Source organism: Oncorhynchus gorbuscha, linkage group LG01, assembly GCF_021184085.1.
Source record: "Oncorhynchus gorbuscha isolate QuinsamMale2020 ecotype Even-year linkage group LG01, OgorEven_v1.0, whole genome shotgun sequence".
NCBI lineage: Eukaryota > Metazoa > Chordata > Actinopteri > Salmoniformes > Salmonidae > Oncorhynchus > Oncorhynchus gorbuscha.
The window spans coordinates 57,449,674-57,521,762 of record NC_060173.1 but is presented as its reverse complement, the minus strand read 5'-3'; the positions used below and the strand labels follow the sequence as shown (position 1 = coordinate 57,521,762).

General features: G+C 42.8%; 1 protein-coding gene and 1 pseudogene across 1 annotated transcript in view; one reads left to right on the top strand and one right to left on the bottom strand.

The window, feature by feature from the left end:
- Positions 1–12,706: 12,706 nt before the first annotated feature.
- Positions 12,707–65,151, bottom strand: LOC124011803 (annotated as a pseudogene).
- A 4,684-nt stretch (positions 65,152–69,835) lies between these two features.
- Positions 69,836–72,089, top strand: part of LOC124011690 (beta-crystallin A1-like) — a 2,791-nt gene continuing 537 nt past the window's right edge. Inside the window, exons 1-5 of the mRNA XM_046325215.1 lie at positions 69,836–69,968; positions 70,676–70,867; positions 71,111–71,252; positions 71,595–71,737; positions 71,990–72,089. The exon at positions 71,990–72,089 is cut by the window's right edge and continues 537 nt beyond it. Of these exons, the coding sequence (XP_046181171.1) occupies positions 70,701–70,867; positions 71,111–71,252; positions 71,595–71,737; positions 71,990–72,089 (552 nt within the window). The 5' untranslated portion in view covers positions 69,836–69,968; positions 70,676–70,700. The remainder of the gene's footprint in view (positions 69,969–70,675; positions 70,868–71,110; positions 71,253–71,594; positions 71,738–71,989) is intronic.

Genomic DNA, 72,089 nt, shown 5'->3' with positions numbered 1-72,089 from the left:
CACAAGGACAGGTGAAACAGATCAGGGCGTGACAACAAACATTATTTTGATGAATTTATTTGTACTGTTTCTGTCACGCCTTGGTCATTGTATTTTGTGTTTTTGTTATATGTTTGGGTAGGCCAGGGTGTGACATGGGTTTATATGTTGTGATTCGTATTGGGTTTTGTATTATTTGGGATCGCGGCTGATTAGGGGTGTTGTTAGGCTTGGCTGCCTAAAGCGATTCTCAATCAGAGTCAGGTGCTTGTCGTTGTCTCTGATTGGGAACCGTATTTAGGTAGTCTGAGTTCGCTTTGTATTTTGTGGGTGTTTGTTCCTATCTCTGTGTTGTAGTCACCAGATAGGCTGTAATTAGTTTCACGTTCCGTTCTGTTGTTTTTGTATTTAGATTCAGTTATTTCGTGTACCGCGCGTTCTTTCATTAAAGTCATGAGTAACCAACACGCTGCATTTCGGTCCGACTCTCTTTCTTCAACAGACGAACCCCGTTACAGTTTCTTCCTTCCACAAGATATAGTCCTGGCACAAATCTGACACAAATCTAGGGATGATCTGGAGACACAACCAAGTCGTTCGTTATTTTGTTCTGTACCTATGGACTTGACCCAGTCATTCGTTATTTTTGTTCTGTATCTATATCAAATCTAATGTATTTATATAGCCCTTCTTACTGCCAAAGTGCTGTACAGACAAAGCGGGCGACACAACCCAGTCGTTTGATCTAAATGTTTCTTTGCTAGCTACCTAGCCAACTATGGCTAATTAACAGTCACTTCAAAAGTGCTGCCAGAATAATAGCAAAATAGCTGCATTTGCATCTGTTTTCCAGCTAAGATTTATTTGAATACATCCATAACAATGAGCTTATGATGTGTGACTTTGCCCTGCAGAAAAATAATTGCTCTCTTGTCAGGACACTGTTCAGACAAAAGAAAGACAATCCATGACATTCATTTGAGCTGATTTAAAAAAATGAAACCATACGTTCCCTTTGTTATCCACCACAGCTGACGTAGCTATAGCTACTTACTGCACGTCACATTTATCTGTACATTCCCCTGGATTGTGCATTGGTTGAAATATCTGTCAGAGTCTGTGCTACTACTTCTGCTGCCTTGCTTCAGCCTTTTGGGTGTTGATGGTGCTGCAGTGTTCACTTGCTCCAGCGTTTTCTGTGTGTCTGTGATGGACGCCAGTAGCTATGGAGCGAACCTTCACACCGATGCCCACTCACTGACATAATCTTCATCACTTCTAAACCAGCATTAGACAGTTTCCGGACTGTCGTGGTCCTGATGCTGTGATTTGTGTATGTAGATGTTTCCGCTGCCCTTCAGATCTTGGGTAGAAGTGCTGCCAGATAGTTCACGCCCCATTGGCTCTGACGTGTACCAGATCGAGTCCCCGATACACTCTCCTCTCCTTGGGTGGAGATCAACTGCAAGGGCGTTCTCCGGGAATATCTCCAGTGATGTCACCGGGCATAGTGGGTTCCCCGGCTGCTCGAACACGAACATGAAAAACTCTTCCTTAGTGACCATTTTTAAGTCAACAACTTTTTTCTTCTTTTTTCTTCTGTTCTCTCAGCCCTGCAATGCACAGCCCAGTTTGTACTCTTAACTGTGTTTTTTTCATTGGGGCTTTTCTCTGTTGGAGTGACAGACAGCAAGGTTTATAGAAATCTCTGCTGTTGAAAACCAAATGTTAGTCTAAAAGAAATGGGAGATAATGTCTAGATGCTTTTTATGGTGGAGGTCAAGTTTATACATTTCCTGTCAGATGGAACAGAGTAAATAGGCATTTCAACTTCATAGATTTAGCCGGGGGTAACTTGTGAAATAGACACCGGCTGGAATGCGGTTTTATCCAATCAGCATTCAGGATTAGACCCACCCATTGTATAAAAGGCTAGTGTCTACAGTGTCTACATTGTCTCCTCCCTTATATATGACCAATCAATTTAGGTCATTGACAAGTTCAGAAAAAAGCACTGTCGTTGCACCAATGTGTACCTAACCATAAACATCAATGCCTTTCTTTAAAATCAATACACAAGTATATATTTTTAAACCTGCCTATTTAGTTAATATTGCCTGCTAACATGACTTTCTTTTAACTAGGGAAATGGTATCACTTCTCTTGCATTCCGTGCAAGCAGTCAGGGAATATGCAGCAGTTTGGGCTACCTGGCTCGTTGCGAACTGTGTGAAGACCATTTATTCCTAACAAAGATCGTAATTAAGCGAAAGGCCAACTCTTTGTGAGAATACCAAGACGCTGTTTCATCAGCACAAGAATAAGTTGTTCAGAAGGAGTGAGAACTGAGCATGAGGCAGCCCATGCTATGGAAAGGTATGTCAAAATGGTAAAAAAACACGCAGAGGGAAGACCATTGTAGAATCTGGTGATGTCTTTGTTCAAAAATTCTGGTGTTTTGGTTGACATGTTTTCCTGTAGTTGACGTTCAAGGATTTTTAAATTAATTTATTTAGAACATCTTAGAATATGCTTAACTCCAAAAAAGTGTATTCATTTCAAATTGTAGGTTAATTTAAACCTATACTGTCTTTATTTTCTGTGGATCTGCCTGACTCCTTATTATCTAGCATCTAAAAACGAATAGTGTAAGTTCCTAAATGCATTTCATACAAAAAACTACATTGAATCTACAGATAGCAACTTTGTTTGTTGCCAAAGATATTAAAAATACAAACAACCAATGAACACAAAAACATTCCACATAGTAATGGCACAGGGTTTTCATACTAAACCATATTTTGTAATAGGGTAAAATAGGTTAAGGTAAGATTTTGGGATTGATTACTCAGTCACACTGTCTCCAGTAGAAGGCCTTGCTTTTATTTCATCACACTCACAATCTGTCTGTAATTAGCTAGCCATTAACCTGTAAATAATGATCTTGTTGTGAGTTTATTTTTCTGTAATAATGATTACAAATGAGCTAAATTTAAGATGTCGTCAGCTATGATATGGTCATTATTTGAGCTGTCTAGCCAGCTAGCTTAACGTTAGATAGCTAGCTAACAAGCTAGAAATGAACCAAAACATTGTTTAGAAAGTTGCTTTTAGTTGCCTGATTTGCTATATTGACATATACTAAATTCATTTTTAAATGGATGGGTTTATTGGTGTTTAAATACATCATTTATGCTATGTTGGACCACCAGACTACTGACGTCATGCAGCCTGTCGTTTTTGTGTTTATACTTTTTCATAACAACAATGACAAGTTTCATGTCAGATGACAATAGAATGTTCATGATGTCACAGAGACAACTGTCTATAGACCTAAAACCAGACTCCAGTAGAAACCAGCCTTTAGTCTTGAAATCTTTGGTTGTTAAGTACACTACCGTACTCTATGTTTAGCACGTGGCCTCACATGTGGATACTTAAACAGATGGGTGGGGCTAAGGCTTAAGAGGGTGTGAACGGATCTGAATGGGTGTAGACAAGGAATCCAGTAGGTGTACCAAAACATTCAGGGGCCATTTTTATCAAAAGTGGGGTTACAAATGTATACATTTTCAAAGCAGAATTAGTTTCCTATTGTTCCTCAACTGTAGTGTATGATATACAAATCTCTACTCTTATCCAATGTGAAAAACACAATTTCAAATTTTGCTACATAAGGTCAGTCACATAAGTAAATCCTATAAAGTAAGTGTGGGGAGCAGGCTGACATAAAAGCTTGAATGTTGAGAGCTTTCAGAACTTCTACTTCCAACAGAGGCTACAGTGCAACAATTTAACAAATCAGCAATTTAACAATTCAACAATTTCAAAATGTGTATAAAACTTTTCTTTCTTACTGAAGACTGTCAATGACAGCTGCACCTGAACCTGACCTCTCTACATGGCAACGCTGATCCGAATCAACAGAAGCCCACAAAATCATGTGAACACATGAACGGCAAATTATATGCAAATGATCTGTGCTGTCGTTTTTTATTTAATCTGACCTTAAATTGTCTGTGGTAGGATAATCTGGGCGAATATTCAATCTCCTCACAACACCGCCACAGCAGCCTGTATGATTCTCATGGCTCATATCTCAAACTTACGGGGCTTAAAAAGTTCCCCAATTCATTGAGGTAGCCATGCCATGTGTAAAAAAGCCTTGATGGACTTGGGCTACCTCATGGGAAGGAAATGGAGGAGATCCTTGCAGAGTTTGATCAAGCAACCAATCTTCAGGAGGCCTTGTGTCAACACCTCCACCCCCTGGCTACCCCTGACATTGAATTGTGTAAGAAAGCAGAGATTGAATTTCAAGTTAGCTTGATGTTGAAACCAGGTGGGAAAGCAGTTTGGGAAATGTACCTGTTATGCTATCCAGAGTGTTGGTGACTGCAACTGTAATGTCAGATTGTCCATTTGTAAATTCAGAGCGCACAATGGAAGCTCTGGCCGATGAGTAGGGTTGATTCTTACGTTCTGACCTCACAACGGCAGTCAAGCACCCAAGCTAACTGGCTAACATTGGCTAGCTACTTCCAGACACATAATAAGAGAAAACCTTACTCTGACCATTTTACTCACCCTAGCAGAGATGGTTAGATTATTTTCATGTTGTCCAGAGCGTTGGTGACTGTGCTGTAACTGTGCTGCTGGCAACAATTTAATTACGCATTTTTGCTGACGTTTACTGACACCGCCCATATTCAACGGATGTTGAGCGTTTGTAAATTCATCAGTTATCCTGCGCTCTGGCACACTCAGACGAGAGTATTTTGTTAAGACATGTACAGTGGGGCAAAAAAGTATTGAGTCAGCCACCAATTGTGCACGTTCTCCCACTTAAAAAGATGAGAGAGGCCTGTAATTTTCATCATAGGTACACTTCAGCTATGAGACAAAATTAGATAAAAAAATCCAGAAAATCACATTGTAGGATTTTTAATGAATTTATTTGCAAATTATGTTGGAAAATAAGGATTTGGTAAATAACAAAAGTTTATCTCAATACTTTGTTATATACCCTTTGTTGGCAATGACAGAGGTCAAACTGGAGACTTTTTGTTTGATGCAGAACTTACTCGGAAACCTGCGTGCTATGTTCCTGATTGTCAACTTCTGTCTGAAATTGCATGAATAAAGGTTTTCGAATGATTTAATTAAATATATTGTCATAATGCTAATTTCACCAATGATGGCAGGGTAGCCTAGTGGTTAGAGTGTTGGACTAGTAACCGAAAGGTTGCAAGTTTGAATCCCCGAGCTGACAAGGTACAAATCTGTTGTTCTGCCCCTGAACAGGCAGTTAACCCACTAGGTGTTCCTAGGCTCTCATTGAAAATAAGATTTTGTTCTTAACCAAATTGCTTAGTAAAATAAAGGTAAAATATAAAAAATGAACCAATGATTGACAAGGATGTAAGGAAGGAACCCTAACAGCTTATAAAGTTTTACTACGCGATACATAAAATAAAATAAAACGTGTTAGACAGGATTACCTAGACATACTGACCAGCTCAAATAGACAGAAGCATGCTATATGGCAGACCAATCCAAATACATCTCTCAGCATGTCCAGCCATTATCTCAGCCGATCATGGCAAGCGGGAAGGTTGCTGACTTTTTCTGTGGCTAAAGCAACTAGACTGGTAATTTAACAAATGTATTTGTATTTACAGATGAAATACAAGTTTGATATTAAGGTACACCTGTTGCAACTCTAGGGGCAGTATATTCATTTTTGGAAAAAAATGTTCCCGTTTTAAACGGGATATTTTATCAGGACAAGATGCTAGAATATGCATATAATTGACAGCCTTCGATAGAAAACACTCTAACGTTTCCAAAACTGTAAAGATATTGTCTGTGAGTATAACAGAACTGATGTTGCAGGAGGAAGCCTGAGAAAAATCCAATCCGGAAGTGCCCCATATTTTGAAAGCGTTGCATTCCAATGAGTCCCTATTGAGCTGTGAATGTGCTATCAACCAGCTTACGCTTTCTACGTATTCCCCAAGGTGTCTACAGCATTGTGACGTAGTTTTACGCATTTATGTTGAAGAATAGCCGTAGGCGGCTACATTGCGTAAGTGGTCACCTGATGGCTCCCAGGGTGACTCTCGCATAAAATATAGAGGTAGCCATTACTCCAATCGGTCCTACTGAAAAACTAATTGTCCCGACTAATTGTCCCGAATAGATATTTGAAAAACACCTTGAGGATTGATTATAAACAACATTTGTCATGTTTCTGTCGATATTATGGAGCTAATTTGGAATCTTTCTTGCTGTTTTTGTGACTGCAATTTCCGGGCGATTTCTCAGCCAAACGTGTAGAACAAACGGAGCTATTTCGCCTACAAAAATAATCTTTTGGGAAAAAATGAACTTTGGCTATCTACCTGGGAGTCCCGTGAGTGAAAACATCTGAAGTTCATCAAAGGTAAACAATTTAATTTGATTGCTTTTCTGATTTGTTTGCCTGCTGCTAGCAAGGCATAATGCTATGCTAGTCTATGATAAACTTACAAAAATGCTTGTCTAGCTTTGGCTGTAAAGCATATTTTGAAAATCTGAGATGACAGGGTGATTAACAAAAGGCTAAGCTGTGTTCCAATATATTTCACTTGTGATTTTCATGAATAGGAAGATTTTCTACAAAGATTTATGTCCGTTGCGTTATGCTAATTAGTGTCAGGCGATGATTACGCTCCCGGACCCGGGATGGGGAGTCACAAGAAGTTTTAAGGTGCTTTATCTTGGCCAGGTCGCAATTGTAAAAGAGAACTTGTTCTCAACTTGCCTACCTGGTTAAATAAAGGTGAAATAAATAAATAAAACAAACAAGAAAGTTGACATGTTCGAGAAGGCATTTCTACCCCCCGAAACAAATTTACATTTAAAAACAACGCTTACGTTCTAACAGCTCTCCTGTGAAGTAGTGACCCGTGACATACGCCTGGTTTCCTGAAATGGGCCACATATATCCATCTGCCCAGGAACTACAGTTTAAAACTAGCCAGAAGTCTAAATCTGGCACATTTACAGAAATATTGATTGATTTGCATTCCCAGAAAACTGGGAACAGTCCCAGAACATTAGTTGTGACATGAATGTTTTTGATATCAAAACGATGTTGTTTTTCAGAAAATGTTTAAATTAAATATATTTGGGAATATTCTCCTGAAATTCACCACCACAGATGTTGTCATTGGGTTTCCAGGTAAAGTAATAACAAGTAATGTTTTTAGAACATACTGCCACTACAAAACCTGACAGCAACGTTCTGGGAATGTTCTTGCAGGCAAACAGATTTTGTGTTATGAGAACTATTTTTTGCGAACTTTCACAGAACCAATTTTGGTTTGCTGGGTTGTCCCTGTCAAAAAAAAAATCTAAAAAGTATGTTTTATATAATATACCATTCATGCTTTTGTTTATTTTTAAACTGCAAATTCTGCTCTTTGCTCAGAGATGTTTACATAACATTTATTTACTGTATCTAGAGGTAATGTACTGTATCTAGAGAATCTGTGCAGACAGGGCACATGACTTTCACTTTCAACTTCAGCATCAGCTACAAATATAGATACACTATACACACATGTCCGCATGCACACACAAGCACATGCACACACGCACGCACACACAAAACCTGTAATAATTCTTTCAAATAAAAAAGTGATTTCTTATTTAAAAAATTCACATAAAACTTTATTTATTTTTGGTTCACCCAGACTGGCAATAGAATGGTCAAAAACATGACATATTTATCAGTTCATTTTCTAAATCATGAATGAATCACAAAATCTGTTGAACTTGTTTGACTAACATGGTCATTCCAGTTCATCCATTTGATGTTACTGGGGAACATGACACCTGTATGCTGCTTAACTCACTGGAATGTGTCTCTGATAGAAAGAGAGGAGGGAAACGAGAGAGACCGAGATGGATGTGTCGGGACAGTGGGAGAGAGTGAGAGGGAGGGATGGAGAGATGTGGGAAAGACAAAAAAGAGAGTAAGAGGAACTCAGATGATATGTGCAAAGAATGAAAGAGAAAGAAAGAGGGAGAAAAGTATCCAGTATATTTGCTACATATGAATCGTTTTGCAATACGTTTCATAACAAAGAAACGTCTGAACATTCTCAAAATTATTTTCTAAATTACCCTGAAAGAAAAACCCTGAACTAGCCCCAATTTCATAGTGCTGACAATAACACAGTTGTAACATTTACAGAACCTAACACAAATGTGTGAAAACAAAGACTGACTGGACAGGTCTGCTGGTATAGTAACATTATAAAATGTTCGTTTTTCTCCCATGATGACAATGGATAAACTAAGGTGTTGTGCTTTAAATGATTGCTAAGGAACAGTGCAAAATACTTGATATACAGTATCAGTCAAAAGTTTGGACACACCTACTCATTCAAGTGTTTTTCTTTATTTTTACTGTTTTCTACATTGTAGACTAATACTGAACACATAAACTATGAAAAATAACTTATGGAATCATGTAGCAACCAAAAAAAGTGTTAAACAAATCAAAATTGATTGTAGATTCTTCAAAGTAGCCACCCTTTGCCTCAATGACAGCTTTGCACACTCTTGGCATTATCTCAACCAGCTTCACCTGAAGTGCTTTTCCAACAGTCTTGAAGAAGGTCCAACATATGCTGAGCACTTGTTGGGGTCTATTCCTTCACTCTGCGGTCCAACTCATCCCAAACCATCTCATTTGTTTTGAGGTCGGGTGATTGTGGAGGCCAGGTCATCTGATGCAGCACTCCATCTCTCTCATTCTTGGTCAAATAGCCCTTACACAGCCTGTAGATGTGTTGGGTCATTGTTGTGTTGAAAAACAAATGATAGTCCCACTAAGTACAAACCAGATGGGAGGGCGTATCGCTGCAGAATCCTGTGGTAGCCATTCAAGTGTGCCTTGAATTGTAAATAAATCACAGACATTGTCACCAGCATAGCACCTCCACACCGTCACACCTCCTCCTCCATGCTTCACGGTGGGAACCACACATGCGGAGATAATCTGTTCACCTACTCTGCGTCCCACGAAAACATGGCGGTTGGAACCAAAAATCTCAAATTTGGATTCATCAGACCAAAGGTCAGATTTCCATCGGTCTAATGTCCATTGCTCGTGTTTCTTGGCGCAAGCAAGTCTCTTCTTCTTATTGGTGTCCTTGGCAGCAATTCTTGGCAGCAATTTGACTATAAAGGCCTGATTCCCGCAGTCTCCTCTGAACAGTTGATGTTGAGATGTGTCTGTTACTTGAACTCTGTGAAGCTTTTATTTGGGCTGCAATTTCTGAGGCTGATATCTCTAATGAACTTGTCCTCTGCAGCAGAAGTAACTCTGGGTCTTCCTTTCCTGTGTCGGTCCTCTTGAGAGTCAATTTCATCATACTACTTGATGGTTTTTGCGACTGCAGTTGAATAATCTTTCAAAGATATTTTCCGCATTGACTGACCTTCATGTCTTAAAGTAATGATGGACTGTCAGTTCTCTTTGCTTATTTGAGCTGTTCTTTCCATAATATGGACTTGGTCTTTTACCAAATAGGGCTATCTTCTGTATACAACCCATACTTTGTCACAACACAACACAAAATTCCACCAATTAACCTTTAACTTTTAACAATGCACAGGTCACTACCTACTCATTCCAGGGTTGAGAGAATGCCAAAAGTATGCAAAGCTGTCATCAAGACAAAGGGTGGCTACTTTGAACAATCTCAAATATAAAATGCATTTTGATTTGTTTAACACTTAGTTACTACATATGTTATTTAATAGTTTTGATGTCTTCGCTAATATTCACCAATGTAGAAAATAGGAAAAATATAGGAAAACCCTGGAATGAGTAGGTGTGATCAAAGTTTTAGCTGGTACTGTATTTATGGTAAATATAATCATTTTGTTTTGAATGGATACACTACTAATCTATTGGCTATCTTATATAGTGACTTCAGAAAGTTTTAATACCCCTTATTCCACATTTTGTTGAGTTTCAGCCTGAATTCAAAATGGATTCAATATTTTTCTCTCTCACCCATCTACACACAATACCCTATAATGACAAAGGGAAAACATGTTTTTAGAAATGTTAGCAAATTTATTGGAAAGAAAAACAGAACTATCTAATTTACATAAGTATTCACACCACTTAGTCAATACATGTTAGAATCACCTGGCAGTGATTACAGATGTATCTTTTTAGTTAAGTCTCCAAGAGCTCTGCAAACCTTGTGCTTCTACACCTGCATTGCTTGCTGTTTGGGGGTTTTAGGCTGGGTTTCTGTACAGCACTTTGAGATATCAGCTGATGTACGAAGGGCTATATAAATACATTTGATTTTGATTTGATTGTAGAATATTTGCACAAATTCTTCAAGCTCTGTCAAGTTGGTTGATGATCATTACTACATAACCAAGTTCAAGTCTTGCCATAGATTTTCAAGTCGATTTAAGTCAAAAATATAACTAGGCCACTCTGGAACATTCAATGTCGTCTTGGTAAGCAACTGTAGTGTATATTTGGCCTTGTGTTTTAGGTTGTTGTCCTCCTGAAAGGTGAATTCATCTCCCAGTGTCTGGAGGAAAGCAGACTGAACCAGGTTTTCCTCTAGTACTTTGACTGTTCTTTTTAACCCTGAAAAACTCTCCAGTCCTTAATGATTACAAGTATACCCATAACATGATACAGCCACCACTATGCTTGAAAATATGGAGAGTGGTACTCAGTAATGTGTTGTATTGAATTTGCCCCAAACATAATGCTTTGTATTCATGACAAAAAGTTAATTGAGTTGCCACATTTTTTGCAGAATTACTTTAGTGCCTTGTTGCAAACAAGATGCATATTTTGGAATATTTAAATTCTGTACAGGCGTCCTTCTTTTCACTCTGTCAATTAGGTTAGTATTGTGGAGTAACTACAATGTTGTTGATCCATCCTTTTCTCCTATCACAGCCATTAACTGTAACTTTTTTAAAGTCACCATTGGCCTCATGGGGCAATCCCGGGTCAGCAGTTTCTATCCTCTCCGGCAACTGAGTTGGGAAGGAAGCCTGTATCTTTGTAGTGGCTGGGTGTATTGATACATGGGGCAGGATGGCAGGTAGCCTAGTGGTTAGAGTGTTGGACTAACAACTGAAAGGTTGCAAGCTCAAATCACCAAGCTGACAAGGTAAAAGAAAAATCTGTCATTCAGCACCTGAACAAGTCAGTTTACCCATTGTTCCTAGGCTATCATTGAAAATAAGAATTTGTTCTTAACTGACTTGCCTAGTAAAAAAATACACCATCTGATGTGTAATTAATAACTTCACCATGCTGAAATGAATATTCAATATCTGCTTTTGGTATTTTTTACCCATCTACCAATAGGTGCCCTTATTTGCGAGGCATTGGAAAACCTCCCTGGTCTTTGTGGTTGAAATTCACTGCTCGACTGAGGGACCTTACAGATAATTGCATGTGTGGGGTACAGAGATGAGGTAGTCATTACAATATCATGTTAAATAATTATTGCACAAAGAGTCCATGCAACTTATGTGACTTGTTAAGACATTTTTTACTCCTGAACATATTTGAGCTTGCCATAACAAAAGGGTTATTCATTTGTAAAAAATGTCTAACAACATAATTCCTCTTTGACATTATGGGGTATTGTGTGTGACACAAAATCTCAATTTAATCCATTTAAAATGTAGGCTGTAACACAATAAAATGTGGAAAAGGTCAAGGGTTGTGAATATTTTCTGAAGGCACTATACCAAATGAACTAGTTTGAACTGTATTTGGAAAGTCCTCTGTCCATAAAGTTCCATAAAAATTCCCTATTGTTGATGAACATAAAATATAAGTGAAATGTACATGTATATTTACCATGATATGTGATGTCAAATCTATGTATATTTACCAGTCATATGATATTATGCAGTAAAACTGAGTTATAGTGATGGATGAAGAGTATAGATGAAACACTTTTCAAAATCAGTTAACTCATTTAAGTTTTAGACTCACATGTTGTACACACTGACAGACACACATGCATGCGCACACACACACAGTCATAACAAAAATACAGACTTGTACACACAATCATACACACACCCACAGAATAAATATACAGAGATGTTTTATATACACACACACACGTTTCTTCTTTAGCCTCTACTGGTCCTATACAGAAACTTGCTGGTGTTATTACCTCTGGCACTTTGTGTGTTGGTGCATGTGTTCCCAGACAAGCCACCCACCCACACACACACACACACACACACACACACACACACACACACACACACACACACACACACACACACACACACACACACACACACACACACACACACACACACACACACACACACACACACACACACACACACACACACACACACACACACACACACACACACCCCAACTGGGTTCGAGTTGGGCCTGTTCAGTGGTGTTTCTGTAGCTTTTCCATAGGGCTGAGAGGGAGGATGAGAGCATGGGATCAGTAGGTTGTTAATACTGAGTAACATGGTCCCTCTGTCTGTCTGTCTGTCTGTCTGTCTGTCTGTCTGTCTGTCTGTCTGTCTGTCTGTCTGTCTGTCTGTCTGTCTGTCTGTCTGTCTGTCTGTCTGTCTGTCTGTCTGTCTGTCTGTCTGTCTGTCTGTCTGTCTGTCTGTCTGTCTGTCTGTCTGTCTGTCTGTCTGTCTGTCTGTCTGTCTGTCTGTCTGTCTGTCTGTCTGTCTGTCTGTCTGTCTGTCTGTCTGTCTGTCTGTCTGTCTGTCTGTCTGTCTGTCTGTCTGTCTGTCTGTCTGCAAGAGCCTGGTTGGTCCTCCATCCTCTATGGGCTGCCACTGTAGGAGTAGTCTGCCTTGTTGTGCATCACCAGCTTGTTGTCCACAAAGTAGAAACTGTCGGACTGTGTCTTGTACGGGTGCAGGATCATCTCTCGCACTGCAGGGAGCAACAGAGACACAACACATGATATATATTGTTTTTTTTCAATTGCTAACAACCATTGGTCAATACTGAAGCCACTTTTTCAAAACTGTTCACACAGTCTACATAACCAACATGTATCTTGGCCGAACAATTAATCTCACCTCCAAAACTCACTCAAACCACCAAAACACTTCATACTGTCCATTTCTCAAAATAAGCTCGTTCGACCCTAACACCGGCAACAATTCTCACTCAGAAAGCATACATTGTCACTCATAACACACTGACCTAAAAAACACTAACAACAGGGAGCATTACATAAATTATGTTTTCTCTTTGAAGTGTGAATTATTTTTCACATAAATTAGTATTTCATTATAGAATAAGAATAACACCTTTTCACTTACTTATAAATATCCTTGATTTTTAAATAAAATACATTTTTTTGTCCATTCAAATAACTTGTTGAGTATCTGAGGCTTCAATTACAGGCTCAAAATGGCTAGAAACAAAGAACTCTCTTCTGAAACTCGTCAGTCTATTCTTGTCCTGAGAAATGAAGGCTATTCCATGTGAGAAATTGCCAAGAAACTGAAGATCTGGTACAATGCCATGTACTACTCCCTTCACAGAACAGCACAGCTCTAACCAGAATAGAAAGAGGAATGGGAGGCCCTGGTGCACAACTGAACGAGGGGACAAATACGTTAGAGTGTCTAGTTTGAGAAACAGACGCCTCGCAAGTCCTCAACTTGCAGCTTCATTAAATAGAACCCGCAAAACACCAGTCTCAATGTTAACATTGAAGAGGCAGAGTTCCTCTGTCCAGTGTCTGTGTTCTTTTCCCCATTTAATCCTTTATTTTTATTAGCCAGTCTGATATATGGCTTTTTCTTTGCAACTCTGCCTAGAAGGCCAGCATCCCGGAGTCACCTCTTCACTGTTGATGTTGAGACTGATGTTTAGCGGGGGTGAACATACTGAACAAAAATGTGAACATACTGTATTGTACTGTAGTATGTAGTTCAATTGTCATTGAAGGATGCACATCTCACCAGTTGTTTGCCGGAAAATTTGTACTATAGATGCAACTGTTGAACACTGCAGATTTGGCTGGACCCTTAAACCGGCCTCTCTCAAAGAGAGACCATGGTTTACAACATGGTCAATAATTGTGGCCCTTATCTCATCAGAGACCACCGCTCTTGGTCTTCCTCTCGTTTGTAATCCACGCATTCTCCCTCTCCCTGCCACTCTTCTTTCCCCACCACCTGCCTGTCTTCCTTGATCCATGTTTCCAAACAAAATCATTCCGAAGCCGTCCTCTTTTGTCTGTTTGGTAACAAGACTAAGACTTGGGTAGGCTATCAGATGAAATTGCAATCAGCTGTGTTTGGAACGATTAAATATTATTCTGAGATTTTCTACGTTTCAATCTGGTTGCTTCAGAAATGCACAACATTTGCCATAATTTTGTTTTCAATGTGTTTTTAACAGTTTTGGAAACAGTGTGTTGGCATTTGAAAACATGTGCTGCATATATAGTTTAGTAGGTGGTGGAGTATGAATGAGAAAAGAGGTCATGGATTTCGGAGAATGTGGTCATTGAATGTATTTTCTGTGAAAGCAATGAAAAATGATTCACCGTTTTTCCACACACAGTTCTGTTTCGCTGACTGTGTGAAGAGTTTTGACAATGTGACTTCAGTTTTGACCAATGCATGTTAGCAATTGAAAATATATGTAACCCTTGTGTGGTGTTCATGTTTTTGTTCACCCAATGTTCGCGGGTCTGTTGGACCAACAACATTATTGGGTTTTTAATGACCAAACAGATCAAAATCACCACATAACAACACTGTGGCTGTGTCCGAATACCCATACTAGCGTACTACATACTTAAACTGCATAATTTGGCCTCATCTCTGCATACTATATAGCACATACTGTTCAATAAGAAGCATGCAGTATGCCATGCCCACAATGGACTGGCTGAGAAGGTGGGGCGGGGCCGGGCCGAGTGAGGGTGTTTTTTTTTCTTCTTCAAATTCAACAAACTTCTCATTAACCAGCCTGGATAATAGCTAATATCCAATTAGATTTTCTCTCTAAACTCTGAATAGAATAGAATAGAGTCACACAGTGCCGTCAGAAAGTATTCACACCCCTTTACCTTTTCCACGTTTTGTTGTGTTACAGTCTGCATTTAAAATGGATTCAAGTTAGATTTAGTTCCAATGGCCGACACACAGTGACCCTCAATGTCCAAAGTGGAATTATGTTATTAGACATGCTTACAAAATAATAAAAAAGGAAAAGCTGAAATGTCTTGTGTCAATAAGTATTCAACGCTTTTGTTATGGCAAGCTTAAATAAGTTCAGGAGGAAAAATGTGCTTAAGAAGTAACGTAATAAGTTTATGTACTCACTCTGTGTGCAATAATAGAGTTGAACGTGATTTTTTGAATGACTACCTCATCTCTGTACCCCACACATACAATTATCTATAAGGTCCCTCAGTCGAGCAGTGAATTTAAAACACAGGTTCAACCACAAAGACCAAGGAGGTTTTCCAATGTCTCACAAAGATGGACACCTATTGGTAGATGGGTAAAAATACAGTGGGGCAAAAAAAAGTATTTAGTCAGCCACCAATTGTGCAAGTTCTCCCACTTAAAAAGATTAGAGGCCTGTAATTTTCATCATAGGTACATTTCAACTATGACAGACAAAATGACAAAAAGAATCCAGAAAATCACATTGTAGGACTTTTAATGAATTTATTTGCAAATTATGGTGGAAAATAAGTATTAGTATCATAAATGTGGCATAACTGTGTGACATAATCACCCATGTCAAATGTGACATAACCCACTATGTCGAATATGATATAAACATGTCCTCAATAATGTCCTTAATAATGGGTGACATGTTGTGCTGAAGGATAGCACATGCTCTAAAGTGAAGTCATGTTAGTCACACTACACCTAATCTCATTCCCAGACACTAGCACTCTAATGTGCGGAACACAAGGGGGGACTCTCACAAACACAATGGTGTTCACGGTTTTGCTCTACGGCCCCCACAAGTGTCAGGAGACTCGGCTGAAATCAGTACCGTCAATGTGCCAACTTCTGTTTGGTAGCGTCCGAACCGTTTGGGTTACAAACTAATGGGACCCCACTGTGAAAAGGGGAGGCTCTAATGAACATGATGGTGTTACCGGTACTGGTTAAAAACAATTATTTTTATTTTATTTATTTTTTACATCTCCTACATTTAGAAAAGACATTTCCAGAATAGTTTATTATGATGTATTTTTTGACTGTCCTTTTTTGCCGTTTATGAATGTGTTATTCAATACATTTCTAAGGGTGTTAGTAGTAAAGGCCAAAATCAATATTTTATTAAATCATTTTTCTACATATCCTAAGATCTTAAAACTCCAAATAAAATAGCTAAATAATCCATAGTATGACCATCTTAAAACAACTCCATATGTCAGTATAGCTTGGATAATAGCTAATATCCAATTAGATTTTCTCTCTAAACTGAATAGAATAGGAATAGTGTTATACAGTGCCTTCAGAAAGTATTCCCCCAACATATTCAACTCTAAAAACTACAAAAAAATGATATTACAATAAATAAAAGTGGCCACTTGATTTGCAAACTCATTGGATGTGCGCTTTACTCCGCTACAGAAGCACAGCTAACCAAACAACAGTGCATATACTCCAGAACGTTATGAAGAGTGATCAGTTGAATTGCAATTAATTGCAAAGTCCCTCTTTGCCAATGCAAATGAACTAAATTCCCCAAAAACATTTCCACTGCATTTCAGCCCTGCCACAAAAGGACCAGCTGACATCATGTCAGTGATTCTCTTGTTAACACAGGTGTGAGGGTTGATGAGGACAAGGCTGGAGATCACTCTGTCATGCTGATTGAGTTCGAATAACAGACTGGAAGCTTCAAAAGGAGGTTGGTGCTTGGAATCGTTGTTCTTCCTCTGTCAACCATGGTTACCTGCAAGGAAACATGTGCCATTATCATTGCTTTGCACAAAAAGGGCTTCACAGGCAAGGATATTACTGCCAGTAAGATTGCACCTAAATCAACCATTAATCGGATCATCAAGAAGTTCAAGGAGAGCGGTTCAATTGTTGTGAAGAAGGCATCAGGGCACCCAAGAAAGTCCAGCAAGAAAGTTGATTCAGGTTTGGGATCGAGGCCCCACCAGTACAGAGCTTGCTCAGGAATGGCAGCAGGCAGGTGTGAGTGCATCTGCACGCACAGTGAGGTGAAGACTTTTGGAGGATGGCCTGGTGTCAAGAAGGGCAGCAAAGAAGCCACTTCTCTCCATGAAAAACATCAGGGACAGACTGATATTCTGCAAAAGGTACAGATTGGATTGCGGAGGACTGGGGTAAAGTCATTTTCTCTGATGAATCACCTTTCCAATTGTTTGGGACATGCGGAAAAAAGCTTGTCCGGAGACGACAAGGTGAGCGCTACCATCAGTCCTGTGTCATGCCAACAGTAAAGCATCCTGAGACCATTCATGTGTGGGGTTGCTTCTCAGCCAGTGAGAAGTGGGTTCACTCACAATTTTGACGAATAACACAGCTAGGAATAAAGAATGGTACCAACACATCCTCCGAGAGCAACTTCTCCCAACCATCCAGGAACAGTTTGGTGAAGAACAATGCCTTTTCCAGCATGATGGAGCACCTTGCCATAAGGAAAAAGTGATAACTAAGTGGCTCGGGGAACAAAACATTGATATTTTGGGTCCATGGCCAGGAAACTCCTAAGATCTTAATCCCATTGAGAACGTGTTGTCAATCCTCAAGAGGCGGGTGGACAAACAAAAACCCACAAATTCTGACAAACTCCAAGTGTTGATTATGCAAGAATGGCTGTCATCAGTCAGGATGTGGCCCAGAAGTTAATTGACAGGATGCCAAGGCAGATTGCAGAGGTCTTGAAAAAGAAGGGTCAACACTGCAAATATTGACTCTTTGCATCAACGTCATGTAATTGTCAATAAAAGCCTTTGACACTCATGAAATGCTTGTAATTATACTTCAGTATTCCATAGTAACATCTGACAAAAATATCTAAAGACACTGAAGCAGCAAACTTTGTGAAAATGAATATTTGTGTCATTCTCAAAACTTTTGGCCATGACTGTACACCTGGTTAACTTGATTGTTCACATCTGGCAAAGTGGAGTCTTTTGTTTAGACATGCTACTAGCTTGCTAGCTAAACAATGAACCATAATCCTCATACATTAGCAATAGAAACTAATTGTCATAGCTATACACCATGCATGACATTATGTAGTATGAATCTGCAGGTAGCTAAAGCTAACCAACTAGGTTCAATGTTAGTTAGCTAACAGTACGTTTTAACTTGCAACAAAAACAACTTTCTGACAAAATGAGAAACGTCTAATATCTGAAAATGTAGCTAGACTCTTACCCGTATACATGGATGAATGATTCACGCCAGACTGCAAGCCCTTTCATTGAATAAGACATCATGTGTCATTTCTGTTTAGTTTGTGCAGCTTGCTTGGCCCCTTTGTATCAAGTCACTCTGGTTCACATTGACCATGTGCAATGCCATAAGAATTATCAGATCTTTCTCCCTCTCTGTCATGGATGGTTGCCCTTAGTTTGAAGATGTAATTCGGAGATTACACAGCCTTCTGTGTTCTCTTTTCGACTCCCTCTGTATTTGCAATCAAACATCTGAATTTTCACACCCCTGAGTCAATAGTTTGTAGAAGCACCTTTGGCAGCGATTACAGAGTCTTTCTGGGTACATTTCTAAGAGCTTTCCACACCTGGATTGTGCAACATTTTCCCATTATTATTTAAATAATTCTTCAAGCTCTGTCAAATCGGTTGTTGATCATTGCTAGACAACCATTTTCAGGACTTGCCATAGATTTTCAAGAAGATTTAAGTCAAAAGACGGCCACTCAGGAGCGTTCACTGTCTTCTTAGTAAGCATCTCAAGTGTAGATTTGGCCTCGTGTTTAAGGTTATTGTTCAGCTGAAAGGTGAATTCATCTCCCAGTGTGGTGAAAAGCAGACTAAACCAGGTTTCCTCTAGGATTATTTTTATCCTGAAAAACTCCCCAGTCCTTAACGATTACATACCCATTATAACATGATGCAGCCACCACTATGCTTGAAAATATAGAGAGTGATACTCAGTAATGTGTTGTATTGGATCACAGCCAAGTCACCATTGGCATCATGGTGAAAACCCTGAGTGGTTTCCTTCCTCTCCGGCAACTTAGATAGGAAGGACACCTATATCTTTGTAGTGACTGGGTATATTGATACACCATCTAAAGTGTAATTAATAACTTAAATGTCATTTTTTCATTTTTACCAATCTACCAATAGGTGCCCTTATTTCCGAGGCATTGGTAAACCTCCCAAGTCTTTGTAATTGAATCTGTGCTTAAAATTAACTGCTTGACTGAGGGACCTTACAGATAATTGTATGTTTGGGGTACAGCGATGAGGTAGTCATTCAAAAATCATGTTAAACACTATTATTGCACATAGAGTGAGTCCATGCAACTTATTACGTGACTTGTTATGCACAGTTTTACTCCTGAACTTATTTAGGCTTGCCATAACAAAGGGGTTGAATACTTACTTACTGACTCAAGACATTTCAGCTTTTCTTTTGGAATTAATTTGTAAAAATGTAAATACTACTTTGACATTATGGGGTATTGTGTGTAAACACTGACCAAAACAATCTTAATTTAATCTTTTTGAAGCTCTGACGAAGAAAACCAGAAACACTTTTCAATGAGAAAACAGAAATCCACTTTGGGGAAAACAAAACATATATAGACTTCTGTTTTCAAGTAGGCTACGATGCAATACTTGTGATCATGTTAAGGAGAACAAAACTACTTAGCCTACATTTGAACACCCGTGCAGAAGCTTTGCTATTCGGCTTCTTCCCAATTAAGTAGCCTAGTTTTGTTGTTTGGCTACTTGAAGATAACTATGTCCTATCACTCGCAGCCCACCTCTTCCAATGCATTGTGGAAAAGTGTGCATCGAATTCTACTAGACGAAGAACATCCTGGCATTTATACCATACTCGATTTTTGAAAATGTACATACTTGAACTATAATTCTATTTTCACATACTGAGAATGTGTCATGTGCAATTGCATTGTTTCCTGCTATTCTTTGATTTCGGTAGCACATCCCCATATCTAATTGATCAGCTGTTGTCAAAGCCGAAATGAATGACATGCAGGCATTTAAAGTATGCTCGATTTTGGAAATGTTGCATACTATTAAACATAATTCTTAATTAATAATAATGATTAATATCCAAGTATGGGTATTCGGACACAACTACTGTAGGTCAGCACATTTCCCAGGCCTCTCTCTATCTTGCTGTGTGTGTGTGTGTGTGTGTGTGTGTGTGTGTGTGTGTGTGTGTGTGTGTGTGTGTGTGTGTGTGTGTGTGTGTGTGTGTGTGTGTGTGTGTGTGTGTGTGTGTGTGTGTGTGTGTGTGTGTGTGTGTGTGTGTACTCACTGATATCCTCAGACAGAGGGGGGAACTCATAGATGTGTTCGCAAGTGTTCTTGCTACTGGGCATACAGAAGCCAAACTCAAAGTCAAAGCTTTTGAGCAGCTTCTCTCTGAAGTAGTGCCTCTCAATCATCCGGAAGTTCTCTATGGGCATGTCTCCTACGGTGAACTCAACACTGAGAGAGGGGAAGGATGGTGAGATAAAGGCAGAAAGAGTGGGGGGGAAAGGCAATTTCCTTGGGATTAAAATGTGTCCTTTATTGTAGAGTTAGAGTTAGACTTCAGTGTAAATTGAGGGTTAGTTTTAGACTTTTGTGTACGTTGAGGGTTAGGGTTAGACTTCTGTGTAAAATGGGGATTAGGGTTACAGACCTCTTTGTGAGTTAATGGGTTAAACTTACGTGGCGCCAACTTGTCTTAGCCGGAGGAAGGCGGGGGTGAACTGGTAGCGGACAAACCTCCCGGCGTTTGTATCAATGACGCTTTTATCTCCTGCTTTATCTATGGACAGACAGACAGACAGACAGACAGACAGACAGACAGACAGACAGACAGACAGACAGACAGACAGACAGACAGACAGACAGACAGACAGACAGACAGACAGACAGACAGACAGACAGACAGACAGACAGACAGACAGACAGACAGACAGACAGACAGACAGACAGACAGACAGACAGACAGACAGACAACATTCAAAGGTAACACTCGTCATAATAGGCCAATCAGACCCCTGTGTGTGTGTGTGTGTGTGTGTGTGTGTCTCACCTGTATGAGGAGGTTTGGTGATTTCGAACAGCACCGTGCCTGTCTCCATGTCTCTGATCTTGAACCTGGTGAAGTCAATGCTGTACACGTTCTCACCTGGCCCACATAAGTAGTCTGATCGAGGGAGAGGGAGGGAGGGAAAGAGAGGGGGTGTTAAGGGAGGGAAAAGGAGAGAAAGAGAGGATATTAATATAAACACAATTATATACTATTTATTTTCTTTCTTCATAGAAGAAAGGAAGTCTTCATCTACTGATCCTCTGTTTCTGTAAAGTCTTTAAATAAATGGTTGCCAATGCTGAGTGCATAACAATAACCTTGAGGATCACACGTACAGTGTAAATAGGTTAGGTTACTAGGAATACACAGGCAGGAGATTACCAAAGCAATATTCTATCTTCATTTACATCTTATTTAAACAGGGACATCCTATTGAGACCAAAGCTTACACAATCATATAAATTCACAATAGCAAAGTAAAGAAAAACTATATTTACAAGAAAAGTAACTTACAAAATCTAATCATGAAAAACAAACACATTCCTCAACCATCTGAACTTCCCCTAGTGGCACCAAAACATCCACTTTTAGATCATTCCTCTTGTAAGGTGCAAAAAACCTCAACTCTGTGGAGACAGAAGGGATCTCCAAAGTTAGCCATGCCTGTGATCGGGCCTGGTGACTCAAATGTCTGTCATTCAATAATGAAGTACGGATTTTTAGAAACAAAAAGAGAGCAGCGCATTGATCTGCGAGTTTTAAGAGAGGTCCAGCCTACTTTCTGATAAAGAATTCAGTGATCACCCGCAATAAAGGATAGTGCATTATGATAAACTGTGTCCAATGGCTTAAATACAGTGACAGCTGCATTCATATAGACCATATCGCCATAATCTGAAGCCGGAATGAATGTTGACTGAATTATTTGTTTTCTGCTATTTAACGAAAGGCATGCCCTATTCCTATAAAGGAGGCCCATTTGAATTCTTAACTTCTTAACTTATTCATCAGTATTTTTGAAAGATAACTTTTCATCAATCCAGATTACCCAGATATTTATCCTGAGTCCACAAAAAATTAACAAGTCAAATCAAAATCATCAAATCAAATGTATTTATATAGCCCTTCGTACATCATCTGATATCTCAAAGTGCTGTACAGAAATTCAGCCTAAAACCACAAACAGCAAGCAATGCAGTGCAGGTAAATGCAGCAAGCAATGCAGGTAATGCACCTTTCTCAAACAGCAAGCAATGCACCTTTCTAATATTGAGTTGCGCATTGGTTCCCCTGTAATTAGGGACCGATTTAGACCTGGGAAACCAAGTGTGTGCAATTAATTATGAAAAGAAAACCAGCAGTCTCTGGATCTCGTATGGTGAGAGTTGATTAGCCATGATGATTATGCTGTGTTCAAAACAACTGGGATGTCGGAACTTGGAAATCTCCGACTTCCGACTTCAGTGTGTTCAAGTCAACTCGGAACTGGGAAAAGTTGTTCTAACCAGTCATCCAACTCAGAATTCCAGGTGGGGAACTCGAGCTTCGACTTACCGACCTGATTATCTCTGACTTTATGATTTGATCTATTTTTTCCCCCCAGTTGTCCCAGAGTTCCCAGTTGTCTTGAAAGCACAATTATTATGAATTTTTATGGACAAAAGAGCAAGATTATTTGTATTTGTCAAATGGTAGCTAAGTATCGATTATCATGTCACCAGAATAAGATTTCCTTTATTGGAAAGGACCATCAAGCTCATCACCTTGCACTTTCACCACACTGTGAAGTTCATCATTACTTATTTTATCTGTAGCCTAATAAACTGCATGCTTTCCCGATGAGTCGTAGTGGGATGAGCACACAACAATATTTGCGCTTAAAAGCGTTTCCACTGACATTTCTCGCATAATTCATTTTACAGACACAAAAAGATCCCACCATGTCTAGTGTATTTTATTTTGTCGACATTCGTAAAGTTTACTGACAAATATTATGTTTCCATCAGGCCTGTCATATTTTGTTTCCGACATGTAATATACTTGCATAAAAAGGTTGGATGGAAACCTGGTTAGCGATAATAAAAAGTACGGGGCCCAAAATCGACCCTTGGTGGACACCTTTGGTATTATCTAGGAAACGTGATTTAACACCATCAGAAGAAACACATTGTGTCCTGTCTGTCAGATGGTTTTCAAACTAATTGCAGGCTGCCTGCCACAGGCCAATTTCAGACAGTCTACGAATTAAAGGCTCAGTGCAGTAAAAAATGCAATTTTTCCTGTGTTTAATATACATTTCCACACTATGAGGTTGGAATAATACTGTGAAAGGGATGATAATGCCCTTTTAGCGTAAGAGCTGTTTGAGTTTTGGTCACACCAGGCAGTAAATTAGTTAATAGACCAATAAGAAGCCTTTCTGCCAAAAACAGCTAGTTTTCAGTTTTCCCCTCCCCACCACTCACAGAATGTTCTAGCAAAATTCTTGCTTGAGAAATAGTTTTTTGCTAAAAAGCTATTTTTATTTTTCACAATTTTAATTGAAAACAATCAATCAGTAGGGTACTTAAATGAGAATTCCACAATTTGTATTAATCAGTATTTTTGAAGTAAATGGCATGTTATAGAAGGTTTTCTTACAATCTCACTTGTTTTTGAGAAACTTACCCCACCAGCAATTGACTGCCTTAGCCTCATTCTGGAGTTCCAGGGCTCCAAAAACACCCAAATACGTCCTTTTACAAACAAAGTTCTCAGTATCGTAACCCAGGACTTTAGATCTTATACACATGAAAATGTATTATACCGAATGTTATAATCCATTTAGTTGAACTCAAGTGATAATTTGTAAATAAGGGGTATGCTACCGGCACAGGTACTACGTAGCTAGCTAGTAACGTTGTCATTCACTCACTCACAAGATCAGCCTGGCAATAACAAGGGTACTGAAGTAATTTTTGCTGAATGTTGTGGAAATTGGTTCACCGATATGTAATCCCAACATCTGACAATGCAATGATAAAACCTAGCTAGTCCGATAACTTTTCACAGACTTCCTTTGGATGACCCAGATTTACTGAAGCTTTGGCTAGGTGTTCTGCAAAGATGCAACACTCCCATCCACAGACTTTGTGTTTTGGATCTATGGGTTTGTAGTGAGCATTTCGCCATTGACGACTTCTGTAAATGACATGAAAAATCCTTGGTAAAAAAAACAGCTACACCAACTGTTGAAGGATGTCCCGCACCTGTCTAGGACCAGCAGAAATTGAGTTAAGAGATATGTTGTAAAGTTAGCTAGCTACCTACTTAGCTAGCTAATAAAGTAACATCACTGATGAAAAGGGGGACCACTGAGTCTGTGTGGTTTAGCTTATGTTAGCTAAAAGTTTGCTTGCTACATAGCCAGCCTCGCAAGTGTGTGTTTTGGGATAGTGTTAACAACTAGCTATTTTCAGGCTGTTTTGTGCTTCACTATTGTTATATAATTTTGCCAAACATGTCGTTTGCTAACGTTAGGTGACCTAGGGCGCCTTCACATATTCCCTGTATGATTTGGATCCTGTAGCTTTTATTTGGTTACCCTGATCGGCTAGTACGTTCTGGAACACTTTCATTCTATTACAACAATTTATTTTAAATACAAAATGTTAAATTTTGGGGACTGTGAAAAGTGCTTCATAAATTACATACAATTATTAAGTAATGAGTCATTTGTCCATGTCCTTAGTGGAGTGACCTTCAAATACCATATTTTACACTGTGTATTAACTCGACCGAAATGTGACCGACCGGCTCAAATCAGTCTTATCTAGCAACATTTGAAATTGTGTTTTTACATTGGATAAAAGTAGAGACTTAGAGCTACAAAATTGTATCACACAATACAGTTGAGGAACAATGGGAAAGTAATTTAGCTTTGAAAGTTGATAAACCGGTAATTCATTTTCTTTCACCTTTAGTTAACCAGATAGGCCAGTTGAGAACAAGTTCTCACTTACAACTGCAACCTGGCCAAGATAAAGCAAAGCAGTGCGACAAAAACAACAACACAGAGTTATACATAAACAAATGTACAGTCAATAACCCAATAGAAAGGGAAGAAAAAAAGAAAAATCTATGTACAGTGTGGGCAAATGTAGAAGAGTAGGGAGGTAAGGCAATAAACAGGCAATAGAGGCAAAATAATTGCAATTTAGCATTCACACTGGAGTGATAGATGTGCAGATGATGATGTGCAAGTAGAGATACTGGGGTGCAAAAGACCTAGAGGGTACGTAATAATATGGGGATGAGGTAGTTGGGTGGGCTAATTACAGACTGGCTGTGAACAGGTATTGTGATCAGTAAGCTGCTCTGACAGCTGATGCTTAAAGTTAGAGAGGGAGAAATAAGACTCCAGCTTCAGTGATTTTTGCAATTCGTTCCAGTCATTGTCAGCAGAGAACTGGAAGGAAAGGCAACCAAAAGAAGTGTTGGCATTGGGGATGACCAGTGAAATATACCTGCTGGAGCACGTGCTACGGGTGGGTGTTATTGTGGTTGTCATGTATTGTATTGTCATGTCTTGTCCCTGTGCTTTCTCTTCTCTTCGTTTCCCCCTGCTGGTCTTATTAGGTTTCTTTCTCTCTCTCTATCCCTCTCTCTCTCTATCGTTCCTTTCCTGCTCCCAGCTGTTCCTCATTCTCCTAACGACCTCATTTACTCTCTCACACCTGTCCCCTATTTTGCCCTCTGATTAGGTCCCTATTTCTCTCTCGGTTTCTGCCTCTGTCCTTGTCGGATTCTTGTTTGCTGTTTGCTGTTTGCTGTACCCTTGTTCCGTCCTGTTGTATTCTGCCTCGTCTTCAGATACTGCGTGTGAGCAGGTGTCTCTATCCTCTACGGCCCGCGCCTACCCGAAGGGACCTGCAGTCTGTTGCCGCAAGCCCTGCAACTCTCCTCTACTAAGAGGATTTATGTTTTTCCTGTTTGGACATTTCCTGTAAAGGATTGAGGATTATGTTTTCTCTGTTTGGACTTTAATAAACTCAGTTTCTGTTAAGTCGCTTTTGGGTCCTCACTCATCTGCATAACAGTGGTGACCAGTGAGATGAGATAAGGCAGGGCTTTAACTAGCAAAGACCTATACATGACCTGGAGCCAGTGGGTTTGGCGACGAATATGTAGTGAGGGCCAGCCAACGAGAACATACAGGTCGCAGTGGTGGGTAGTATATGGGGCTTTGGTGACAAAACGGATGGCACTGTGATAGACTACATCCAGTTTGCCTAGTATAGTATTGGGGGCTATTTTGTAAATGACATAGCCAAAGTCAAGGATCGATAGGATAATCAGTTTTACGAGTGTATGTTTGGCAGCAAGGAGGCTTTGTTGTGAAATAGGAAGTCAATTCTAGATACATTTTGGATTGGAGATGTTTAATGTGAGTCTGGAAGGAGAGTTTATAGTCAAACCAGACACCTAGGTATTTTAGTTGTTCACATACAGTGGGCAAAAAAAGTATTTAGTCAGCCACCAATTGTGCAAGTTCTCCCACTTAAAAAGATGAGAAAGGCCTGTAATTTTCATCATAGGTACACTTCAACTATGACAGACAAAATGAGCGGGAAAAATCCAGAAAATCACATTGTATGATTTTTAATGAATTTATTTGCAAATTATGGTGGAAAATAAGTATTTGGTCAATAACAAAAGTTTATCTCAATACTTTGTTAAATACCCTTTGTTGGCAATGACAGAGGTCAAACGTTTTCTGTAAGTCTTCACAAGGTTTTCACACACTGTCGCTGGTATTTAACAAAGATCTGGATTTTTTTTCTTCTCATTTTGTCTGTCATAGTTGAAGTGTACCTATGATGAAAATTACAGGCTTCTCTCATCTTTTTAAGTGGGAGAACATGCACAATTGGTGGCTGACTAAATACTTTTTTCCCCCACTGTATTCTAGGTCAGAACTGTCCAAAGTAGTGATGCTAGTCAGGTGGGAGGGTGGGGGCAGCGATCGGTTGTAGAGCATGCATTTGGTTCTTTTTTACTGGCAATTAAAAGCAGTTGGAGACCCCAGAAGGAGTGTTGTATGGCATTGACGCTCGTCCAAAGAAGAGCCAGAAGTATACAGAATGGTGTCATCTGCATAGAGGTGGATCAGAGAATCCCCTGCAGCAAGAGCAACATCATTGATGTATACAGAGAAGAGAGTAGGCCCGAGATTTGAACCCTGTGGCACCCCCATAGAGACTGCCAGAGGTCCGGACAACATGCCCTCCTATTTGACACAATTAACTCTGTCTGAGAGGTAGTTGGTAAACCAGGTGAGGCAGTCATTTGAGAAGCCAAGACTATTGAGTCTGCCGATAAGAATGTGGTGATTGAGTCGAGAGCCTTGACCAGGTCGATGAATACGGCTGCACAGTAGTGTCTTTTATCGATGGCGGTTATGATATTGTTTAGGACCTTGAGCATGAATGAGGTGCACCCATGACCAGCTCGGAAACCAGACTGCATAGTGGAGAAGGTACGGTGGGATTCGAAATGGTCGGTGATCTGTTTGTTAACTTGGAATTCAAAGATTTTAGAAAGGCAGGGCAGGGTGGCTATACAGTTGAAGTTGGAAGATTACATACACCTTTGCCAAATACATTTAAACTCAGTTTTTCACAATTCCTGACATTTAATCCTCGTAAAAATAACCTGTCTAACGTCAGTTGGGATCACCACTTTATATTTAGAATGTGAAATGTCAGAATAATGGTAGAGAATGATTTATTTCAGCTTTTATTTCTTTCATCATATTCCCAGTGGGTCAGAAGTTTACATACACTTAATTCGTATTCGATAGCGTTGCCTTTAAATTGTTTAACTTGGGTCAATTGTTTCATGTAGCCTTCCACAAGCTTCCCACAATAACTTGACAGAGCTGGTGTAACTGAGTCAGGTTTGTAGGCCTCCTTGCTAGCACACAGTTTTTCAGTTCTCCCCACAAATTTTCTATAGGATTGAGGTCAGGGCTTTGTGATGGCCAATCCAATACCTTGATTTTGTTGTCCTTAAGCTATTTTGCCACACATTTGGAAGTAGGCTTGTCATTGTCCATATGGAAGACCCTTTTGCGACTAAGCTTTAACTTGCCACATCATTTTCCTGCCTCATGAAGCCATCTATTTTGTGAAATGCACCAGCCCCTCCTGCAGCAAAGCACCCACCCACAACATGATGCTGCCACCCCCATGCTTCACGGTTGGGATGGTGTTCTTCGGCTTGCAAGCCTCCACCTTTTTCCTCCAAACATAACGATGGTCACCATGGCGAAACAGTTCTATTTTTGTTTCATCAGACCATCAGGACATTTCTCCAAAAAGTACAATCTTTATCCCCATGTGCAGTTGCAAACCGTAGTCTGGCTTTTTTATGGCGGTTTTAGAGCAGTGGCTTCTTCCTTGCTGAGCTGCCTTTCAGGATATGTCGATATAGGAATAATTTTCCTGTGGATATAGATACTTGTCTACCTGTTTCCTCCACCATCTTCACAAGGTCCATTGCTATTGTTCTGATTTGCACTTTTCACACCAAAGTATGTTAATCTCTGGGAGACAGAAAGCATCTCCTTCCTGAGCGATATGACAGCTGAGTGGTCCCATGGTCTTTTTACTTGCGTACTATTGTTTGTACAAATGAACGTGGTACCTTCAGGCGTTTGGATGTTGCTCCCAAGGATGAACCAGGCTTGTGGAGTTCTACAACGTTTTTCTGAGGTCTTGGCTGATTTCTTTAGATTTTCCCATGATGTCAAGCAAAGAGGCACTGAGTTTGAAGGTAGGCCTTGAAATACATCCACACCTCTATTTTTTATTTTTATTTAACTAGGCAAGTCAGTTGAGAACAAATTCTTATTTTCATTGACGGCCTAGGAACAGTGTGTTAACTGCCTTGTTCTGGGACAGAAAAACAGATTTTTACCTTGTCAGCTCAGGGATTTGATCTTGAAACCTTTCGGTTCCTAGTTCAATGCTCTAACTACTAGGCTACCTCCCGCAATTGACTAAAATTATGTCAATTAGCCTATCAGTAGATTCTAAAGCAATAACATAATTATCTGGAATTTTACAAGTGTCTCACCCTGACCATAGAGAGCCCTTGGATTCTCTATAGTGGTTTAGGTTAGGGTGTGACTAGGGGGCATTCTAGAATGTGTATTTCTATGTTGGTGGTTTTGTATGGTTCCCAATTAGAGGCAGCTGGTAATCATTGCCTCTAATTGGGGGTCATATTTAGGAAGTCCTATCTCACACCTGCTTTGTGGGATATTGTTTGTGTTAGTGTTTGGGCACTATGACGTCACGGTCTTTGTAAGGTTTGTTTCTAGTTTCACTTTGTATTAAAAAGATGTGGAACGCAATACATGCTGTGCCTTGGTTCGTGACAACCAGCTGTTTAAAGGCACAGTCAACTTGGTGTATGTAAACTTCTGACCCACTGGAATTGTGATACAGTGAAATAATCTGTCTGTAAACAATAATTGGAAAAATGACGTGTGTCATGCACAAAGTAGATGTCCTAACCGACTTGCCAAAACAGTTCTTTAATGAGAAATTTGTGGAGTGGTTGAAAAACTAGTTTTAATGATTCCAACCTAACTATGTTTAGTGTTGTGTGTGTGAGAAAGGGACTTATATTGTAGCGGTTTGTCCTTTAGTCAGTTTCCTGTTTTTGCTTGCATGTTTTTGTCTGTGCTAGATGTTTTATTTGGTGAGTGTTTGTGTGTGTGTCTTCCGACAGATGCTTTATTTCTCTGTTAGGGTGCAAAGAGGAAGGAAACCACTCAGAGATTTCACCTTGAGGCCAATGGTGACTTTAAAACAGTAACAGAGTTTAATGGCTGTGATAGGAGGAAACTGAGGATAGAATAACAACATTTTAGATACTCCACAATACTAACCTACATGACAGAGTAAAAAGGAAGCCAGAATAGATATATTCCAATACATGCATACTGTTTGTATTATACAATGGCCAAATATACAGTGAAGTTGCTTACCGAGACAAGAGCGAATGCTGTGGTATCCATGCTGGTTATGTTGCCTTGAATTCTAAATATATCACAGTGTCACCAGCAAGGCACCATCACCCCTCCTCCTCCATGCTTCACGGTGGGAACCACTCATGCGGAGATCACCTATTCTGCGTCTTACAAAGACACGGCAGTTGGAACCAAAAATCTCATTCAGACCAAAAATGAGATTTCCACCGGTCTAATGTCCATTGCTCATGTCTTTTGGCCCCAGCAAGTCTCTTCTTTTCATTGGTGTCCTTTAGTAGTGGTTTCTTTACAGCAATTCTATGATGAAGGCCTGATTCACAGAGTCCCCTCTGAACAGTAGATGTTGAGATGTGGCTGTTTCTTGAACTCTTTAATGTGCAATCTGAGGTGCAGATAAATGCTGATTTCTGAGGCTTGTTAACTCTAATGAACTTCCTTTCCTGTGGCGGTCTTCATGAGAGCCAGTTTCATCATAGCACTTGATGATTTTTGTGAATGCACTTGAAGAAACTTTCGAAGTTCTTGACACTTTCCAGATTGACGGACCTCCATGTCTTAAAGTAACGATGGTCTGTCATTTCTCTTTGCTTGTTTGAGCTGTTCATGCCATAATATGTGGCCCATTTCAAGAAACTAGGCGTTTGTCAGGAGAGTTGTTTCAACGTAACCTTTTTTTAAAATCAAAATGTGTTAATTGGCAGAAATTCCTTCTCGAACATGTGATCTTTCATGTGCCTTAATAACAAACTTGTATTTAATCTGTAAATATGAATGAAATTGTGAAATTACGAGCCTAGTTGGTTTAGCCACAGAAGACAGGAACCTTTCTGCTAGCCATGATTGTCTGAGATAATGAGTGGGCTGGACATGCTGAGAGAGGAGTTTGGATTTGTCTACTATATTGCAAGGTTCTGTTTATTTGAACTGGTCAGTATGTGTAGGTAATCCTGTCTAACACTTTGTTAATGTATCGTGTAGTAAAACTGCATAAGTGTTGCTCTCCACTTTCTGGAGGATCAAGTTTTGAAATCAGTGGAATTAGAGTATGATAGCTAAGGAGATAAAAAAAAACCCACCTGTCTCCAGATTACATCTTCAAACTTAAGTGCAACCATAGCATCCATGACAGGAGACGTGTCCATCCATGATGAATACAGGTAAAATAGTCTAGCTAGCTCCATTTTCAGACATTACACATTTCTAATTTTGAAAGTTCTTTCATTTCAAGTCAAAGTGTACTGTTAGCTAGCGAACATTAGCTGGCTGGCTCACTAGCTAACGTTACGTGTATGATCTTATTATTCGTATTTCAGAGCCATTTGCATTGCTAGTTAAAACCTAATGTTAGCTAGCTGACATCGAACCTGGTAGGTTAGCTATCTGCAGGGTAGTAACGTCATGAGTTGAGATTACATTTAATTGTTTACCTAGTTAGCTAGCTAAATGTCTTAACAGAAGACTCCACTGTGCAAGTAACCATTTCGGGTTGGTTCGTAAATTCAGTCTGGCCATCTACTCATCTGAGTGTGTCAAAGCTCCGAATATCTGATGAATTTACGAACGCTCAACATCCATGGCCGGTGTCAGTAAACGTCGGCAAAAAAACGTAATAAATTGTTGTAAGCAGCACAGTTGCTGAAAACAGCCTAACCATCTCTGCTAGGGCGAGTAAAATGGTTAGAGTTTGGGTGGGGGCTAAAGCTTAAGAGGGTGTGAACGATACTGAATGGGTGTAGACTAAGAAGAGCTCTCCAGTAGGTACCAAAAAAAGTGAGGTTACACGTTTTACCAATTGATACTCAAATGCAGTGGATGATATGCCAATTTGTTGCTCTGTGCCTGTTATACAATGTAAAAAAAACACAATTTCGATTTTTGCTACATAAGGCTGAATCGAGGCATTTGGTCACATATGGACTTGGTCTTTTACCAGATAGGCCTATCTTCTGTATACCACCCGTACCTTGTCACAACACAACTGATTGGCTCAAACACATTAATAAGGAAATACATTTCACAATTTAACAAGGCACACCTGTAAGTTGAAATGCATTCCAGGTGACTACCTCATGATGCTGGTTGAGAGAATGCCAAGAGTTTGCAAAGCTGTCATCAAGGCAATGGGTGGCTACTTTGAAGAATCTCAAATGAACCTGTCAACAGTGGGACCTTATATAGACAGGTGTGTACCTTTCCAAATCAAGTCCAATCAATTTAATTTACCACAGATGGATTCCAATAAAGTTGTAGAAACATCTCTAGGATGATCAATGGAAACAGGATGTACCTGAGTCCAATTTTGTGTGTCATAGCAAATGGTTTGAATACATATGTAAATAACGCATTTCTGAAAATGTAAAAAAAAAGTGCTCTGCTTTTGGTTAGACAGTTTTGATTGAGCTGTTTTTTTTTCTTTACGTTTCTTACCATGCAACTACTGTACCGCGAGAGTTTGGACTGTTTTTAAGCCAGAGTTGTATTTCAATGCTAGTCTTACACAAATAATTGTACATTTTCAGTTATAAAACTAACGATGGTTTATTTTTTGTTCAATATATTGCTTGGCCTCCTGTGTGGTGCTGTGGTCTAAGACACTGACTTACAGTACTAACTGTGCCACTAGAGAACCTGGGTTCAAGTCAAGGCTTTGTCACAGCCGGCTTTGACTTGGAGACCAATGGGGTGGCGCACAATTGGCCCAGTGTCATCTGGGATAGGGGAGGTTTTGGCCGGCAGGTATGTCCTTGTCCTGTCACGCACTAGCGACTCCTGTGGCGGGCTGACACAGTTGCCAGGTGTACTCTGACACATTGGTGTGGCTGGCTTCCAGGTTAAGTGGGCATTGTTTCAAGAAGCAGTGTGGCTTGGTTGTGTTGTGTTTTGGAGGACGAACGGCTCCCGAGTCTGTTAGGGAGTTGCAGCGATGAGACAAGACTGTAACTACCAATTGGATGCCATGAAAATGGGGTAAAAAAACTAACAATATATATATATTTTTGAAAGTATTGCTGATAGGTCTACTATTGCTTCATGTGTTGTATGCGTGTGCTTACTGTGAAGGTCACCCTGATATTGGCTAGGTACTTCCCATTCCATTGCCAGTAGTGCTTGTCAAGTGGGAACGAAAAGCACTGTATTGTTGCCGTGTTGTTGCCATTCATGCCCTCACCATTTAGTTGCAGACTGTATGTATCAAGGGGACATCTACACTGAACAAAAATTCTCCACTGTGCCAGTGGCCATGGAATGTGAGCATTAGCCCACTGAAGAAGTCGGTTACGACGCCGAACTGCATTGAGGTCAAGACCCAGGTGAGGACATCGAGCACGCTGATGAGCTTCCCAGAGACGGTCTCTGACAGTTTTTTCAGAAGTTCTTCAGTAGTGCAAACCCACAGTTTCATCAGCTGTCTGGGTGGCTCGTCTTAGACCATCCCGCAGGTAAAGAAGCCGGATGTGGAGGTCCTGGGCTTGCGCGGGTACACATGGTTGTGAGGCCGTTTGATATACTTCCAAATTCTCTAAAACAACATTGGAGGTGGCTTATGGTAGAGAAATTAACATTAAATTATCTGGCAGCAGCTCTGGTGGACATTCCTGCAGTCAGCATGCCAATTGCATGCTCCCTTAAAACTTGAGACATCTGTGGCACATTTTAGAGTGGCCGTTTATTGTCCCCGGCACAAGGTGCACCTGTCTAATGATCATGCTGTTAAATCAGCTTCTTGACATGCCACACCTGTCAGATGGATGGATTATCTTGGCAAAGGAGAAATGCTCACCTTTTTGAAAATTTCTGGAAACATGGACCAACACATGTTGCATTTATAAATATATATTGTTTCAGGATAAATGGTTATCAGTTATTTCTTGTGTAGGTTGCTATCCTACTTGAAAAAAGCACCACAGACTTTTACCACATTTTGTTATGTTACAGGCTTATTCTAAAAATGATTAAATTGTTAATTTCTCATCAATCTACAACAATACCCCATAATGACAAAGCAAAAACAGGTTTTTAGAAATATTTGAAAATGTATTAAAAAATAAAACTTGAATATCACATTTACATAAGGACTCACTTTGTACTCAGTACTTTGTTGAAGCACCTTTGGCAGCGATTACAGCCTTGTGTTCTTGGGTATGACGCTACAAGTTTGGCACACCTGTATTTATTTATTTATTTAACCTTTTTTTTAACTAGGCAAGTCAGTTAAGAACAAATTCTTATTTTCAATGACTGCCTAGGAACAGTGGGTTAACTACCTGTTCAGAGGCAGAATGACAGATTAGTAACTTGTCAGCTCGGGGGTTTGAACTTGCAACCTTCCGGTTACTAGTCCAACGCTCTAACCACTAGGCTACCCTGCCGCCCCATTTGGGGAGTTTCTCTTATTCTTCTCTGCAGATCCTCTCAAACTCTGTCAGGTTGGATGGGAAGCGTCGCTGCACAGCTATTTTCAGGTCTCTCCAGAGATTTTTGATCAGGTTCAAGTCCAGACTTATACAACTGAAGGACATTCAGAGACTTGTCCCGAAGCCACTCCTGCGTTGTCTTGAATGTGTGCTTTGGGTCATTGTCCTGTTGGAAGGTGACCCTTCGCCCCAATCTGAGGTCCTGAGCACTCAATAGCATGTTTTCATCAAGGATGTCTATGTACTTTGCCCCGTTCATCTTTCCCTCGATCCTGACTAGACACCCAGTCCTTGCCACTGGGAAAACATCCCCACAACATGATGCTGCCACCACCATGCTTTACTGTCGGGATGGTGCCAGGTTTCCTCCAGATGTGACGCTTGGCATTCAGGCCAAAGAGTTCAATCTTGGTTTCATCAGACCAGAGAATATTGTTTCTCAAGGTCTGAATGCCCTTTAGTTGCCTTTTTGCAAACTCCAAGCGGGTTGTCTTGTGCCTTTTACTGAGGAGCTGGGTCAGATTGGGGGGGTCAGATCGGGAATTTAGCCAGGACACCAGGGTTAACACCCCTACTCTTACCATGAACACAGAGAGTCAGGACACCTGTTTAACGTGCCTCCTACTGGCCCTCAAACATCCCTTTTACCAATATCTGGATCAGGACCAACCATGTTTAGCTTCAGAGGCAAGCAGTGGGATGCCTGGGTCATGTGGGTGATGTCATGTGACGGTGGAATATGGGGACAGAAAGCTGAGGGACGACGGTGCCTTTATTTAGACACTAATCCTCGATCTCAGATTAGCCTCCTGGGGATTAGTAGGGTGTGTGTGTGTGTTTAGAGAATAGAAAACATTGACTTTAGAGAAAGAGAGTGAGGGAGAGAAAAAACAGAACAGCAGGGTAGCCTAGTGGTTAGAGCGTTGGACTAGTAACCGGAAGGTTGCAAGTTCAAACCCCCTAGCTGACAAGGTACAAATCGTACAAGGTACAAGTCGTTCCCGGTTCCTAGGCTGTCATTGAAAATAAGAATTTGATCTTAACTGACTTGCCTAGTTAAATAAAGGTTAAAAAAAAGGAGCGGATGGGAACCGAAAAAAAGCAAGAGAGGAGAGCAGAACATTTCCACTCATTACCATTCAACAACCACAAATGTGCACCTAACGGTTAACAAAATGCTTGTATAGAAGGCTGATATTTTAAATCACCATCAGTCCATTCACTAAGTAAGCTATAGGCTTCATACAATAACAAGACCCACTTATCCATACAGCCCACATAGCTGTACATGACCCCAAACTGTAGGTACATTTGACCCAGTCCTCATCAGCTGGATTGTATAATTAATCACCATGACAATCCTGAAAAAGCCAACTGACTCACAGTGATGGGTGGCCTTCTAATCACTGGAAACTGGCAGCAACATTACCATGGAAACCTAAGTGTCTGTCCCCTGCCTTCGAATCACTTGCTCACACTGGCCACCTCACCTCTCTATCCAAACCCCCCAACTGGAAATGTAAAGTATGATGATGATGATGATACCATTAACTGACATCATCACAGTTGTCCTGGCCTTTGACCAACGAAGGCTTGTTCTTTCTCCACTGAGCCAATCAGGATGCGAATCAGGATGTGGCTGTAAATACATACAGTAGGGATGACATAAAACAGAGTTGTGAAATTAACGTCAGAGCAGAGTCTGTGTCACTGTAACTACAGGGTTTGGCTTTTAGTTGTGTATGGATATAATACAACAGACATACACTGTCTGAAGGCTAAATACATCTAGCATGCCTCATAAAGGAAACAGTGGGGGTTTGAACTGAAGTTGTGGGGAGTGAAGATTTTAGTGTTCTCTTTTCAAATGTAGGTTACAGTTTTGAGCATGACATATAACAAAGTTGTATTTCTCAAAACTAACATCACATTAAGCTTAGTTTGAATGGAGAATAGCCTGTCTTTTCCTTAACACTCAATAGATTACCATGAGGATCATGATGACCATGTTACGTGACACTCTCTAGCCATCAAAGGAGAGGAGAATAAAACAGGATTATAAAAGAATACGTGTGCAGCCAGAGTGACCACTCAGGTCTCTTTGAACAGCCAATCAGGGAAGAGCAGGAAGCCACTGCGCTTCAACACAGCTCAACGGGACTAATCCGGTTTAGTGACTCGCAAGGAAGCATATCCATTTTATCACTCACTGGAGAGTGGGGGGAGCAAGAGAGGGGGTAGGGGAGAAGGTTTAGGACCAGAGGGGCAGAGTGGGGACAGTATGGTTAGTAGAGGGAGGGAGCAGGTGAGGTAGGTAGGCAGGGTTGGAAAGATCTGAGGGAGGGAAGGAGGGTACAGTATGGTGGTCTGCTGCCAAAATACAATCTTCATAACAGGGAATTACTATTTTGACACATTCGTAACAGGGAATTACTATTTTGACAAGTTCGTAACAGGGAATTACTATTTTGACATGTTCATAACAAGGAATTACTATTTTGAGACGTTCGTAACAGGGAATTACTATTTTGACACGTTGGTAACAGGGAATTACTATTTTGAGACGTTCGTAACAGGGAATTACTATTTTGAGACGTTCGTAACAGGGAATGACTATTTTGACACGTTGGTAACAGGGAATTACTATTTTGACATGTTCGTAACAGGGAATTACTATTTTGACATGTTCATAACAAGGAATGACTATTTTGAGACGTTCGTAACAGGGAATTACTATTTTGACACGTTCGTAACAGTGGCATTTAGTATATGTCCAGCCCTGCCTCTGAACACTAACTCCTCAGGGCTAGGTGATTCATGATGTTGTCATGGTGTGACCATGTAGTCCTCTCCAATCAGAGGATGGGTCAGTTCATTCTACCACAACACTACACAGACAGATGGACGGACAAGCATGCTGGCAGGCAGACAGATGGAAGCAGGGGACAGAGAGAGAGAACCCCCACAGAACAAAGGCAGAGTGTATTCATTTGGCCAGCATCTTAGAGACTTGACACCTGAGTCTAAAGCAGAGGTTGTTATTGGGAGTGTTTGTTCGGTTCCATTTCAGTCGGTCAACTAGGTACAACACAGCTTTGGGGAGTTTGCGCTAGCGCCCTCTACTGAATAACATTTTAATCACACCTGACAAGGCCAATGAACACTGTGCCTCACCGGAAGCCCGGCCTTCCACAGGTGATAACCGAGGCACATATAAATTCCTTAAATTATTCCGCTATTCACCTCGAGCTGAGCAGAACAATTTCACACAAAATAAACATGTAAAGGTAAAATCTATCAGCCTTTACTGCAACTTAACTGTCCCACTTAAAGAGAGTGTGCTCATCCTTCTGGTTTTGTGAGTTTCCTGCTGAATCTGTTAGTTATTCTTAGGCCTGTTTAGCCTGGCTAACTGGCTAAGATGGCTAACGCAACCAAAACGACGAAGGCTAATAAGCCGGGTTCGGGTTCAAGACCATGCCCAAATAAATGAAAAGATGTTCTTGATGTATGGTCTGTCTCGGCACGGTGCTCGGGCTGTGTAAGCTTGTGTAGATGGCTGAACACGTAACAGTGGCTTGACCATGCCTGGCATGCTCCCCTACTGCCACTGGCGATTCCTCCCGAGGTGGATCAATCATCAGTTATTTGTGTAAGTGCTGTGCTTGTTTTCTGTAAAATTTGAATTATTTTGTGAGAATGCTGTTCATTGACTACAGCTCAGCATTTAACACCATCGTGCCCTCCATGCTTATCACTAAGCTAAGGACACTGGGATTGAATACCTCCCTCTGCAACTGGATTCTGACTTTCTGATGGGCCGCCCCAGGTGGTGAGGGTAGTCAACAACACATCCACCAAGCTGACCGCAACACGGCGCCTCTCAGTGGTGCATGCTTATTCCCCCCTCCTGTACTCTCTGTTCACCCACGACTGGTGGCTACGCAAGACTCCAACACCATCATTAAGTTCGCTGACAACCTAGGCCTGATCACAGAGGGCGCTGAGACAGCCTATAGGGAGGAGGTCAGAGATCTGGCAGTGTGGTGCCATGACAACAATTTCTTCCTCAATGTCAAGAAGATAATGGAGCTGATCGTGGCCTACAGGAAACGGAGGGCCGAGCAAGTCCGCCTTCACATCGACTGAACTATTGTGGAGCGGGTTGTCCACATCACAAAAAGTTCTACAGTTGCACCATTGAGAGCATCTTGACTTGGTATGTTAACTGCTTGGCATTTGACTGCAAGGGGCTACAGAGGGTAGGGCGAATGAGTAGCTCGTGAGGGGCGCAGCGGTCTAAGGCACTGCATCTTAGTGCTAGACGAGTCACTACAGACCCTGGTTCGATCCCAGGCTGTATCACAACCGGCCGTGATCGGGAGTTGCATAGGGCACAATTGGTCCTGCGTCGTCCAGGTTAGAGGAAGGTTTGGCCAGGGAAGGCCGTCATTGAAAATACTAATTTATTCTTAACTGACTTGCCTGGTTAAATAAAAAGTGTTAATATAATAAATATATATTATATTTGAGATTCTTCAAAGTATCCACCCTTTGACTTGCTGACAGTTTTGCACACTTGGCATTCTCTCAACCAGCTTCATAAGGTAGTCACCTGGAATGCATTTCAATTGCCTTGTTTAAAGTTAATTTGTGGAATTTCTTTCCTTCTCAATGCATTTGAGCCAATCAGTTGTGTTTGAGTTTGAGTGTATTTTATTTTTACAGGGACAGTGCACATTATGTCATGTTTTGTCATTTATTATCTTGTCTTGTCCCTGTGCTTCCCATTCTATTCGTTTCCCTCTGCTGGTCTTATTAGGTTCTTTCCCTCTTTCTATCCCTCTCTCTCCCCCTCCCTCTCTCACTCTCTCGCTCTCTCTTCTCTCTATCGTTCCGTTCCTGCTCCCAGCTGTTCCTATTCCCCTAATCAATCATTTAGTCTTCCCACACCTGTTCCCGATCCTTTCCCCTGATTAGAGTCCCTATTTCTTCCTTTGTGTTCCGTTCCTGTCCTGTCGGTTCCTTGTCTAGAATTCACCGTGCTGTGTTTGTGTATCGCCCTGTCGTGTCGTGTTTTCCTCAGATGCTGCGTGGTGAGCAGGTGTCTGAGTCTGTCTGGTTCAAGTGCCTTCCCGAGGCAACCTGCTGTTCACCTGCTGTTCAAGATCGAGTCTCCAGTTTGTCCTCGTCATTTCGAGTGAAAGTTGTGTTTTTTTGTTTGTATTTACTTTACTGGATTAAAGACTCTGTTTTCGCCAAGTCGCTTTTGGGTCCTCTTTCACCTGCATGACAGAAGGAACCGACCAAGGAATGGACCCAGCGACTTCAGACGCTCGTTACACTGCCGTCGAGATCCAAGGAGCCATGCTCGGCAGACACGAGCAGGAATTGTCTGCTGCTCGCCATGCCGTGGAGAACCTGGCCGCTCAGGTTTCCGACCTCTCTGGACAGTTCCAGAGTCTACGTCTCGTGCCACCTGTTACTTCCTGGCCTGCCGAGCCTCCAGAACCTAGGGTTAATAACCCACCTTGCTACTCCGGGCAGCCCACTGAGTGCCGCTCCTTTCTCACGCAGTGTGAGATTGTGTTCTCTCTCCAACCCAACACATACTCTAGAGAGAGCTCGGGTTGCTTACGTCATTTCACTCCTTACTGGCCGGGCTCGAGAATGGGGCACAGCTATCTGGGAGGCAAGGGCTGATTGCTCTAACAAGTTCCAGAACTTTAAAGAGGAGATGATTCGGGTTTTTGACCGTTCAGTTTTTGGTAGGGAGGCTTCTAGGGCCCTGGCTTCCTTATGCCAAGGTGAACGGTCCATAACGGATTATTCTATTGAGTTTCGCACTCTTGCTGCCTCTAGTGAGTGGAACGAGCCGGCGCTGCTCGCTCGTTTTCTGGAGGGACTCCACGCAGTGGTTAAGGATGAGATTCTCTCCCGGGAGGTTCCTTCAGATGTGGACTCTTTGATTGCTCTCGCCATCCGCATAGAACGACGGGTAGATCTTCGTCACCGGGCTCGTGGAAGAGAGCTCGCATCAACGGTGTTTCCCTGCTCCGCATCGCAACCATCTCCCTCCTCTGGCTCAGAGTCTGAGCCCATGCAGCTGGGAGGGATTCGCATCTCGACTAAGGAGAGGGAACGGAGGATCACCAACCGCCTGTGCCTCTATTGCGGAGTTGCTGGACATTTTGTTAATTCATGTCCAGTAAAAGCCAGAGCTCATCTGTAAGCGGAGGGCTACAGGTGAGCGCAACTACTCAAGTCTCTCCATCAAAATCCTGTACTACTTTGTCGGTCCATCTACGCTGGACCGGTTCGGGTGCTACATGTAGTGCCTTGATAGACTCTGGGGCTGAGGGTTGTTTCATGGACGAAGCATGGGTTCGGAAACATGACATTCCTTTCAGAGAGTTAGAGAAGCCTACGCCCATGTTCGCCTTAGATGGTAGTCATCTTCCCAGTATCAGATTTGAGACACTACCTTTAACCCTCACAGTATCTGGTAACCACAGTGAGACTATTTCTTTTTTGATTTTTCGTTCACCGTTTACACCTGTTGTTTTGGGTCATCCCTGGCTAGTATGTCATAATCCTTCTATTAATTGGTCTAGTAATTCTATCCTATCCTGGAACGTTTCTTGTCATGTGAAGTGTTTAATTATTATTATTAAGTCTGCCATCCCTCCCGTTTCTTCTGTCCCTACTTCTCAGGAGGAACCTGGCGATTTGACAGGAGTGCCGGAGGAATATCATGATCTGCGCACGGTCTTCAGTCGGTCCCGAGCCAACTCCCTTCCTCCTCACCGGTCGTATGATTGTAGTATTGATCTCCTTCCGGGGACCACTCCTCCTCGGGGTAGACTATACTCTCTGTCGGCTCCCGAACGTAAGGCTCTCGAGGATTATTTGTCTGTGTCTCTTGACGCCGGTACCATAGTGCCTTCTTCCTCTCCGGCTGGGCGGGGTTCTTTTTGTTAAGAAGAAGGACGGTACTCTGCGCCCCTGCGTGGATTATCGAGGCTGAATGACATAACGGTTAAGAATCGTTATCCGCTTCCCCTTATGTCATCAGCCTTCGAGATTCTGCAGGGAGCCAGGTGCTTTACTAAGTTGGACCTTCGTAACGCTTACCATCTCGTGCGCATCAGAGAGGGGGACGAGTGGAAAACGGCGTTTAACACTCCGTTAGGGCATTTTGAGTACCGGGTTCTGCCGTTTGGTCTCGCCAATGCGCCAGCTGTTTTTCAGGCATTAGTTAATGATGTTCTGAGAGACATGCTGAACATCTTTGTTTTTGTCTATCTTGACGATATCCTGATTTTTTCTCCGTCACTCGAGATTCATGTTCAGCACGTTCGACGTGTTCTACAGCGCCTTTTAGAGAATTGTCTCTACGTAAAGTCTGAGAAGTGCTCTTTTCATGTCTCCTCCGTTACTTTTCTCGGTTCCGTTATTTCCGCTGAAGGCATTCAGATGGATTCCGCTAAGGTCCAAGCTGTCAGTGATTGGCCCGTTCCAAGGTCACGTGTCGAGTTGCAGCGCTTTTTAGGTTTCGCTAATTTCTATCGGCGTTTCATTCGTAATTTCGGTCAAGTTGCTGCCCCTCTCACAGCTCTTACTTCTGTCAAGACGTGTTTTAAGTGGTCCGGTTCCGCCCAGGGAGCTTTTGATCTTCTAAAAGAACGTTTTACGTCCGCTCCTATCCTCGTTACTCCTGACGTCACTAGACAATTCATTGTCGAGGTTGACGCTTCAGAGGTAGGCGTGGGAGCCATTCTATCCCAGCGCTTCCAGTCTGACGATAAGGTTCATCCTTGCGCTTATTTTTCTCATCGCCTGTCGCCATCTGAGCGCAACTATGATGTGGGTAACCGTGAACTGCTCGCCATCCGCTTAGCCCTAGGCGAATGGCGACAGTGGTTGGAGGGGGCGACCGTTCCTTTTGTCGTTTGGACAGACCATAAGAACCTTGAGTACATCCGTTCTGCCAAACGACTTAATGCCCGTCAAGCTCGTTGGGCGTTGTTTTTCGCTCGTTTCGAGTTTGTGATTTCTTACCGTCCGGGTAGCAAGAACACCAAGCCTGATGCCTTATCCCGTCTGTTTAGTTCTTCTGTGGCTTCTACTGATCCCGAGGGGATTCTTCCTTATGGGCGTGTTGTCGGGTTAACAGTCTGGGGAATTGAAAGACAGGTTAAGCAAGCACTCACGCACACTGCGTCGCCGCGCGCTTGTCCTAGTAACCTCCTTTTCGTTCCTGTTTCCACTCGTCTGGCTGTTCTTCAGTGGGCTCACTCTGCCAAGTTAGCTGGTCATCCCGGTGTTCGAGGCACTCTTGCGTCTATTCGCCAGCGCTTTTGGTGGCCGACTCAGGAGCGTGACACGCGCCGTTTCGTGGCTGCTTGTTCGGACTGCGCGCAGACTAAGTCGGGTAACTCTCCTCCTGCCGGTCGTCTCAGACCGCTCCCCATTCCTTCTCGACCATGGTCTCACATCGCCCTAGACTTCATTACCGGTCTGCCTTTGTCTGCGGGGAAGACTGTGATTCTTACGGTTGTCGATAGGTTCTCTAAGGCGGCACATTTCATTCCCCTCGCTAAACTTCCTTCCGCTAAGGAGACGGCACAAATCATTATCGAGAATGTATTCAGAATTCATGGCCTCCCGTTAGACGCCGTTTCAGACAGAGGCCCGCAATTCACGTCACAGTTTTGGAGGGAGTTCTGTCGTTTGATTGGTGCGTCCGTCAGTCTCTCTTCCGGGTTTCATCCCCAGTCTAACGGTCAAGCAGAGAGGGCCAATCAGACGATTGGTCGCATACTACGCAGCCTTTCTTTCAGAAACCCTGCGTCTTGGGCAGAACAGCTCCCCTGGGCAGAATACGCTCACAATTCGCTTCCTTCGTCTGCTACCGGGTTATCTCCGTTTCAGAGTAGTCTGGGTTACCAGCCTCCTCTGTTCTCATCCCAGCTTGCCGAGTCCAGCGTTCCCTCCGCTCAAGCGTTTGTCCAACGTTGTGAGCGCACCTGGAGGAGGGTGAGGTCTGCACTTTGCCGTTACAGGGCACAGACTGTGAGAGCCGCCAATAAACGCAGGATTAAGAGTCCAAGGTATTGTTGCGGCCAGAGAGTGTGGCTTTCCACTCGCAACCTTCCTCTTACGACAGCTTCTCGTAAGTTGACTCCGCGGTTCATTGGTCCGTTCCGTGTCTCCCAGGTCGTCAATCCTGTCGCTGTGCGACTGCTTCTTCCGCGACATCTTCGTCGCGTCCATCCTGTCTTCCATGTCTCCTGTGTCAAGCCCTTTCTTCGCACCCCCGTTCGTCTTCCCTCCCCCTCCCGTCCTTGTCGAGAGCGCACCTATTTACAAGGTACATAAGATCATGGACATGCGTTCTCGGGGACGGGGTCACCAATACTTAGTGGATTGGGAGGGTTACGGTCCTGAGGAGAGGAGTTGGGTTCCGTCTCGGGACGTGCTGGACCGTTCACTCATTGATGATTTCCTCCGTTGCCGCCAGGAGTCCTCCTCGAGTGCGCCAGGAGGCGCTCGGTGAGTGGGGGTACTGTCATGTTTTGTCATTTATTATCTTGTCTTGTCCCTGTGCTTCCCATTCTATTCGTTTCCCTCTGCTGGTCTTATTAGGTTCTTTCCCTCTTTCTATCCCTCTCTCTCCCCCTCCCTCTCTCACTCTCTCGCTCTCTCTTCTCTCTATCGTTCCGTTCCTGCTCCCAGCTGTTCCTATTCCCCTAATCAATCATTTAGTCTTCCCACACCTGTTCCCGATCCTTTCCCCTGATTAGAGTCCCTATTTCTTCCTTTGTGTTCCGTTCCTGTCCTGTCGGTTCCTTGTCTAGAATTCACCGTGCTGTGTTTGTGTATCGCCCTGTCGTGTCGTGTTTTCCTCAGATGCTGCGTGGTGAGCAGGTGTCTGAGTCTGTCTGGTTCAAGTGCCTTCCCGAGGCAACCTGCTGTTCACCTGCTGTTCAAGATCGAGTCTCCAGTTTGTCCTCGTCATTTCGAGTGAAAGTTGTGTTTTTTTGTTTGTATTTACTTTACTGGATTAAAGACTCTGTTTTCGCCAAGTCGCTTTTGGGTCCTCTTTCACCTGCATGACACATTAATCAACGTTTCAGTAAAAGTGCCCGTTTTAGTCAGCCGGCTAATTTTCAACCGAAGTCCCTGGGCAGGTTATTAAAAACAATTCCACTATAGACAATCATTGAGCAGTGAACACATGCAGAGCAACATAGGACAAGCAAGACAAAGCATACAGACAGAGCAACATAGGACAAGCAAGACATAGCATACAGACAGAACAACATAGGACAAGCAATACGTAGCATACAGACAGAGCAACATGGAACAAGCAAGACATAGCATACAGACAGAGCAACATAGAACAAAAAGCAGCAAGACAAATTTAATAAAAGCACACCTCACAAGCTACAGACAACAGACAACATAGAAAGCGGCAATACACAAATAGGGATTATGTTCACAAATCTGATTGACCTTTAGCCATGTCTTCATGCATTTTGTGAAAGTGTGATATGTAGTGCAGTTATGTGTGTCTGATGGCAGTGTATTCCAGACATGGGAAGGTCTCACAGAGAAAGCGGATTGTTTCGCTCTGAAGCCAAACTGCATGGAGTATAATGTGAAGGGGCTGTTGTTGAGGTGGGCAATCAGTTGTTCTGCTACACACTTTTCAACAACCTTTGACACCACAGGTAGTATACTAATGGGCCTGTAGTTACTCACGTCAGCAGGGTCACCCTTGGAAACACCCCGAGACCAATAGATGTGTTGGTGACCTTAGTAATGGGGCCAATAAGTGTCTCTTTGTAGTTTGTTCAGCCCAAACACATCTTTGGCTTTAGAGTTCTTTAGTGAGCGAATCACCTTGTTCACCTTTGACTCATAAACCTCCCTTAGAATGAAGACAGGTTGAGAGTCATTCACTAGCACTGAGCCCAAGAAACCAGTGGAGGGGTTCTGTGTCAGTACCCTGACAGAGTCAAGTGTAAGCCTACGTCTGTCATGCTCTAATTTGGATTTTAGGGCTATTTTTAGAGCATAATCTCTTTCATCAATTTCCAGATTTCTCCATTCAGCCAAGGAGGAGTGCTCTTGGCCTGTTTGGATTAGATTTTCTTTAGGAAACCATTTATTGTAGTCTGGATTGTGGAAAGAAAAACCTGACTATCAGCTTCCATGTCTGTATGGGACAAGAGGTCATTCCAGTTAATTCCCTTAATTGCGTTTTCAAAATAGTTTAATTCACTCTTCGGTATTCTTAGTTGATCCGTCTTTCTAACAGTAGAGAGGTTAAACCTCTTAGACAGATTTCTGGCTATAAGTGTCAGATTATGATCAGATAGCCCAGTAACCATATTGAATGATTTAGTCACTCTCTCTGGTTTATTACTGAACACCAAATCAATCTGTGTTTTAGAGCAACAAGTCACCCTGGATGGTCCTTTATGTGTAAGGTCAAAGGTATTAGTGATCCATTTGAGGGTTTTCCTACAAGACCTGTCTTCATAATTAATATTAAAATCTCCCATTAAGATGACCTCTTTCCCAAAATCACATTCCCTAAGCATGTTATTAAACTGATCAAAAACACACTTTTGGTGGAAGGTGGCCTATACATTCCAATAAGGGTAAAAGACATTTGGGGAGACAGTGTAACGTTCAGGCCAATACATTCTAGTTCATGATCACTTGTGACAAGGTAGGGGTGATACACATAAATTAGCCCTATTTGGTAAAAGACAAAGTCCATGTTATGGCAAGAACAGCTCAAATTAGCAAAGAGAAATGACAGTCCATCATTACTTTAAGACATGATGGTCAGTCAATTCGGAAAATTTCAAGAACTTTGAAAGTTTCTTCAAGTGCAGTCGGCAAAAACCGCCAAGAACTATGATGAAACTGGCTTTTATGAGGACCGCTACAGGAAAGGAAGTCCCAGAGTTACCTCTGCTGCAGAGGATAAGATGTTTGAAGTTACCAGCCTCAGATTGCAGCCCAAATAAATGCTTCACAGAGTTCAAGTAACAGACACATGTCAACATGAACTGTTCAGAGGAGACTGAGTGTAAAGAAACCTCTACTAAAGGACACCAATAAAAAGAGGAGACTTGCTTGGGCAAAGAAACATGAGCAATGGACATGAGACCAAAATCTGTCTTTTGGTCTGATGAATCCAAATTTAAGATTTTTGGTTCCAACCGGTGTGTCTTTGTGAGACGCAGAGCAGGTGAGCGGATGCTCTCCAAATGTGTGGTTCCCACAGTGAAGCATAGAGGAGAAGGTGTGATGGTGTGGGGGTGTTTAGCTGTGAGGGGAACGGCACCTCAGTACCTCCAGGCTCTGATCAGGCCCTACACCCAAATAAGGGCACTGCGTTCATCCACCTCTGGCCTGCTCGCCTCCCTACCACTGAGGAAGTACAGTTCCCGCTCAGCTCAGTCAAAACTGTTCGCTGCTCTGGCTCCCCAATGGTGGAACAAACTCCCTCACGACGCCAGGACAGCGGAGTCAATCACCACCTTCCGGAGACACCTGAAACCCCACCTCTTTAAGGAATACCTAGGATAGGATAAAGTAATCCTTCTCACCCCCCCCTTAAAATATTTAGATGCACTATTCTAAAGTGGTTGTTCCACTGGATGTCATAAGGTGAATGCACCAATTTGTAAGTCGCTCTGGATAAGAGCGTCTGCTAAATGACTTAAATGTAATGTAAATGTGTTTTGCTGGTAATACTGTCTGTGATGTATTTATAATTCAAGGCACACTTAACCAACATGGTTACCACAGCATTCTGTTTTTCAACAGGACAGTGACCCAACACACCTTCAGGCTGTGCTAGTACTATTGACCAATAAGGAGAGGGATGGAGTACTGCATCAGACAACGAGGACTACACCCTCATCCGACCTCAACCCAATTGAGATGGTTTGGGATGAGTTGGATCGCAATGTGAAGGAAAAGCAGCCTACAAGTGCTCAGCATACAGCTGAATTTGGAAATGTACATACACCTAGGTCATTTTTCAACCACTCCACAAATTTCTTGTCAACAAACTATAGTTTTCGCAAGTCGGTTAGGACATCTACTTTGTGCATGACACAAGTCATTTTTCCAACAATTCTTTACAGACAGATTATTTCACTTATAATTCACTGTATCACAATTCCAGTGGGTCAGAAGTTTACATACACTAAGTTGACTGTGCCTTTAAACAGCTTGGAAAATTCCAGAACATTATGCATTGGCTTTAGAACCTTCTGATAGACTAATTGACATCACTTGATTCAATTGGAAGTGTACCTGTGGATGTATTTCAAGGCCTACGTTCAAACTCAGTGCCTCTTTGCTTGACATCATGGGAAAATCAAAAGAAATCAGGACCTCAGAAAAATAATTGTCGACCTCCACAAGTCTGGTTCATCCTTGGGAGCAATTTACAAATGCCCGAAGGTACCATGTTCATCTGTACAAACAATAGTATGCAAGTATAAACACCAATTGACCATGCAGCCGTCATACCGCTCAGGAAGGAGACGAGTTCTATCTCCTAGAGATGAACGTACTTTGGTGCGAAAAGTGCAAATCAATCCCAGAACAACAGCAAAGGACCTTGTGAAGATGCTGGAGGAAATAGGTACAAAAGTATCTATATCGACAGTAGAGTGAGTCCTATATTGACATATCCTGAAAGGCCACTCCGCAAGGAAGAAGCCACTGCTCCAAAACCGCAACTGCACATGGGGACAAAGTTAATCGTTTTTGGAGAAATGTCCTCTGGTCTGATGAAACAAAAATAGAACTGTTTGGCCTTAATGACCATCGTTATGTTTGGAGGGAAAAGGGGGAGGCTTGCAAGCGGAAGAACACCATCCCAACCGTGAAGCACGGGGGTGGCAGCATCATGTTGTGGGTGGGAGCTTTGCTGCAGGATTATGTGGCTATATTGAAGCAACATCTCAAGACGTCAGGAAGTTAAAGCTTGATCGCAAATGTGTCTTCCAAATGGACAATGACCCCAAGCACAATTTCAAAGTTGTGGCAAAATGGCTTAAGGACAACAAAATCAAGGTATTGGAGTGGCCATCACAAATGTCCCAAAATTCACCCAACTTATTGTGGGAAGCTTCTGGAAGGCTACACAAAATGTTTGACACAAGTTAAACAATTTAAAGGTAATGCTGCCAAATACTAATTGAGTGTATGTAAACTTCTGACCCACTGGGAATGTGATGAAAGAAATACAAGCTGAAATAAATAATTATCTCTACTATAATTCTGACATTTCACATTCTAAATATAAAGTGGTGATCCTACCTGACCTAAGACAGGGCATTTTTACGAGAATTAAATGTCAGGAATTGTGAAAAACTGTGTTTAAATGTATTTGGCTAAGGTGTATGTAATCTTCCGACTTCAACTGTATGTGTGAAGTCATTCAAGACTGTTGGAAAAGCATTCCAGGTGAAGCTGGTTGAGAGAATGCCAAGAGTGTGCAAAGCTGTCATCAAAGCAAAGGTCGGCTACTTTGAAGAATCTAAAATATATTTTGATTTGGTTACTACATGATTCCATATGTGTTATTTCATAGTTTTGATGTCTTCACTATTATTCTTCAATGTAGAAAATAGTAAAATAAAGAAAAACCCTTGAATGAGTCGGTGTGTCCAAACTTTTGATTGGTACTGTATGTGGATGATTTATAAAGCCAGGCACATTTAACAGTTAGGATTTTGATAACAGACCTAATTAAGCTGGGGTTTGCTCTCTCCTCAATTTTCTTAGTGTCACGTATTCTCTGCTCGTCCCCTTCCGTGTTCGACGTCGCCAGTATACTAACCACCGGTCCTGGGATCCATCATTACGCACACCTAACATTAATCATTACGCACACTTGTACGTCATCATGAGGCACACCTGGACTCCATTACCTCACTTATTACCTCCCCTATATCTGGCACACCCCTAGGTTCTTTCCCCAGTCAGTATTATTCCTGTGTTTTTGTGTGCTGTTATGTTGTCTCGTTCCATGTTTATTGTTTTATTAAACCTTTCACTTGCTTCTCAACTCTCAGCTTCTTCGTTACAGAACACTGACTGAAACAATGGAAGCAGCAAGAAAACAGAATATCTCCCAGACTGTCAACGAGCAGGGATGCTTTCTATGTCAACACTATGACCAGTTGGCACAACAAGGGATGGCTATGGAAGAGGTTCTTCACAAAGTGCAACGTCTTGAACACACCCGGTAGTCGTTGTCGTCACCTAGCAGAGAATATTCTACAACCAGTTGACCCAGAGAGCCAGCACAACAGCCCATTCAGCAACCCACTCAGGTCAGCGATGCCCATTTGTCGCGACGCCAACCTCTTCCTAGACGCATTCATTGTGTTGGCCATCCGTCTGGATAACCTACTTCAGGAGTGTCGGTACACGCATTGCTTCTCTCCCTCCCTCAGTGAAAACTCTGGATCAGAGCCTGAACCCATGGAGGTAGGGGTCACATGTCTCCCCACAACAGAGAGACGCAGATGGAGACAGCTGGGACTCTGTCTGTACTGTGGTCAAGGAAGGCAACAGCTCCAGCGGTATCCGGCACTTCCTAATCCCGGATCCACAAGAGCAGAGGGATGGTCAAGTGATCTTACACCTCCTGGTGCAGGATTGAGTATTTCATTTTCATCACTTACTGCTAAACTCTTTTTTTTTGTCCATCAAACTAGACACAGTACATGAGGGAAAGTCAACTACAGCGTTGGTGGATTACAGTGCCATGGGGAACTTTATTGACGAGACCCTTGCCTCTCATAACATCATCACATACCCACTCTACTCTCCTTTCCTGGTTCAAAGCGTCGATAATGGGCCACTAGGATCCGGAACCATCACACTCACTGTGGAGTCCATTCATCAGGAGAACATCCACTTCATCACCAGTGCACCAGGTCGCAAGATACCTTCCGCATCTACCCTCTATTGGTGGCTGATACCCAGGCCATGAAAGATTACATTTACATTACATTTAAGTCATTTAGCAGACGCTCTTATCCAGAGCGAGACGCTCCAACAATGTTTCAAACGCACGTCCACTTCTCCTGTGTCGGCTGGTTTCTTCTTTGTGACCAAGAAGGATGGAGGGTTACATACCTGCATTGATTAGAGGATTCAATTAATTCACCACAAAGTACCGTTACCCTCTCCCATTGGTCCCGGCAGCCATCGAACAGCTCCGGGGTGCCCGGAGTGCATCCGGGAGGGGGATGAATGGAAGATTGCGTGTAGCACAATGTCTGGCCACTACATGTACTTAGTGATGCCATTTGGCTTAGCCAACGCTCTATCAGTGTTCCAGGCATTCGTTAACGAGGTGTTCAGGGACACCCTAGACCCAAACTGTTGCAGACCTATATCCATCCTGCCCTGCCTATCTAAAGTCTTCGAAAGCCAAGATAATAAACAGATCACTGACCATTTCGAATCCCACCGTACCTTCTCCGCTGTGCAATCCGGCCTCCGAGCTGGTCACGGGTGCACCTCAGCCACGCTCAAGGTACTAAACGATATCATAACCGACCATCGATAAAAGACAGTACTGTGTAGCCATCTTCATCGACCTGGCCAAGGCTTTCGACTCTGTCAATCACCGTATTCTTATCGGCAGACTCAATAGCCTTGGTTTTTCTGACGACTGCCTTGCCTGGTTCACCAACTACTTTGCAGACAGAGTTCAGTGTGTCAAATCGGAGGGCATGTTGTCCGGACCTCTGGCGGTCTCTATGGGGGTACCGCAGGGTTCAATTCTCGGGCCGACTCTTTTCTCTGTATATATCAATGATGTCGCTCTTGCTGCGGGCGATTCCCTGATCCACCTCTACGCAGACGACACCATTCTGTATACTTCTGCCCTTCCTTGGACACTGTGCTAACTAACCTCCAAACGAGCTTCAATGCCATACAACACTCCTTCCGTGGCCTCCAACTGCTCTCAAACGCTAGTAAAACCAAATGCATGCTTTTCAACCTTTTGCTGCCCACACCCGCACACGCCCGCCCAACTAGCATCACCACCCTGGACGGTTCAGACCTAGAATATGTGGACAACTATAAATAGGTGTCTGGTCAGACTGTAAACTCTCCTTGCAGACTCATATTAAACATCTCCAATCCAAAATCAAATCTAGAATCGGCTTTCTATTTCACAACAAAGCCTCCTTCACTCATGCCGCTAAACTTACCCTAGTAAAACTGACTATCCTACCGATCCTCGACTTCAGCAATGTCATCTACAAAATAGCTTCCAACACTCTACTCAGCAAACTAGATGCAGTCTATCACAGTGCCATCCGTTTTGTTACCAAATCACCTTATACCATCCACCACTGTGACCTGTATGCTCTCGTCGGCTGGCCCTCGCTACATATTTGTCGCCAGACCCACTGGCTCCAGGTCATCTATAAGTCTATGCTAGGTAAAGCTCCACCTTATCTCAGTTCACTGGTCACAATAACAACACCCACCCGTAGCACACGTTCCAGCAGGTATATCTCACTGATCATCCCCAAAGCCAACACCTCATTTGGCCTTCCAGTTCTCTGCTGCCAGTGACTGGAACGAATTGCAAAAATTGAAGTTGGAGACTATTATTTCCCTCACCAACTTTAAACATCAACTATCTGAGCAGCTTAACCGATCACTGCAGCTGTCCATAGTCCATCTGTAAATAGCCCACCCAATCTACCTAACTCATCCCCATACTGTTTTTATTTTATTTACTTTTCTGCTCTTCTGCACACCAGTATCTCTACTTGCACATCACCATCTGCTCATGTATCACTCCAGTGTTAATCTGTTAAATTGAAATTATTCGCTCCTATGGCCTATTTATTGCCTACCTCCTCATGCCTTTTGCACACACAGCATATACACTTTCATTTCTCTACTGTGCCATTGACTTGTTTGTGCTATTGGCTTGTTAGTTTATTCCATGTGTAACTCTGTGTTGTTGTCTGTGTCACACTGCTTTGCTTTATCTTGGCCAGGTCGCAGTTGCAAAAGAGAACTTGTTCTCAACTAGGCTACCTGGTTAAATAAAGGTGAAATAAAAAATGTAATATAAATGCTCGGATGCCAGGTGGTTGTGTATCTTGATGACATCCTGGTACACTCGGCTACCCTGGAGGATCACATCTCTCACGTTCGAGCAGTCCTGGAATGCCTCCTTGCTAACCACCTGTTCGTTAAGGCTGAGAAGTGCCAATTTAATGCTGTTCCCTTTTTAGGCTACCAAATCAGCCTGCAGGGAGTGAGGATGGACGACAAGAAGGTAGATGTGGTCAGGTCATGGCCAGTCCCAACAACCATAAAGGGTTTAGAACAGTCTTTTGGGTTTGCAAACTTCTACCGCCTTTTCATCAGGAACTTCCGCTCCGTTGCTGCCCCTCTCACCGCTCTCCTCAGCCGAGGCCTTCTGTCTCCTCAAGGGACATTTTACCTCCGCCCCATTACTCAAACACCCAGATCACACGATTTCCTTTGTGGTGGAGGTGGACGCTTCAGAGGTGGGCATGGGGGCAGTTCTGTCTCAACAACAGGGTAATAAACAGAAATTGTATCCATGTGCATATTACTCTACAAAACTGTCCCCAGCAGAGAGGAATTATGACATTGGTAATCGAGAGCTCCTGGCGGTGAGCAGTAGAGGCGTAGAGACACTGGCTGGAGGGTGCCAAGAAACCATTCGCCGTCCTAACTGACCATCGGAACCTGAACAGCAAGGAGGCTGAATCTATGCCAAGCAAGGTGGACATTCGCCAGGCTTTGGAGAGGGAGTCCGCACCAACTAATTGTCCTCCCGAGCGCACCTATGTTCCCACAGGAATTAGGGACCGGCTGCTGACCTGGGCACACACAGCTGTCGTCGCTGGACATCCAGGTATTTCTTGCACTACCCAGTCTATCCCTGAGAAGTACTGGTAGCCCACCCTGGCACAGGACGTCACTCGCTACGTCAACTCCTGTTCCGTATGTGTCCAAACCAAATCCCCCCCAGAACTCCTTCCTGTGCCTCAGCATCCCTGGTCCCATCTATCCATTGACTTTGTTACTGATCTCCTCTCTGACTGTTTCACCACCATTTTGGTGGTTGGGGATAGACTTTCAAAATCCTGTTTAATCCCTCTTTCTGGTCTCCCTACTGCTCTCCAGGTTGATGAGGCACTATTCCAACAGGTCTTGCAATATTATGGCCATCCGGAGGACATCGTCTCCAACCATGGGCCTCAATTCACATCACGGGTATAGAGAGCATTTATGGAGAAGCTCGGGGTCACGGTCAGCTTCACTTCCAGGTATAGGCCTCAGGTGGAGCGGATGAACCAGGAGGAGGGGGAGGTTCCTGAGGAGTTACTGTCAGGTCCGGCAGGGAGACTGGGCTCGATTCCTTCCATGGGCAGAGTACGCCCAGAACTTGCTACCTCACTCCTCCGCTGGGTTGACCCCCTTCCAGTGTGTTCTGGGTTTTCAGCCGGCCCTGGCGCTGTGGACCCCGGGCCAGACCGAAGCTCCTGTGGTTGATGAGTGGTTTTGGTGCGCAGAAAAAGTATGGCGCGATGCTCACGTGAGACTCCAGTGTGCCATCCACCGTCAGAAGGAGCAGGAAGAATACCACCCTGGGGATTGTCTGGCTCTCTACCAGGAATCTCCCACTCCGCCTGGCCAGCAAGAAGCTGAGCCCCCGGTTTGTGGGGCCATTCAAGTTTATCCGAAGGGTGAACGAGGTGACATATAGGCTACAGATTCCCAGTGACTATCGTATCTCACCTTTTCATGTCTCCCTTCTCAGGCCGGTGGTTCCTGGTCTCCTGATGCTGTTCCCCTGGACATCGAGGGGGGATCCGGCCTATGCCGCCAGATCTCTGCTGGACCTCCAACGTCTTGGGGGATGGCTCCAGTACATGGTGTACTGGGAGGGGTATGGCCCAGAGGAGCGGTGTTGGGTTCAAGTGGAGGACATTCTGGATCCCAACACCATCTGTGGATTGGTTATCAGAGCTACACTGATAACTCGAGCTTGGTTTCAAAACCATACCAAACGATCTTTGGTATAGTGTCACCATAATATTTGGCTTGAGGAAGTGTGATAATCATTAGGATATTTTAGTGATCAGCAGTAGATGTCCTAAATGCCCCCCAGCCTTCAGATTTGAGCGAAACAGTGCACTTGCACTTCAGATGTGTTTTAATGCTATGGATGCAACAGTCAACTTATTAATTTCCAAACGTTTAGGTTAGTTCTATGCTGCTTTACATTCTATTAACGGCAAGGGTTACATTAAATAGGTGCAATATTTTTTACTTATGCATTTGGTAATATTCAATTAATACGCACACAAACCATTTGAACAAATGCATTCACTGTGAAAGTTGATACATGTACGCCCTATATATATGTGTGCAGCACTTCATTCAATTTATTGACTGAGTTATTGTTTTCTTGCTCAAACCGTGAGCCACACTTGTCAAATTCAGAAATTTCTCTCAAAACACAGGGATGTCAATTCGCACTGGACTAGTATTATCAGAGGACTTTGCAGTTATTGGAGCTGGAATTGTTACTCTCCTGCCCTGTACAAATGACTGACATGGCAGATTCGGACGGGACTAAAATGACAGATGCAGTGTTTTGTGCTTGTGAGCTAAATTACATTACCCACCACCCCCAGTAAAACTAATCATGTCCTAACAGGGCTTTAGGAAAGGACTGTTTTCTCTTCTCTGCTGCTAACTCTGTGGCATTGTTCTCAATCCCAATATCCTGGTTAATTTTGCTGCTACGCAACATGGGGATAGAAGCCAATTCTACAGCGCACTGAGGATAGTTTCAGCGCATTTGTTATAAGATTTTTTATTTTTAGTGTTTCACCATTATTTTTAAATAATATAACCATATACAATTTCAGTATCACATAGAGTATCACATCTTAGAGTGATGGACTGTGCCATCCCTATGATTCGTCTGAAATGGATTAGTCCATTGAGACAAGCATGAATCAGACCGGTTTCTTGTGCACAGCGAAGAGAAAAAAACAAATCATTGAAACTAAAGACATCTCAGTCGACAAACAGCGTATGGGGTCAGACCTAGCTAAATGGCATATATTATGTGCATACTTGTCACTGTGAGCAAACATTTATATATGCTCTCTATCCACAGGAGGACATTAGCAGTCATGAATGACCCACCAGCCACGCATCCACCACACTCTGACCTTCCTGTGGCTTTCCTTCCTGTGGCCTCGGCATTCCCCCTTACCATCTTGCTTGAGTATGGCAACTCTAATAGAGGAGTTGGTTGAGACACTGAGTCTCAACCAACTTCTGTATTGGAGTTGTCATCTTCGAGCAAGAAGCACATTATGTAAAAAAATGCAAATACTATTCTGTTTTTTAAAAACTTAATTTAAAAAACAGTGGACTTTTGAACTTTATAAATAACAAATTCACACAGACAAATGTCAACATGAGTTTTCATAATACAACAAGACGTCTATGAAGCTATGGCTGCAGTAAGCTCTAATAACTTTAATGTGCCATGTGAAAATTATAGAGGCCAAATATTAAGGCCAATATTATATGATTGTGTACCTCGCTAAGAAAACACACAGCGAAAAGGAAAGGGGGATACAGTGCATTTAGAAAGTATCCAGGCCCCTTCACTTTTTCCACATTTTGTTACATTACAGCCTTATTCTAAAATGGATTAAATTGTTTTTTTCCCCCTCATCAATCTACACACACAATACTCCATAATGACAAAGCAAAAATCGTTTTTTAGAAATGTATATAAAATACAAAAAAAATATACATTTACATAAGTATTCTGTCACGACTTCTGCCGAAGTTGGTGCTTCTCCTTGTTCGGGCGGTGTTCGGCTTTCACCGATCTACATTTCTTTTTCCTTTTGTTTGGTCTTGATTGTACACACCTGGTTTCCATTACGTTACAATGTATTCCCATTTAACCCTCTGGTTCCATCATGGTTTTGTGCGTGTTTATTGTTGTCAAGTTGTCTCGTTTATGTGCTCTGGAATTTTGTTCTCCTTGATGGAAGATTGTTTATTGAGTAAAGTCACGATTATTACTCATCTCTGTGTCCTGCGTCTGACTCTGCCTTACCCACCAAGACTATTAACAGATATACACACCACTAATGTAGTCAGCAGGTGCACACAGCCCTCCTCTACCTGTGGAGGAGCGAGTCCATCAGCACTCGACTATGATCGCGTGCTGCAAACCATGGAGCGATGGGAGAGAGGGGGTTTTCCAGAAACCCCATCATCATCATCATCATCACCCCAGCTCCCACAACAACCCATACCACTGTCCACCCCTCCTTCACCTGGATCCAGTGGGATTTGGCTTGCGCTCCCGAGGGTATGTGATGGAACGGCTGCCGGGTGCCAGGGGTTCCTACTCCAGCTGGCAACTGTTCACCCGACTCCTTCGGGACGCGATAGTGTGAACGCCCTCATCTCCTGTCTGACTCGTAAAGCACTGGAATGGGCCAACGCCATGTGGGGAAGGGAAGGACCGACAACTGGACAACTATTAAAATGTCACCCGCCGCTTTCGGGCGGTTTTTAATCCCCCACCTGAAGGGAGAGCAGCGGGGGAATGCTTGTATCATCTCAGATAGGGCATGTGGAGCGCACAAGACTTCGCTCTGGACTTTTGAACTCTGGCCGCTGGGTGAGCGGGCCCTGATCGACCACTAAAGGTGTAGTCTACGCGAGGACGTTCGTAGGGAGCTAGCCTGCAGGGGAACCACCCTTACCTTTGACCAGCTGGTGGACCTCTCCATCCGGCTGGAATACCTGTTGGCCTCCCACAGACGTCCGGATCCGGGTCCGTCAGTTCCGTCCCCCAGCACCTCCGATTGGGAAATTACAACCCCTACCCGTTCCACAACGGCCGTGGTCACACCTATCGGTGGATTTCGTGACGGATCTTCCTCCGTCTCCTTCCTTTACCCGGTCTCCCTATGGCTTTACAGACTGTGGAGGCCCTATTCACCCACCTCTTCCGGCACTACGGGGTGCCTGAGGATATAGTTTCTGAGTGGGGTCCCCAGTTCACGTCGAGGGTCTGGAGGGCGTTTATGGAAATCCTGGGGGTCTCGATCAGCCTCACTTCAGGTTTTCACCCCGAGAGTAACGGGCAGGTGGAGAGAGGTAACCAGGATATGGGTAGGTTTCTGAGGTCCTATTGCCAGGACCGGCAGGGGAGTGGTCAGCTTTCATCCCCTGGGCAGAGATGGCCCAAAACTCCCTCCACCACTCCATCTCCTTTTCAGTGTGTACTAGGCTATCAGCCGGTCCTGGCACCGTGGCATCAGAGCCAGATCGAAGCCAGATCTCTCCAGATATTTTTGATCAGGTTCAAGTCTGGGCTCTGGCTGGTTCACTCAAGGACATTCAGAGACTTGTCCCTAAACCACTCCTGCGTTGTCTTGGTAGTGTTGGTGTGCTTAGGGTCGTTGTCCTGTTGGAAGGTGAACCTTCGCCCCAGTCTGACGTCCTGAGCGCTCTGGAGCCCAGTTCCTGCTGCTGAAAAACATTCCCACAGCATGATGCTGCCACCACCATGCTTCACTGTAGGGATGGTGAAAGGTTTCTTCCAGACATGACGCATGGCATTCAGGTCAAAAAGTTCAATCTTGGTTTCATCAGACCAAAGAATCTTGTTTCTCATGGTCAGAGTCCTTTAGGTGCCTTTTTGAAAACTCTAAGCGGGCTGTCATGTGCCTGAGAAGAGGCTTTCGTCTGGCCACTCTACTGAAAAAGGCCTGATCGGTGGAGTGCTGCAGAGATGGTTGTCCTTCTGGAAGGTTCTCCCATCGCCACAGAGGAACTCTGGAGCTCTGTCAGAGTGACCATCGGGTTCTTGGTCACCTCCCTAACCAAGTTCCTTCTCCCCTGATTGCTAAGTTTGGCTGGGCGGCCAGATCTTGGAAGATTATGGGTGGTTCCAAACTTCTTCCATTTAAGAATGATGGAGGCCACTGTGTTCTTGGGAACCTTCAATGTTACAGACATTTTTTGGTACCCTTCCCCAGATCTGTGCCTCAACACAATCCTGTCTCGGAGCTCTACGGACAATTCCTTCAACCTCATGGCTTGGTTTTCAATCTGACATGCACTGTTAACTGTGGAACTTTATATAGACAGGTGTGTGCCTTTCCAAATCATGTCCAATCAATTGAATTTACCACAGGTGGACTCCAATCAAGTTGTAGAAACATCTCAAGGACGATCAATGGAAACAGGATGGACCTGAGGGGTCTGAATAGTTATGTGAATAATGTGTTTTTTTATTTGTAATACATTTCCATTTTTTTCTAAAAACCTGTTTTCACTTTGTCATTGTGGTGTATTTTGTGTAGATTCCTGAGGATTTTTTAAAATCCATTTTAGAATAAGGCTGTACTGTACCAAAATGTGGAAATTGTGAAGGGGACTGAATACTTTCCGAATGCACTGTACCGAGTCAGTTGCACAACTGAATCTAACCCATCCCCTCTTAATCAGAGAAGTGCAGGGGGCTGCCTTAATCAACATCATCGGCTCCCGGGAGCAGTTGTTGTGGGGTATAATTGCCTTGCTCTTGGGCAGAATGGCAGATCTTTACCTTGTCGGCTCGGGGATTCGATAAAGAAACCTTGTGGTTGCAACATTATCCTTTGACATTTTGCTATGCTGAGTGAAATTCTTATCCTATTGCGTTATTATTATATTACCATCTGCTCCTGTCTCTCCTCGGCCCTAGACTTGGACCATCTATTCCAGCCCCTCTGCTGAACAACTCGAGCCTAGCCCAGGGGAACACCTTTATCCGTAGATCATGTTCTTTCCCTCGGCTAGTCTGACATTTTATAAATTGATTATCAATATAGGAAGCAAGCTACTAATATACGTTTGTTTTTTAAATGTTATATGTAAATTGCAAGTAATTAAAAGTAATTACTGAAGTTATGAATGGGTACTGCTAATCCTGTAGCTTTATCAGTAGAATATTTGCATTAGCTACATAGCTACTACAGAGCTATTTATTTTGTGTTTATATATATATATATATATATATATATATATATATATATATATATATATATATATATATATATATATATATGGCTCTGGCTATACTAGCAAACAGTTATCGACTAGCAAACAGTTATGTTATAAAATACATCAGTTCATAAATCACCGTTCATAAAAACACTATGCATAGCTTGTAAACCTTATTTGGTTGACATGTTGAAGATAATAGCAAGGGGCTGGAACTGAAATCGCTAGCGGGCTGGCCCACATGGGCCAAGCTTGCAATATGTCACCAAAATTTGTGTAGATTCCCTGAATGGGAAAATGGCGCCACACAGTTACAAAAAACAGTCGCTATCAAATTAGGGATTTCATGGCTTGTTTAACCTGTTGCGACGAGTAATCCCGTATCCGGGATCCTATTTTTAGCCTCAAGCTCATTAGCATAACGCAACGTTAACTATTCATGAAAATCGCAAATGAAATGAAATAAATATATTAGCTCTCAAGCTTAGCCTTTTGTTAACAACACTGTCATCTCAGATTTTCAAAATATGCTTTTGAACCATAGCTAAACAAGCATTTGTGTAAGAGTATTGATTGCTAGCATACCATTAAGCATTCAGCATGCAACATTTTCACAAAAACAAGAAAAGCATTAAAAGAACTTCAGATGTTTTCAATGAGGAGACTCTCAGTTAGATAGCAAAAATATCATTTGTGTAGGACAAATCGCTCCGTTTTGTTCACGTTTGGGTAAGAAAAAACCAGAAAATTAAGTCATTACAACAAACTTTTTTTCCAAATTAACTCCATAATATCGATAGAAACATGGCAAACGTTGTTTAGAATCAATCCTCAAGGTGTTTTTCACATATCTATCGATGATAAATCATTCGTTGCAGTTGACTTTCTCCTCTGAAGAAAATGGAACGCGCATGGACCTGGAGATTACGCAATAATTTCGACACCGGGCGGACACCTGGTAAATGTAGTCTCTTATGGTCAATCTTCCATTGTTATGCCTACAAATACGTCACAATGCTGCAGACACATTGGGGAAACAACAGAAAGTGCAGGCTCATTCCTGGCGCATTCACAGCCATATAAGGAGACATTGGAATACAGGGCATTCAAAATCTGGACCATTTCCTGTATGAAATTTCATCTTGGTTTCGCCTGTAGCATTAGTTCTGAGGCACTCACAGATTATATCTTTGCAGTTTTGGAAACGTCAGAATTGTTTCTTTCGAAAGCTGTCAATTACATGCTTAGTCGAGCATCTTTTCGTTACAAAATATCTTGTATAAAACGTTTTTTATCCAAAAATTAAAAGAGCGCCCCCTATCTCGAAGAAGTTAAGGTAAAACAGTAATTCTGCTCATAGATCATGCATGTATGAACTACACATTGACATATCCAGCCTAAAGCGGGATGTTTAAAACATACTAACGTAGTTTAGCCCAATTTGCTAAAGTCCCGCATGTCTTTAAAGGACAAGAACAGTGAACTGTCACGAACCAGCTCGAAGTCCGTAACAAAAAGGGAGACAAAGTGGAGATAAGGAATAACAAAATATATTTATTAACTGAGGTAACCTAAATACAATTAACAATGGGGTGTGTAGTCAGTAATCAGTAGTGTAAGTGAGTGGTTGCGTACATAGGTGTGATAATGAGAGATGTTGAAAGGTGCCAAAGCAAACAACCAAAAAGGCCACAAAAATGCCACAACCAAAATCCAACAGTGTGTCTGCATGGAGAGAGTCTCCTCAATGAATGGGGAAAAGGTGTATTTATCCCGGGTGTGTCCCATTTCGCTGACGACCCTCCCAGCTCCGCCCACCGACATCCTAATAAGGAAAACAAGAGCAAAGGGAAAGAATTCGGCAGACAGAGTGGGAGGGTCGTCACAGAACTAAATGAAAGTCACTGACTGTCAGACTCCTGTCTTGTCCATTGTATGCTCTGTCAGAACTCAATAAACTCACACACAAACACTGACTGTAAGGCGTCCTTCTCTCTCTCTGTCTGTCTCCCTCTTTCTCTCTGACTGGAAGAAATGGTGCCAGCCTCTGAAAGAGTGAGATCCCTTTGTTCTTCAGGGGACAGAGGACACAAGGCCAGCAGACAGGCAGACAGCGAATGAGCCAGCTAGCAAGCCAACGAGGCAGGCAGACAGACAGCCAGGCGGACGAATGGACAGAGAGAGACAGACTCTTCCTCCTGACACAGAGAGGACTGTCTGTGTGTGTGTGTTCCTGTTAGGCCACAGAGAGATAGGCTGCTGTAACCATGGAGAGATTTTCCAAGATGCTGCAGCCATCCAAGCATGACTCCCCTCTTGTCCCGACACCTCCCAGTTGGAGCTTGTCCCGGCCTGGGAGTTGGGCTCATTAGGGTATTCCCAGCTGGACATTGTTCAACACTACTCTTGTTCTGTTTCTATGGCAGTAGCACTGTATAAGAAAGGGTTCTCTGACCAGGTAGAACCTTTTCACCTTTTAAATTTATTTTCATAGAAAGAAATTGGGGCGGCAGGGTAGCCTAGTGGTTAGAGTGTTGGACTAGGAACCTAAAGGTTGTAAGTTCAAATCCCGAGCTGACAAGGTACAAGTCTGTCGTTCTGCCCCTGAACAGGCACTTAACCCACTGTTCCTAGGCCGTCATTGAAAATAAGAATTTGTTCTTAATTAACTGACTTGCCTAAAGTTAAAATAGAGGTGTTAAAAAAATGTTCTGAAGTAGTTCTGGATAAAAAAGGTTCCATGAGGAACTCTCATCCCTGTTGTGCAGAGGAAGAATCCTAATTTATAAGTGGATGGCTGGAGGAACAGAAGCTGCTCCAGTTTCAACTGTTCTGCCTGCGGCCATGGAACCCTGACCTGTTCACCTGATGTGCTACCTGTCCCAGACCTGCTGTTTTCAACTCTCTAGAGACAGCAGGAGCAGAGACACTCTGAATGACCGGCTATGAAAAGCCAACTGACATTTACTGCTGAGGTGCTGACCTGTTGCACCCTCGACAACCACTGTGATTATTATTATTATTTGACCCTGCTGGTCCTCTATGAACATTTGAACATCTTGGACATGTTCTGTTATAATCTCCACCCGGCACAGCCAGAAGAGGACTGGCCACCCCTCATAGCCTGGTTCCTCTCTAGGTTTCTTCCTAGGTTCTGGCCTTTCTAGGGAGTTTTTCATAGCCACCGTGCTTCTACACCTGCATTGCTTGCTGTTTGGGGATTTAGGCTGGGTTTCTGTACAGCACTTTGAGATCTCAGCTGACGTAAGAAGGGCTTTATGAATAAATGTAATTTGATTTGATTAAGTTAAACAACAACCAGCAGTTTATAGGCTACGTGTGAGGGGAAGGAGGGTGTTTGCATCAAATGGCACCCAATTCCCTACATATATAAGGAACAGGGTGCCATTTGGGACATCACCTGTTGTGTAAGAAGGTATTACTTAAAATAGTCAAGGGCCCTACAGGCCACCTGTTACCTAACTTCCTGGAGGTTAGTGGGGTGGGGTTAGGGCATCAGAGATGGATAGATATAGCCACTCTCTCTCTCTCCACGATGCATTCGAAAAGTATTCAGAAACCTTAACCTTTTTCCACAGGAGTCACTACAGCGTGACGGGACAAGGACATCCCGGCCAGCCAAACACTCCACTAACTCAGACGATGCTGGTCCAATTGCGGGTGGTCTCATTGGTCTCCCGGTCACAGCCGGCATTTGTAGCAACGCAGTTTGCACTGAGATGCAGTGTCTTAGACCACTGCGCCACTCAAGAGGCTCCTTCTATAAAGTTTTTAATGCTTATCAATTGCCTTACACAAAGTATTAAAACACTCAAATATTACACAGGCCTCTTAAAGAATTTCATTTAAATGTTACATGTATTTTTTGTTCACAGAAACATTGAGAAAATATGGAAAAATAAATTATGAAATGTTAATGATATAAAGCAGCCCGTGTAATCATCTGCCAGAGAGTAGCCCCAATCTGCCCGAGCCCCAAGTAATACATTTGGGACAGATAACTCACACCTGAATCAGCCCGAGTTCAATCCCCACATCGTAGCCATAAGTAATACTGCTGAAGGCGGTCCAGACTCGGGCCACATGACGTCGGCCGAGTCCGACTCTCAGCCGGAATCGGCCCAAATCCACCTGTGCTAGCTGGGCAGTTTCCAGTAAACATCAGCTGTTGACAATCTATTGATTAACCAGAGAAGATGGAACGTGGTTATATTGTTGCAATGAATGCATGAACAGCGTGGAAGGGAAGGAAACTGTCTAATAAAAGAAACACCCTCTTTGCAACACTTTGCTTAGGCCTCTTCACACTTCATTCACTGAATGAATGGGGTTTTATGTGTGTCTTATTACTAGGCTACCAAAAGCAGCCAGTCAATCGGTAAGCCTCGTGTGGTGTATGGACTATCGAACTTACTCTCTGTGATCTTCTGCAAGCCCAATACGTCCTCAGGAGTGATCGCCATGTTCCCGAGCAGTTCCTCTTCCGTGGTCGCCGGTACCCCCACATCCATTGAGTTGCAGCCTTTTTTGACTTTCATTGCTGCTGTTGGGTTCTGGTTTGCGTTCGGGCTCGGGCTCGCAGTGGCCGTTGATGTTGTTACTGCTGCTTCCTCTGGTATCTCTTCTGACACAGCAACTGCCAGGATTATTACTGGTGGACTTCTTAGCGCTCAACGGTCCCGGCTGTTGCTTCTGCTGGTGCAAGAATAGCTCATTCTCTGTCTCTCCTCCCCCTTCTCCTAGCCCATGCCTGTAAGATACAAAACAGTCATCCTCCCTCCCTCTCCAAAGCCTGCACAGCTGCTGTCTGTAGCTCCTTGGTGCTTAATTCAAAGCCCTTCTTATTTCTGAGTTGAAGTCTGCCGTCTGCAGGAGATGATACTGCTATAGAGTTGCTCTCTCTCCTCCTAACATCGAACAAATCCACCTACAGCGCACTGTATGGCTGAAACAGTCTCTGGTGGGGTCGTCTGCGGGCTTGCAGCTGCCTGGTAAAGATTGCAAGGCAAAGTGAGCGTTGTGCCTTTTCGTCGTAATTGGACAAAGGGAAGTGGCACTGGTTGAGATCCAAATGCCCAAACTGCAGCTTCTCCGACTAACATGTCGCATTTAAAAACAATGCAAGGATTTACATTTACATTTACATTTAAGTCATTTAGCAGACGCTCTTATCCAGAGCGACTTACAAATTGGTGCATTCACCTTATGACATCCAGTGGGACAGTCACTTAACAATAGTGCATCTAAAACTTAGGGGGGGTGGGGTGAGAGGGATTACTTAACCTATCCTAGGTATTCCTTAAAGAGGTGGGGTTTCAGGTGTCTCCGGAAGGTGGTGATTGACTCCGCTGTCCTGGCGTCGTGAGGGAGTTTGTTCCACCATTGGGGGGCCAGGGCAGCGAACAGTTTTGACTGGGCTGAGCGGGAGCTGTACTTCCTCAGTGGTAGGGAGGCGAGCAGGCCAGAGGTGGATGAACGCAGTGCCCTTGTTTGGGTGTAGGGCCTGATCAGAGCCTGGAGGTACTGAGGTGCCGTTCCCCTCACAGCTCCGTAGGCAAGCACCATGGTCTTGTAGCGGATGCGAGCTTCAACTGGAAGCCAGTGGAGAGAACGGAGGAGTGGGGTGACGTGAGAGAACTTGGGAAGGTTGAACACCAGACGGGCTGCGGCGTTCTGGATGAGTTGAAGGGGTTTAATGGCACAGGCAGGGAGCCCAGCCAACAGCGAGTTGCAGTAATCCAGACGGGAGATGACAAGTGCCTGGATTAGGACCTGCGCCGCTTCCTGTGTGAGGCAGGGTCGTACTCTGCGGATGTTGTAGAGCATGAACCTACAGGAACGGGCCACCGCCTTGATGTTAGTAGAGAACGACAGGGTGTTGTCCAGGATCACGCCAAGGTTCTTGGCGCTCTGGGAGGAGGACACAATGGAGTTGTCGACCGTGATGGCGAGATCATGGAACGGGCAGTCCTTCCCCGGGAGGAAGAGCAGCTCCGTCTTGCCGAGGTTCAGCTTGAGATTTAGAGATCTGATATAATATTTTGTTTGATCCCTATTGGGAGCTACCCCTATCTGTCAATTATGTATGGTCCATTTGGATGTCACTCCAAAAATGTTTTGCCATGTCAGCTGAAAGGATACTGCCTGCTGATTTCCATCAAGAGAAGTCAATTAGGCCTATTGGTTTGTCAGATGACCAAACAGATACATGAATCATGTGGGGTAGGCCTATAAACCTATATAGCCTAAATTTCTCCAGATTGTTTCATTATTTGCAGCAGGTGCATTAGGTAGTGCAATTGAGTAATATGTCAGAATCACAACACTGAATGCCTTAGTAGTATTTCATTTGTCTCTCTAGACGTACTGGTTACCTCACACAATGTACCAATATTCCAGCTTGCCTAGGTAGCAGGTAGCAGGCGTAAAAAGATGCCTAAACGGAGTTCCCACTTCCATTTTTCAGGGGAAATGGAAGTTAGGTTAAATATACTGTACCCTGAAAACCTGTGGAGAGTGGGTTAGACTTTCCGAGACTAGTATTTCATTGGATACCACAGCCTATTAGTACCCTACCCTGTACTGACCAGACTGTGTAGTGTCACTGGACTAGACAGCAGTCTATACATCATTTGAGGTTATTTCCTATATGGTCATAGGTTGTGTATTAATAAAGTGGCCTTCTCTCCTTGCATCTGCAATAAAGCAAATGCCAAAGGTTTGCAAAAGGTTTGCATTCATCTGGCTGGCCTGTTCTTTCAGATCGGTGAGAAGGTTGGTGCATGGTTATTAAAATGTACCATATGGTAAAATGGACAGGCCCATGCCAGTATGGCCAATGACATAGAGTCTAGTCCATGAGATTTCCAGTGAATATCCCAGACATTCTGGAATGTCAAACAGATTCTGGAATGTCAAACAGATTCTGGAATGTCAGACAGATTCTGGAATGTCACAGTTGTTCCACAAGTTCTCACTCATCCATGAGGAAATCCTCTCATTCATCCATGAGGAAATGCTGCATCCTACAGGACAGCTGCCTCTACTGCAGAGCCAGTCACAGTGGACATTTCAGAATGGGTTTGTCACGGTTTGCTTTGTCATCCAAGCTGAAAAGGAGCATTTTCCCGAAGTCCATTTGTAAAAAAATACATTGCTGAGTTTGTTTACTAGAATACATTTCCATAAAAGGTGCAATAACGGAAAGAGAACACTGCAAAAGAAAAGGGCGGACTCTTATGATTGTGGAGAATTATTAGCAGTCTTTTCTTTGTGGATTATGTTGAGCTTTTTCACCCCCCCCAAAAATGTTTGCAGCAAGAGAAGAATCTGTTCATCCTAAACAAACAGCAACCTGTGTACATTTTCATCTGATAAGGTGGTTGTGTTTCTTAGCACAGGTCTAAGGCGTGTGTGTGTCTGTGCGCCTGCGTGTGTGTGTGTTGAATGGCTGATGTCTGTATACGGTAGAGTATATATGGTCACAGAGAGCTCCTCCCATAGGCTTGCTGACAGTGCTTGTCTCTTTGTCAATTCTGGGCTGCTAACATCAGCAGAAACACTCACCGACACACACACAGAGGAATACATGCTAAGGATGTCACACACACACTCACGCGCACACACAGACACACACACATACACACATTGATATGCTTTATACACATACTAGCAACAAAGCCGCTGCACACCGAAACATCCAAAACATATGCATAGACCAACATTCACTGAGAAACACACAAACACACACACACACAGAAGTCTGGGCAATTTGCTGACCTCAGTAAGCTGTTCCCAACGAGTTCATTGTTTGGTGAGAGGAGTGGATGGATGGATGCTGTAGCCTCTGTTAGATGTTAAGCATTCTACAGTCCCACCAGTCTCTCGCTATACTGTTTTGTCCCATCTCTGCTTGTTTGCTTTAGCAGCACAATGAAATACAGGGAGAGAGGCATAGAGCCATAGAGATTTAGAATAGGCATTTTTCTATAGCTCTGTCTTGTCTGATCTCCCATTGTACCAGACAGAGCGTGCCTGCTTTGCCTTAAGTGTGGATGTACACCGTACTGTACATGGAAATAATGACAGCTTCACAATTTGTGTTCATTTATATTGATTGTAAAAAGGAGATGGAAAATTGCTCTGACTCCAGCATATTGGTAAATGCATGCTTTCTAGAAACTAGTCCAAGACACAGTTTGTCACTGCTTTCAGCACATCCGTGCATCTACTTAGGACAGAGAGGGTACATACACAAGCATATAGACACAAACAGAATACATCTAGGGAGAATCTTGAATATGACTGAAATGTTGATGCTAATGTAAATAATTAGCTACATACTTAACTATGCACTACTTTAGAACACAAACAAATGAACAATGCCTATGTGAACAGTGAGTAACATTGACAAACAACTCTTCTGAAACTCATCCAAAAATGTCAACATTCTCCAGAGAAGAACAAATCTATTTTTCTCTCTGTATCCATGGCAAGAAGAGCTCTTTTTTTTCTATCTGTATCCATGGCAACAAGAGCTCTTCTTTTTCTCTCTGTATCCATGGCAACAAGAGCTCTTCCTTTTCTCTGTATCCAAAGCAACAAGAGCTCTTCTTTTTCTCTGTGCCCATGGCAACAATAGCTCTTCTTTTCCTCTCTGTATCCATGGCAACAAGAGCTCTTCTTTTTCTGTATCCATGGCAACAAGAGCACTTCTTTTTCTCTCTGTATCCATGGCAACAAGAGCTCTTCTTTTTCTCTCTCTTTTATACCACCCCCACATCTGATATGTTATTAAATCATGGTCCATTCTCACTAGAGATCAGAAATAACCAGCCAGTACCAGTAAACTGTACCAGACGTTACCAGTGCATAGATCTACCCAACCTTTATCCTCCATGGCAGAGACCAGGGTTATATTGCCCCCTCATTACCCCCTGGCATTGTACCACTGCCCCCCCATCCTAACAAATGTCCTTCTACTATTACCAAAATACTGATCAGTTATGTCATTCACAAATGACCCATAAAGTGTATTTTTGACCAACACTGTTACACTGAGATAAAAAAAAAATGCATAGTAAGTAAAGTTATATTACACTGTTATCATAATAAAGAGTTAGTTACTTAAGCAATAAGGCCCGAGGGGGTGTGGTATATGGCCAATATACCACGACTAAGGGCTGTTCTTACGCACGACGCAACGCGAAGTGCCTGGATACAGCCCTTACCTGTGGTATTTTGGCCATATTCCACAAACCCCCAAGGTGCTTTATTGCTATTATAAACTGGTCACCAATGTAATTAGAGCAGTAAATGTTTTGTCATACTCGTAGTATACGGTCTGATATACCACGGCTGTCAGCCAATGAGCATTCAGGCCTCGAACCACCCAGTTTATAATGGCCAATATACCAAGGCTAAGGGCTGTCCGACGCAAAGAATTTTGCTATTATAAATTGGTTACCAACATCAATAGAACAGTAAACAAGTATTATTTGTTTCATACCCATGTTCTATTGTCTGATATACACACAGCTGCAATGCTGTTTCAATCAATCAGCATCCAGGACCCAAACTATATGATATATCATAATCATGTTTTTTATACACTGAGTATACCAAACATTAGCAACATCTTACTAATATTGAGTTGCCCCCCCCTCTATCTACAGTGGTGTGTCTGTAAGTGTGTCTCTGTGAGCCAATGTGTGTGCATGTCCATTTACTGAATACACAATTAATCCATATATGTACACTCTTAAGGTATAAAGACCTGCCTTAATTATTTCTGTGTGCGTGCCTGCGTACGCCCATGTATGCATATGTATGTGTGTTAACCCCATCTCAGGCAGGTTCAGGCTCAGTAACAATGGATCCCAAAGCAAAGTGCTGACAGTGACTCGGGTGTGGCTGACCCCCTAGCCCCAGGCCCCGGGATGTATATATACCCACGCACACACCTCTCTGGCAGACCGCTCAGTGGAACCCTGTGACACACACAGCTTACGTTTTAGGTAGGTCTGCTAGCACATAGCTCCATGTTTATCTAACAGACTTAATTTAGTCCTATCTGTTTGGATAGGTCTGATCTGATGGGCTTTGACACGTAGCTTTAAAAAAAAAAAAAAGAACTATAAAGCTGTTTTATCGGAGATTCTCCGTTGACCATGTTTTTTTAGTACTGGACGTTAGGCTTTAGGCTTTTACATTTAGTTTTGTTTTATTTGGAGGATTACAATATTACTATTTGAAAGGCTTAAGTTTAGGTGGATCATGGTATAAAATAGGTCTGACAACCATTGAGGCTCTGATGCCAGGGAGCTTCAGTGGAGAGGTATGAATGACTGGTCATTATGCATAGATCACTCTGTTTATTTAATAGGGCTGGTCAGGCATCTGTCTCAGGCATTACCTCATGATTCAATGGACTGTGTTGTTCTGTAGTTACAAGTCAGTGGACCAGAGACTATGGGTCATTCACTGCGAGCTTCAAGACAGGGTGGGATTTCTGGGTGTAGACGTCCTAAAAATATATTTTGTCAAGAATTAACTGAATTATTTACATGTATATCAGACTATTTCCGTGAGAGCTTCTATGTTTTTATACAGTGATGAATGTCTATGTGCAGAGACATGCTTAGAGAAGAATGTAAGTATGGATGATGATGTTTATTTGTTTTTAACTCACCTCCCCGTCTCCCTCCCTCCTCTCTCTCTCCAGGTCAGCACTGAGACAGAAGGACATAATGGCTCTGACCAAACCTATGAATACCATGCCCATGGGCCCATGGAAGATCACAGTGTACGACCAGGAGTACTTCCAGGGAAAACGTATGGAGTTCACCGCCTGCTGCCAAAACATCATGGAGTGTGGCATGGAGAACATCCGATCCCTGAAGGTTGAGTGTGGAGCGTAAGTAGTCCCAAAACCCTTTACAGTGGGCACTAACTAATCACTCACTCTCCTTATTCATCTCTTCCTTCAATTCTCTCTCCGTCCATCACTGTCTTTCCTTCCTTGATTTCAATCTCACTCTTTTCTCTTTACCTCCCTCTCCCTACCTTCCTTGGTCTCCCTACATCGCCCTCTGTCTCATTCCATCTCCCTCCATCACTATCTCCCTCTTTCCATCTCCCTTTCCCCCCCCCCCTCTAGTTGGGTGGGTTATGAGCACTCCAGTTTCAGTGGCCAGCAGTTTGTCCTGGAGAAGGGAGACTACCCCCGTTTCGAGGCCTACAGCGGCAGCAACTCCTACCGCATCGAGAGGATGATCTCCTTCAGACCCATCTGCTCCGCTGTGAGTCACTCCACATTATCACAGATCATCGCATTATCATGGCAACATTATCAACAGTATCTACAATACATTAAATCACACTTCAATATCTTTACTTTGCTACATAATGAACATAACATACCATCATATTACCATGCCAATGTTACCAGATTATATTTACACTGCATAACATTGTATAACCTTACGATACATTCAATTATCAATAACAATATATGAAATACTATAAGAATGTAAACTGTGTGTTAAAATGTCTCTCTCTTTTCATCTCATCATCTCTCTATCCCTCATCGCTCTCACCATCCCTCTTTTCTCTATCTATCTCCTTCTCTCCATCTCTTTCAGAGCCACAAGGAGTCCCGCATAACCATCTATGAGAAGGAGAACATGATTGGCCGCCAGTTTGAGATGTGTGATGACTACCCCTCCCTGCAGGCCATGGGCTGGTTCAACAATGAGGTTGGATCCATGCACATCCAGAGCGGAGCGTAAGTATACTAATGCCATGACAGGGACACTGCCACTTCATACTAAATATACTACCACTGCTACTTCTGTACACAATTGCCACCGACTACTACTACTCTACTACTACTTGTACACTACCGACCCAGACCAATCTCTACTACTAATAATGACTGCTTCTACAACTCGTGCTACTACTGCTAGTACATTTCTAGCGCAGACTCACCTCACAGTAACAGTGTATCTGATTGGCCTGCTCTTGTCTCTCCCTGTAGCTTCGTGTGCTACCAGTTCCCCGGCTACCGTGGCCACCAGTACATCATGGAGGGTGACTGCCACGGAGGAGAGTACAAGTGTTACCGTGAGTTTGGCTCC